Source organism: Chlorocebus sabaeus, chromosome 15 (assembly GCF_047675955.1).
Source record: "Chlorocebus sabaeus isolate Y175 chromosome 15, mChlSab1.0.hap1, whole genome shotgun sequence".
NCBI lineage: Eukaryota > Metazoa > Chordata > Mammalia > Primates > Cercopithecidae > Chlorocebus > Chlorocebus sabaeus.
Window position 1 is genome coordinate 43662071 of NC_132918.1, and position 70910 is coordinate 43732980.

General features: G+C 45.2%; 2 protein-coding genes across 5 annotated transcripts; one reads left to right on the forward strand and one right to left on the reverse strand.

Moving 5' to 3' along the window:
• Positions 1-16553: 16553 nt before the first annotated feature.
• Positions 16554-22164, reverse strand: ZIC1 (Zic family member 1). Its single transcript, XM_008008793.3, has 3 exons — positions 20100-22164; positions 18428-18591; positions 16554-17754 (listed from the first exon to the last, which is right to left on the reverse strand). Exons 1-3 carry the CDS (start codon positions 21079-21081, stop codon positions 17557-17559), a joined length of 1344 nt encoding a protein of 447 aa, XP_008006984.1. The 5' UTR covers positions 21082-22164; the 3' UTR covers positions 16554-17556.
• Positions 22165-22177: 13 nt separating this feature from the next.
• Positions 22178-45529, forward strand: ZIC4 (Zic family member 4). 4 transcript variants are annotated; one of them, XM_008008791.3, is made up of 6 exons: positions 22178-24142; positions 24656-24909; positions 28460-28544; positions 34970-35587; positions 40177-40492; positions 42563-45529. In XM_008008791.3, coding segments are annotated over exons 3-6 (1005 nt in total). In that variant the 5' UTR covers positions 22178-24142; positions 24656-24909; positions 28460-28474; the 3' UTR covers positions 42564-45529. The 4 variants fall into 4 exon arrangements, with proteins under 4 accessions (XP_008006982.1, XP_072879621.1, XP_072879622.1 ...); XM_073023520.1 differs by lacking the exon at positions 42563-45529 and having other exon boundaries at positions 40177-42247; XM_073023521.1 differs by lacking the exons at positions 22178-24142; positions 42563-45529 and having other exon boundaries at positions 24430-24909; positions 40177-42247.
• Positions 45530-70910: the final 25381 nt, after the last annotated feature.

Consider the following 70910-nt stretch of genomic DNA (forward strand, 5'->3'; position numbering starts at 1 on the left):
CCAGTGTCTACTAAAACATACAAATATATATATGTGTGTGTGTGTGTATATATGTATATATATATAGCCAGGTGTGGTAGTGCACCTGTACTCCCAGCTACTCAGGAAGCTGAGGTGGGATGATTGCCTGAGAAGTCGAGACTGATAGCACTCTAGCCTGTGAGACTGGAGTAAGACTGTCTCAAAAAAATATTAAATATAACTTATTAAAATGCAGATTTCTGATCACCACCCCACCCCAGGCATTCTGGTTTATTAGACTTAAAGTGATGCCCAGGAATTTTTAACAAACACCTCCTAAGTGATTTGGATGCAAGTCCTGAGAAACACTGGTCTAGAGAAAGCTTACTTGACTGCAAAGAATGGGTGAGGGAAGGTCAGTCAATTTGATGCCAAACTGGGCATGTTCAGATATAGTTTGGTACCAAAGCTCTGTTACGGCAGGCATAACACAGTGATAAGCCCCTTTTTCTGAGTTCTATAAGAAGAACCACTGCTGCTGGAGATGTGTTGACCAGGATCTAGCTCCAATGAGGACAGAACTAGGATGCTTCTAATGTCCTGGTCTCATGGTAGGGTCTAGGGCTATAGACCTTAGAAGAGATTAAGGTCTCAGACAGTAAAAGCTAGTTATAGCAAGTTCAGGGAAGAAAACTAAGACAGTATTACACTTTGTGAGCCAGAAAGATAATTTTGCCACTTTGCAGGACTTGCTTGTTCTCATCTCTAATATTCCATATCTGGTTATAAAATGGGGAACAACAATGTAAACTAAAAATAAAGGCCTACCATAAAAACCCAAATCCAAAGATTATCATTTAATCCCACATTTCATAATGAATTATAGCTGAGCATGTGAATGTGTTTTCAAACTCCAGCAGGAATGACCTGGAAATAAAGTGTAAAGATCAGCTATGTTATGGAAGAAGAAACAATGAGGCAGGAGTTAATTCTGAACTTCAAAACTCCACGTTTCCCACCAGGAAAGTGAATGGCCCAGCATTATGCTATAGCAATAATCTCATTTTAAAAACTATAACTATCATTATTTTTGCCACATATTGAGAGAAGTTTTGTCATAATCAATGCACAAAACAACTACTAGCAGAATGTAACAACTAGATATTTCCATAGATGTCAGAACAATTAGATCACAAACATTCAAGTAACTGTAAGTTTAAATTATTAAATAATATCGTTTTCTTGCAAGGTGTTACAAATTGATATGTAATATATAAGAAGGCCTGGAAAAATATGAGTCCTTACGTAAACCAGAGGGAGTATTTTTATACATGTGAAATTCAAGATTGAGAGAGGTTCACTGCTTTGTTGAACTACATATCTAGGTTGCCCAGGATGAGAGAAACAAACTTATAACCTTCAAATTTTAAAGTTCAAACATTTTCATTAAAACTTCTGACTTCTCTGCTGATAGATAAATGGATATGTCAACATTTAGGGGATTTTTCCAGTCTTTACATGTCATATTTAACAATTTTTAAGAAAAAATTTAAGCCTATGAAGAAGAAGAGAAAATACTATCATGAATTCCCAAGTACCCATCACCCAGCAATGAAAATCTTGGTTCTTCTTACATTCACTCACTCCTTTCTCACCCGCACCTATTTGAGGCAAATTCCAGGTATCACATCATTTCATCCATAAATAGTTCAGCATAGATCTCTAAAAGATAAGTGCTTTATTTCTTAAAAAAAAATAGTCACAACATATGGTTTTATATAATTTAATGACATTTAAAAATTACATTTAAATCTCAGGCATAAACATATGAATTATTTTATTGATAATTGGGAAGTTGCTGTAGGTAGCTCAAGGCTGAAATCCAGTGGTTTTCAGTGACAGTTTTTCACACCATAGTTTTCTTTATACCAGTACAAGTTCATATAATTTTTTTTTCAAAAAACCCCACAAATTCTTACTATATCTTCTTACACTCAGAAATTTTTGAATGAATTATTTTTATTCTACCATACTTATTGGGCCCTGAGAATTATGAGATTTCCCACTTGAAGCTTCCATTTTCATTGATTATAATGATAATCAACTAAATTATCCTCTTCCTCTAGAGAACTACAGAGCTTCTTGATTCCAGCGGCTAATAAAGGCTCTGGTATCGAATGCAGCACTTTGTTAAAAGGAGTGAGAATAATGACGCAAAACCTCAAACCAGGCAGTGTTCAGAAAACATACTAGTTGTCTTTGAAAGCCATTTGCTTGGTAACAATCATTAACTATATATCAGTTAAATAATAAATAGTTGCATATAAATAATATGATATCTAGGATATGCTTCAAAATAATCTTGAAGGAGAATAGTGAATGGAAGTATAAACAAAATGAGATTGACCATAAATTGATAAATGTTGAAGCTGGATGATAGAGGTTTATTATATTATTCTCTCTATTTGTGTATATGTTTAAAAGTGTTCAGAATAATTTTTTTATAAAGAGAACATGAATCACATGAAAACGACAAAATATACACAAAACAAAGTATTCAAACACTCTTTGCAAATGCTCCTGCCCAAATCCACTCATCTAAACAGCTAGCAAGTACTAATCAAACTGCTGTATGTTACACCACTCTCCAATTGAATCAAAGAACAGCAACAAAGGAGTGAAAACAGGAATTTATAGAATTTGAATGCAACCGGTTTCAGAGAACATGAATTATTCCCTGGTTTCATGAGGGTTACTATCGATGTTAAAAGCAGGACATAACATTTTCTTTAAAAATACTGCCAGAGAACAAGTCAGTCTCAGGGAAAGGAAAAATGTGACTTAATATTTCAGAATAAATTGAAAATTTATGAAAAATTTGTGAGTCCCAACACTTTTATAGTAAATACTTTAAGCTGAATAAAAATGAACAACTGAACTATAATAAAAGTAAGAAAAGGCTTATTTGCTAGTGACAAGGAAATCTGTATTTAAATCTAACAAGTAATAAAAGGGGGAGGAATACTGCATAATTCTGCAAAGTTAAGTGTTCTGATGGCCAAGCAGTGTCTTTTTCTCAAATCTTTTTCTGGAGTTGTTAGAACTTGATCTCTGCTTGGTCTGACACCCTTCAACCATGAAGTGGACATCCTGGGAGCAAAATGCTCTGACCAGCCCTGGGGCCCAGCATTCACAGAGTCTAAGCCCATCATGGGAGTCCAAGCTAGCTGACTGCAGATGGGCACGCCGACAAAACTGCCTCCAAAAGACAGAGGCCTAGAGAGGATTCAGGCAGCGAGCTCACAGCACCTTTTAAAAATTTCATATTGCCTTAGGTTCCAGAGCTAGGATGAGGAGAAGAGAAGGAGGAAGAGGCAAGAAGGGGAAGGGAACAGGGGATGGATGAAGGAGAAGTTTGGGATATATTTTGTTTTTATTGAAAAGAGCACATGACACCCAACATCTTCTAAAGAGAACCAAAAAGTTTAAAAATTCTAATTTCATGTATGCTTCTCTTATGGCAAATACTATATTTTACTTTGTATATGGTTTAACTATATATGTCTCTCCTGTTAAATTCCTGGCATGAAGAAAGTATTTGGAATTTATTTTTGAAATGCCATAGTCTATATAACAATGGTCATATTTGTCTTTAATGTTTGTTGAGTTAATTAATTAATCAATTAATTAATCCATTCAGGTGCAGTCAGCTAATAGGTAAGTAACAAGCCACAGCTGCAGAACCTGTAGGTTGAATAATGTACTCAACATATTTTACTCGTCACACTGATCCAGCGATAAGAATATGTAGAAGAGTTGTTATGCTTTCCTCTTATTTTTATTACTTAACATAGTGAGATTTATATAGCGTTCAGTGAATATAGCAAACATATTTCACATATATTTATGAATGTCCAGAACCTAAAGTTCACACTCTACCAAATGCATGCCCTTTAACAACTGAATTTAACATTGCTTCCGTCTTGTAGGTACATTCTATCCCCTATTCGGAAAAATATTATGCATTATTATTCACATAAATAAAACATTAGGACAGTATTTTGTTTTCAAACTAAGAGAGAAAGGTAGGTTTTCTGTAATTTCCCTTGTTTAACAGAGTGCTTATTTCTGAAACAAGACTCTCAGAAAAAGAAAAATTTTAACAATGAGGTTTCACAGTATAAATTGTTAGTTAACTGCATTTATACCCAAGTCAATTAAGTAGACTACCCTTATTTAAATGTTTTTATGAATAAAATACTATCTTTAAAAGTTTTTTTTCTTTTAATCGATAAGCAAGAGTAAGCCAAATCACTCCTTTCAGAACTGTACAAAAATTTAGAAAGCATGTTACTTTTCAGTCCAGGACACTGAAGTTCACAAGTAAAAAAGCTAAGAGCCAAGGACATCAACTAACTTTACCAGATCAGAGAGTGAAATCATAACTGAAACATCACCAAAAATCACATAACCCCGATAGAATATTGTCTAAATTGTACATATCACCTATTTGAAGGCAAATACACATAATGACATTAAAATTTGACACTTCCATTTAATTATTGGTGTAAATCTGTAAATATTTATTGATTTGAAAACCATAATAATATTAGCTGAATTTTTTAATCTAGTGGATTTCCTGGGATTTTTTTCTGGCCAAAGTGTTATACACATAGTCTGGAATATATCTTAGACCCATAAATTTCAGCCTGCTGTACCAAAAATAGCAGAGTCCTCAAGAAAGATTTATAGTATGTGAAAGAAGTGGTAGATAAAATAGAAACACAGCACTGAAGTTCCTGAATGCTGATTAACTGTTGCCCTCAATTCCAAATATTTTTCAATCTCATTAACACACATGTTTGAAATTTTAAATAAAAGTCTAGGTATTACAAGCCGTAAAAATAGTTAATAATCGTTAAAGAAAAAAATTTGGATGCTGAACTTTTGCTTGTTTTTATTTATCCCAAATGAGGTTTCTTTTCATTGTTCTTATTTTTGTGCAGGTATCTCTTTTTTTCTAATACTCTTAACACACCAACTCCTGAATGTTTTTATTGATGCATGTTTATGAAATTTTATACATGTATTATTGTGACCAACTTAGCTTTCTAAAATTCACCTTCATAAAGATTTAAATACCACAAATATATTATACTTTGTATGAGAATGAGCTTCCTTTTCACTCCTATTTTATAAAATAATTATTATACATTTCTGAGAAATCAACATATATGTGTTAGGTGTTTACCATGTAATTAATGGTTAAAAATAAATCACTAAGTTAAGAATAAAATCATCACCAACATAATTCTGGATAAAAGCCCATCTACAGTGATACGAAATTTCCAAAAGAAAATTAAAATTTAGTTCATTGATTTTTCTGTCTATTAAACACTAAACAAGTTGCCCTATAAAGTACTTTTCTGGATATTTGTACCTCCTATAAAATATAACTAAAGAGCTTTTTATTCTGACCCTGACAAATACATTTACATGCATACTTATAAAGATAATCTTATATTTTCAAGAACTGCTATTTTCTGACAATATGCAGTGATACATGTGAGTTCTATTTTTTTACACAATTTCTTCCAGGAGGAGTTTTTAATTCAGTCAGTTAATTTCAAGGAAATTAGTTATGACAAATGAGATAATAGTCAAGTCACTGGAATTTGCAGAGCATTGTTTCCACTTATATAAAAATTATCTAAATTTGGGTGGGTTTTAACGTTTAATTCTAATTTCTCTTTGTTCTTTTTCCAGCAAATCACTTTACTATCACCTGTGGAATTCCGTTATGAATGACATTTTTTTTTTTTTTTTTCACTTTGCAAGGAAGAGCCCAAGAGAAAATTCGCTTCACAACAACCCTGCTCTGTCCTGTATTCATTCGGCAATGATCCTCAGAAGAAGGATTTTGAAAATGCATTGGAACTAGAACCAAGAACGAATGTGATTTTGAAGACTTTATTGCTCCCTAAAATTCTATTTTTTTAAGCTACTTCTTATAATTCTTTTTAAAACAAAAGAAAAAAAGGAAAAGTGCTTTTGCTGTAACAAATGAAAGGCTATGTTCCTGATGCCGAATTTCACTGTTCATTTCTTTTGGCCTTGTTGGTGTGGGGAGGGGCTGTTTTTGTTTCCTTTTTATTTAATAATAACAATAATAATATCAGATATTGGCTAAGGATCTGACCAAACGGAAGGGGTGATATGAACAAGATAAATCCAGTTTTGGGAAGCAAATACCCCTCGGCTGACAGCCCCTCGTGCTGGAATCTACAAGGAAATTGTAGCAATGCGGTTCCCACAAGAACAAATATTGACACTTCCACTAGGAATCCCCCACACCAAGTGGAAAGTGCGGAGCTCATACCTACAAAAGAGTGGACCCAAGGGGCAGACCTGGAGGGAGGAGGGTGAGAACTTAGTAACAACGCCTTAAGAAACCAAATCACTGTTTCTTATTGCATTTTACCTTTTCCTTTCCCGCTGCCTCATGCCAGAAGAAAAATATATATATATTTATCAGTTGCCAGCAGAATAGCTTGCGCTTTCTTTGCAACATTTCGTGCCTGATAATTAATGATGCCCACGCCGGGCGCCTGTGGCCTGGACTCGGGTTCCAGCCGCCGGCAGCCCCTGACGTCAGTGGCTGAGCTGCCTGCGTCAGGTCCCCAGCAGCCCCCGGGTGGCCTGGACTGGAGCTCCGGGGGCATGCGGGGTGGGAGTCCTGTGCAGGGTCGGATAAAACCTCAGAACTGGCGAAAGGGGCTTTCCTCGCACTCGCCCGAAAGTCCTGTCGCAGTTAGAATGGCAGCGTTTGCTGCTCCGGGGGGACTCACAGGCACTTTAGACTGCGACAGAGTCTGGAGGCCCAAACCCGTTATAGGCTCCTGGGGTAAAACGGGGTTAAAGTTCTAGAAAAAAAGGACCAGGGAGAAACAGGGCAAGTCTGTGAACAGTGAGTGCTTCCTTCCCTCCACTCTTACATGGGTCAACGTAATACTGTTTTCCACTGACTCCAAAAACGTGTACCTTAAACGAAATGGACCCACCGTTTCTACCTCAACTTGACACAACTTGGAAGTTGGAGATCCCGGAGAGTTTCTCATCCGTGAGCTGGTGCTGGAACCCGCCACTGAGGGAAAATGAACTTGACCTCGCACTTAACTAACCACAGTCTTCCCTCTTTCTTTACCCTCCCACCCTCCTCCAACTTTTCCTTCTTTCCCCATTCTTCTCACCTTTTACAACCCTCCCACACTGGGGAGTTATCAAGATTATGGAAAGGTTTGATTTTCCAAGGGGGACCTTGGACTCTATCGTCTAGAAAAGTGTGTTCAATCCCCCCGCAGTTGCCCGTGTACTGAGAGTCGGGGGACCCGAGTTTGGGAAGCCATCGGCGCATGCTTGGGACTGAGTCTACAGAACTACCTCTGGAAAAAAATCCTATAGCTCTCAAGGGCCCTATCCTCTCTGGATTTCTTCAGCGTAGGCTGTTGGGGAATAATTTCTCTTCCCTGGAATCCTCAGAGTATCTTTTTTTCATGATAGTGGTTGCCTTTCTCATTTAACTTTCCATCTTTTCATCTACAGCCGGAGGACAGGGGGGAGTGAGGCAGAGACTCCCTGAATAAAGATTTGAGACCACAACTGATTTTTTTTTGCGTTTTCTCTTGGAATAAATTCAGGTCCCAGGAACCGCGCCTGCATGGCTCCGGCAAAACCCGGCGGCAGAAAACAACACTCAGGTGCGGAAAATTGTCTCTGCCGCTGCGATCTGCACCCCAGGACAGCAGCTGAAGGAAGTCAGCCATTGGAGGGCTGCGGGGCTCAGAGCTAGAACACAATTTCGCTTAGCCCTCCCGCTTCCACCAGTGGCTGGGAACTCCGGCAGGAGTGAATTTCTCCCCTTCTCCAGTTGAAAGCAGTTAGCGGGCTCTGTTATTGGGGAAAAGAGAATAAGAACATTTTCTGGGAATGCGCTTTTAAAACTTAGAGTTTTAACGACAACTGAAGTAAAAGAACCCCTTTGCCGAGCCGGTCAATAAATACCGGGTGAGCCGCCTCACCCGCCAAGCAAGTGGCCTCCCAGTCCTGGCCGCAGCGACGTCTCCAACTCCAGCCCCATCTGTGAGGCCGAAACGCTGCAGGTTCAGCCGCAGAGCACCAGACCAGGGACTTAGTGGCCAGCCTGCCTTCCCTTTCTGAGCTCCAAAGTCTGGGAATAAGTCGAACCAAATTAAATCGAGACGCATCTACTTTCAAAAGGCTTTAAAAACCTGTGACTATCCCCTTTCCATGTGCCCCACTGCCTGGTGGATATAAATTGTCACACTCTAGTATCTCCAGCGAGTAAAACAGAAACACACAGACACATGAATCTCAAAAAAAGTATTGCCATAACTGTGACACTATCTTCACAGTCTTGACTGGTGTTAGGATTTCTCAGAACAGAATTCATTAAAAAGAGGTGATTAACCTTATTTATAAGCATTGCCTCAAAGTGGCGACTTAAAGGACTTCAGGAATTATTCAAAAAATGTTTCTGTTTTGTTGTTTTGCTTTTTTTGTATGTTTGTTGTCGTTTTTATTTGGGGGGTTTTGTTTTGTTTTTAAGGAGCTAGCAATGTGTCTTTTACCCGGTGTCCTTCGCTGCCCTTTTCAGGGAGCAATCGGGCTGCCTGACACTTGATTAAGCCTCAGGACTTAGAAAGATCATTTCCTCGAACACTAATTTGAGCGAAATCTGGATTGAGAGTGTAGGTTTACACGCCCAGCTCGAATGTCTAATGTATCAAATCCTCGTTAACGAACGGCCCGCTCCGTGGCCGTGTCAGCCAAAGGTCAGCCCCTTGCAACAGGGCACTGTGGTTCAAAAGCAGTCTTCCAGCGCCCTACCTCCCCCTCCCACCCCAAAATCCATCTTTCACATTTCAATAATAAAGCGTACGGAGCTCAACTAGAAATGCCAAGGCTGTTTTTATTTACTTCTTTCTTCACATTAGTGACATGTAAACGACATGACCTAAAGCAACTATTGAAAAATTAAGTTTATTTTTTCCAGTGGGAAGTGAGTGCAGTCACTGGACAAGGTAATTGTCGAAGCATCCTCAAGAGGCACGTATATTTGAAAAGCTGTGACTCTTAGAAACCTTAAAATAGTAATAGTAACAATTTCACAGCATTCAAATGGAAACCGCCCAGTAAACTTTGTTGGAGACCTTAGTGGTTAGAAACTGCTTAGGAAAAGGGACAATTCTCTTCCCCCGCTCCCCCTTTCCTCTTTTAGAGACCAGCAGAAAGCTCATTCTTAAAAGATGGCTTTGGTGTCCACAGGACCAAGAGGATCCAGAAGAGTGGGCCTGCACTCTTTTCGCTCCCGCCTCACTGGGGGGCCCCGAGACAATCCTGACTACCCTGGAGTGTACCGCGTGTAAACGTATACACCCCAGCGGCAGAGGCCGAATTGGCGCGGCAGTTCCAAATCAGCCCAACTTCTCGGCGCGCGCCTCAGGCCACGCGCGCGCACGCTGTCGCGGGCCGCGTCCGCTAGTGAGGTGGTGGGGCGGGGTAGGGGAGGAACGCGACTTACCAGGTCTGGGATCTAGATTTCGGGCAAAGTTGGTAGCTGAGAGGCCAGCAGACAGATTCAGTCCTACCGGAGACGGGCAATTTGGGGAGGGCTACGGCGCGAGTGGAGGGAAAGGAAAGCACCAGTGCGGTTTGGGGGGGTCCCCCTTCCCTTGGTCCATGCCCACGCTCCCGCCGCCGCCTCCACATACTAAGCTCGGCCTGGCCGGGAGAGGACCCAGAGCCCGCCTCGCCGCCATCGAGCCAGAGCCTCCGGGGCCCCCGGGCTCTGGCGCCGACCCCAGGGACGCCTGGGGGCGGGGGAGGGACGGCGCCACTCTCCAGCCCGGGAGAAGGTAACGCGTTGCCGGCACGGACGCTAGCTGCCAAGCTGAGCAGCCGGACAAGTCCGCTGCGCCGGGCCGCTGGCTTGCAGACCTCGACCCGCTCCCGCCCCCGCCCCTCCCTTCCCTCAAGCCCCTCGCCAAATGAAAAGGGTTCTTTGGGCCTTGGCCTTTTGGGAAAGACGCGGGAACCCACGCTGGGTTTGAGTTTTCCGTTCAGAGCGAGGCCCACACAGGTCATCGTTAGCTTGGAGTCTACAGAGTCTAAATAGCCCACTCTTCACAATACTCTAACACAAAAGGACCCAAATCACGAATGGGTTTCTTCTGAGGTGGTCCCTGTGGCGGGGGTTTGGAGAAACAAGGGTTTCTGCGCCCCTGACTAAACGCTGGGAGCCCTGGCTTCCAGAACCCTAGGACAGAAGAACTCGAACCCTCATGCCCCGGCCACTTTCCTCCTAGTCATGAGTAGTGAGGGGTGAGTGGCTTCTGCCAGGCCTCTGTGGGCCTAGCACTCGGTGGCAGTGGGTGAGGGTCGTTGAGTCCGGCAAAGAGACCTGGAGCAGACGCTCTTCAACCATCCTTGCGTTATTGAGCTCGGAGACTCGGGAGTCTGGGTAGGAAGAAAGGCACTGTCCTGGCAGGAACATTTCCAAAGCCTCCCTCCCTGCGTCCCCAGGTCCATGCTGAAGGCTTGGGGAGTTGTGGTTGTCAGGTGAAATGATACTGTGGGCCCCGTATTCCAGAACTGGCACCGATGGAGCTGGCCCTGGGATAAACTGCAGTGCGAGCCGGGCACTGACCTAGGCATCTCCGGTTCCCAGTAAGGGGAAATGAAATGATAGACTCCACAAAGTGGGTCTGTCTCTTCAGTTGAAAGTAAAAATCTAGAGTAGGATTGGAATCTGTCGGCAACCACTACTGTTGTTATGGAACCCAGGATGCTGACTAAAACACCCAAAGGCTGTAGATGTTCGTCGGTCAGAGGTTGGAGTGACCCAGGTACCCTCTGTTGCCCCTCCTCTTTGTTTACAAGCGTTGGCCACTCCACCTAGACAGATTATACGCTCACTCTGGAAATGTCAGCACATTGGCCACAAAATACCATGCAGATCCCCAAGGACGTCACTAGAGAGGAAAGCAATAATCCAGCGACTGAATTCAGGTGTCTCTCACCAAACCCAACACTTTCTGATCTCTAGGCCAGGGCAGATCCTCCACCAGTCCCGACGTTTGCACTACTTAAGCACGTTTGGATTTAACAGCACCATTTCAACTCCAAGACAGGCAAGCTGACTAGTATTATTTGCAAAGGGTCAAGTGGAAACCATAGAACAGTCGTTCAAGCAAATGGCTTCTAGTATCCCAAAGGGGGCGGTGGGAGGCTGGGGAAATGCCAGAGAGCAAGAGGAACTAGGAAAAAAGAGTGGGAGAGAGAGGCGGAGAGACAAAGACAAGCCGACACCCAGACTTGGATCTGGGCAAAGGATGAGGGTAGGGCCTAGGAAACCTCCCCCATGCCGCTGCCCGGTCACCTCGGGCCTGAACTCTGACTAGGGGCAGGCTAAGTCTTCTCCGAGGGGCTAGGGATATGAGAACATAGGAGCCCCTCCGAGGGGCGACAGCTCCGGCTTGGGAGAGGATAAGAGAAGAAGGCCTCCTTGATAGGCCCGCTGTGAACCGGAAGCCCAGCCACCCGAAGCACTGCGGTGTGGCCGGCTGGGGCTCCAGCAGGCCGCAGCCCCCGGCCCTCAGCGAAGTAGAGGCCCTGACAGGCCCGCTCAAGTCGCCATTCCAATGGCAGCAGCCCCAGGTTGCTCTAGCCTCTGCTGTCGGCTCGGCATTGTGAACTCACTTAAACCAGCGCGGTTTGAAAACAAACACGTGCAGCTACCCTGCCGCACTATTTTGGGAGCCTAGCCAGAGACTTTCACAGGCTGGAGCCTCTGCGTGGTTCTCTCCAGCCCGCGAGGGCGGGGGAGTCTCATGCATATTCATCAGCACGTGGAACCGAGGGCCGCAGGCCGCGCATGCGCACATCTCGCCCTGCCTGGCCAGAGCCTGCCGCGACCATTTGGAAAGCGCCCCGCCGGGCTGCGGGTGGCTGGAGGGTCCCTCAAATGCTGACGACCCAGCTTTCCGTGGAGGTATTGTGGGGAAGTCTCGCTGTTGCACCCCCTACACCTACCCCCGAAGACTGTTTCCATGCTTTCAATAAATCCACCAATGCAAAAATTTCCCCTTTCGCACGTCATCTCACTCCTGTCCTTTCTCCACAACTTTCAGTTTTCTTAGTCAGAGGCTAGGATTTTCCCGGATGAACGGAACATGTTTAAAAAGGAATCGCGATGCGAGTTTCTGTCGCCGTTTACGTTCCCGCTTTCTGCAACTTAATGGACATTGATACACAAAAGAAAGATGTAAAATAACAAGTTTTTAAAGTTTGCTAAGGTCGGACGGCTTGGGTTTGCTTGCTATTGTTGTTTTTAAAGATTGATTCCAATATGTTTATACCCATGTTCAATAGTTGCTTCTTGTGTGTACTGTAGGTGAAAATGTCACTGTGTAACTTTCACAACACGTGAATTTTCCTGCATATGCTTACAGAGATGTCTCACAACCATCAGAGGCAGCCAAAGTATTGTGAACAGTTGACACACTGTCAGTCTGTGGCATCTTCACTGCCAAATGATATTTCCACTCTAGATAGCTAAGTCCGGTTTTTTAAAAACTCACCTTTAGTACATAACATCAATTGGAAACTTCATACTGTTTTAGTTCTTCACTCTAAAATGGATATCAACTTTAGGAACTGATGACAGATCCCAGCTTCCACAGTAAAAATAGCCTCTGGTTTGGCCTGGTGTGTTTCCTCTTGCTAAGGAAGAGACTCTGGAGCAAACCAGCCTTGCATAGATTTAAGGAGAACATTATTCATATTTTGCACCTATTATGCCATTATATTTGCAATAAACTTTGAGGAAAAGGATTGACTATGACATAAGAAGTTAACATTTTTTGTATTTCTTGGCCCAAAATAGTGGTTATCATTTTTTTAAAATTGCTGTATGCTTACCCATAATAATCCTACTTTCTATATTTAACTAGTTTAAATGGTACATATTACAGAGGATGGACAGGGTGGTTAAAAAGCTGAAAGAGAGACTCTCATGGGTAACTTGTACCTTTAGCGGCTTGACGGCACAGACAAGATCAATCCTTCCATTGCCGCACTGTTTTCAATAATTCTAAAACAGTTGATATCAACTGTGACTATCTATGAAAACGCTTTCCCCCCTCAAATATGAACACATAATTCTAAGAACTAACTACATTTGATGCTACAAGGAAGACAGAACTCTGTACTGAGAGAGGAGGAGATAAATTTGTAATCAGTATTTTAAGTTGGAAAAAGAAAAGAAATGGAAGTTAGGAATGTGTAAGAGCTGATGTCTTTATATCTAGTCCACAGCCAAGGGCACAAGTGCCTTTATTTTGAGTGTGCCAGACCACATAGAGTAACTCCTCATAACATCTTAAACTAAATCCTCTCTTTAAGGTCTAGGGCCTTCTCCAACTCACTTCCTGAACAGCAGTATGCTCAGGTAACAACTCCAACAGCACTGACTCACAAGGGGTCCCAGACACTGATTTAATGTTGGCCTCAAAAAGAAAACTTCTGGAAGGTTTTGGGGCTAGGTGAGGTACTTGAGGGTATAATTCTCTGGCCAGCCCTTTAAAAGTTCTGAGAAAATTTCACAATAAAAGCATCTAAATGCCAGGCCCATCAGCAAAGAAGGTTAGTGCTACTTTCATTGTCAGCAAAAAAAAAAAAAAAAAAAAAAAAAAAAAAAAGATAAGCAGATGGGGCAATTGAAAGGTTACATCTTTCTTTTGGAGGTGGTTTGCTTTTTAAAGGTTAACTTGAATGCTTGACTTTAAAAAATCAAAATCATCAGCTGCAAACGCTTAAAGCAGTTGGGGGTAGCTTTTGAAGAAGAAAACAAAGGATCTGAAATGTTTGAAAATTACTTAGCCCCCACATAAATGGTGCTTGTATATTTATATGCTTGCTCTATAAATGCACATACACACATACCACAACTCATTTCTCTTCATTTCTCAAATATGATTGCTTGTACTCAGGCATTTTCTGTTGACACAACATAACTTTTTAATAACTTGTTAGTTGTTCTAATCATTTGATAGTATTCAGAATACAATGCAATTACAAAACGAACCAGGAAAGCATTCTGCCTAAGTCAGAACCTAGAAACAGGAAACAGGCCATTTGCAGCATCTTCAGCTCCTGCTAAAGAGTCTAAGAATATATTTTGCTATTCACATTTGTGTATTTCAAAACCTAATAGTCCATGAAAAAAAGTATGAAGAATACATCTCAAGAAGCAAATATTAAAGGTGCCAGCAAAATAATAGACTACATTTAAGTTCGAAGCATTACTTTAGACCACCTACATCATTAATGACTTTTTCTTTGTGATAGGTGTTGGAAAAGAGAATGCACAGGAGGGTTGCCTTAAATGTTGGCTTCTATTACGTTTATTTACTGTGAGTGAGATTATTCACAAATGCTAACACACTACTCTTCAAATGTTTTCTTAAAAATTATTTGGCCTTCAAAGTCTAAATAGATATTTGAAATATGAAGTCATTTTGAGGTACACACTTACCCCTAAAATTTATCGTTAAAATATCCTACTTAAATCATATGTCATAGTGTGATATTTAATCATTACACTATGATATTAAAGCAAAAGGGGCATCAGGTACATAACAAAAATTAGACACTTATAATTCCAAATTTGAGGTAAACTACATTTAGGAATGGGAATGTTCAAAGAAAAGACGAACTCATCATTTACTATTTTAAAAACCAGCAAAATTACAAAAGTACCATTATTACCATGTTTGTCATTATCACGCTCATATCAGGTTATCAGACAACCTGATCTCAATGAAAGTGGGAAGGATTATTAATTGCAGTGTTATATTTTCTAGAGAGAAGAGATTTCTTTATTCCTCTTTCCATTTTTAACTATTATACTTAATGTCTGGAGTCACTTCAAGTGCAACTCTGTTAATCAATTTCAAACTTCCAACCAACTGGGGCTAGCTTTTGCTTCACAAATTTTTGGAGCTAGCAGCAGTTCCTGCTTAGGTATTCAACTTCCATAAATCTCACTAAACTTTGCAAGGTGGCGCTCTTTTCATGAAAAAGCCAACATTATTGTTATAATCAGAATAACATTTTTTAAAAAGTTAAACACCACCCTCCCCAGTGTTTGATGTACAGCAAAGTCCTTACTCAGCAAATAAGACTTTGTTGACTAACAATGACAAATATAAATAGTAAGAGATGAAAAGACAAGTCAACAAAGGATTCTTAAAGAGAATTGAACATTTTTATCTTGTAATTGGCCAATGGTTTAATCTGAAAAATTAATTTCAATTTAAAATAGATGTATCCTAAGGGGTTATTATACTTTGTGGGGTTTTTCCTCTTGTTGTCTTTCTCAGAGTCAAATATGGTCTATGGCTTCCTGAACACACATAGTATCTTAAAGAATCAGGTCCACGGCCCTCCTTGCCCAGTGAGGTCAGTTTCTGCCGCCTGCTCTGCACCTCCACACCCTAGCAGCTACAGCCAAGGGCCTGATTTGTGATCTCCGGCTACGTTTTCTGCCTAATGGGGCGATCATACAAGCTACAACCAGAGACAAAGAAGCCTGCGTTCCTACCAGCGCAGCTAACTTCATGGAAGCAGCATAGCTTGCAAATCTATCAAACTAAACTGCAAGAAAGACAATCTGATTTAGAGAAAAGGCGTTCTGCCACAGTCATTAAGCACAAGTAATTTAGATTTTTTATATTGTCTCCTCATTTACAAATTTACTGTATCAACGCCAACCAATGGAACGAATTTCTTAAGTAAATGAGAAATAAATAAAAGAGATAGAAAGATAATCAAATTACTTAAAATAATCCTCTTCCCTAGATGTATTTTTGAGAGAACTAATAACACTGGCAAAATCAGAGGAATAATAACATATCATAGGAAATAATTAATTTAAATTAGCATCATATTTGAAGAATATAAGTGAAACGCTTTATGGACATTTACTTTTGTACAAAGAAGGAAGGCCTGGAAAAGCATGCATCGACATCCTGAAAATTAGTTATGGTCATAAACGGTTTAATTGAAGACAGCAATTTAAAATATGATATTGTAAATCTGCAACTCGGTTTCAGCCAGGGGAATTTAATCTACGGGGCAGCGGAACCCTCAGCTGCAAGTTCATTTGCAATGTTGCAGAGCCAGCCCCTGAGCTTCTGACAATTCGTCTACATTAATATTGATGTCGCCTGTGCAATCTATTTCTGTTATTTTTATGGTTGTTATTCTACATCTGCAAAGGTCATTTAAATTATACCGCGACCGAAAATTTGTTTCATAAATTTTGATATAAATACTAATTACACTCTCTCGCAGAGCCAGCAGGGTAGCATTCATTTATCACGTTTATACGACCTGCAATGACAGAAAGGGAAGGCAAGGGAGACTGGAGAGCTTTTCCGGAGACCCTTTAAGACTGGCAGAAGAGGCAGCAGGTTGCTGGTGGGTGAAGAAGAAATTCCTACCACAATCACTGAGATTTAAGAATCTTTAATAAGGTACGAAAGGTTACCAAACAGTTCTGGAAACTAAAGTGTACATACGAGTTCTTCTAACCATAAATATTGAAGAGCTGTAACATGGATAAACTGGCCCTTTACATGCGGATAAATATGGAAACTAGGAATTATATACATTATGTGGTTGTATCTTTTGCCAAAAGTAACGGACAGTTATAGTTTATATCTTTTTTAATATCACTTTACATAAACAAATGGAACAGTTTGACACGCAGATCCAGGCTCGTACTATACGAATTCTTGACAGGACGTGAAACAACATTTTACTGCACTAAAGTACTTAGACTTTTGGACGAAATGTTTGCACTTTATACAAAAAAAGCACATTAATACCAATAATATTCGGTTAGGTCGACGTGGAGACTGTAATCGTACAAAGTAATTCACATTTTGGTACACATTTACTAGAACATTCTTGCCATTCAGTACAAACAGTTGGCTTTCGGCCGCCCACCCCTCCCCCCTCCCCCCACCCCGCCCGGCCCCTCCCCCCTCCCCAATGCAAAGACCACAATGCCACAATCCCACCCACCCGCTCCAACCGCGATATAACTATTTACAGAATTCAACAGTACAGTTTTAAGCTAATAATTCTGTATTTACAAGAAAACAAAGAAAAAAAAGCCGAAGCCCCAGAGAGCCCGTACGGATCCGACAAGAAACTGGCCCTCGGAGTTGGCGGCATTTGGTCAGGTGGCCTCCTCCCCCTAGACCCCCTACCGCACCTTGGGTACCAAGCCTTCGCCAAAAAAGGAAAAATAATGAAAGCGAAAGGAAATTTTTAAAGGTTGATACTTCCTCTGTTACTCGTCCTGGGTCTATTGGCAGATTTTTTAAAAAGGATTGCGGGGTCTGTGTGGGGGGTTGTTTTGATTCGCAGGGTTCTTTCAGTAATGTTGTGTATACGTGTGTGATCAGTCTCTTAAATAGGGTTTTGTTCGGTGTTTTGTTTCTGATTTTAAACGTACCATTCGTTAAAATTGGAAGAGAGCGCGCTGTGGCCGGCTGTGTGGTGGACTGCGGAGGAGGAGGGAGATAAGGAGCTGGTGGTCGGGTTGTCTGTGGAGGGAGACACGATGGTGGGAGGCGTGGAGGATTCGTAGCCGGAGCTGGCGGCCGGCGAAGGCTGCGAGCCCTGCGAGGAGGATTCGTGGACCTGCAGGAATAAAGTCGCGTTTTTACGGACATAAAGAGCCAGTGTGGCGGCCGCCTAGAGTGGCGACTGCCGCGAGTGCCCTTCCTCCTGGACCTCTTGGAGCCCCCTGAACACAGGCGAGGCCCGATCAGCGGGACCTTGGGCTTGGTGCCCTTTCACAGGCCTGCAGACACCGTGCTCCCGGGAAAGTCAGCGTCCCCAAGACTCACAAAAGAAAAATAGGTCTCGGAAGGGGGAGCGTGGATTTGAGGCTAGAGACTGTACTTTCTTTCCCTGAACTTTGCTTGCCCGTGTTTAGGTGAGCCGGAGCTCAGGCCTGGGCGCAGGAGTCCAGCTCTCGAGTCTCACCGGCCAGCAGCAAGGGCCGCAGTTTCCGCAGCGTCAACCCCCAGCAAAAGCCCTAGCTCCAGGCCAAATTCAGTGGCGGCCTTTGCTCATACTCGCCTCTTTTAACTTTTATTATGAAATCAAGAATTTAAAACGGCCTTGGGCACTCCCATCCCCTTTTCCAGGTCCCGCCCTACCCTCTCTGCCCAGCTCCACTGAGTGGAACCTTTGCCTTCCCGCTTCCTCTGGCTCCCGCCACCGCCTGGCTGCCACTCGCCGCTCGACCCCAAGCCGAGAGCCAAGAGAGCTCCTGCCTCAAAGGGGACGACGAGAGCGCGGCGATTACCTTCATGTGTTTGCGCAGCGAACTGGGATGCGTGTAGGACTTGTCGCACATCTTGCAAAGATAGGGCTTGTCGCTCGTGTGCACGTGCATGTGCTTCTTGCGGTCGCTGCTGTTAGCGAAGCGCCGGTCACAGCCCTCAAACTCGCACTTGAAGGGCTTCTCCCCTGGTGCGAAAGTAGAATGAGAGGGGTCTAATTAGAAAAAAATCCCGCGGCCGTTTTTCAAAAACTAAACAAATGTAAAAAAATTAAAAAAAAAAAAAAAAAGCCAGCAGCCCAGGATTAGCGCTTTTTGCAAGTTTAAAAACCCGGAACGTCAATAAATTCTTATATCTGCAGTTGAATTATAAATATTTTAACTCTATTTTAATCCCTAATACAATTAGATCTACATTTTATTTTTAGGTTTAAAAAAAAAATAGGAGGAGGAGGAGTCAGTTTTTAGCATCAGGTCTGGAAACTCGTATTACCCAGAGTTATATACACAATTTCGAATTGCTTCCACCTGGCTCCCGATTTCTAGTTTTCACGTTTGCGGCTTATTCTCCTGCCCTATTGCTTTTCTCTCCTCCCCCTGCCCCCTCCCCGACGCTCCGCATCCCCTCGTCGCCTCCTCCAACCCACCCCACTCCCTACATACACTCGCATTTTAGAGCGTAATCTGGGCCGTAGAGAACTCAACGCCACAAATTCTTCCCTGACTCGGGCGTTAAACCCGAAGTCCCAAGCACGGTTCTCAGACCTCACCCGGGAAAATCAGAATAGGAAAGCAGACCCAATTCCTGGCCTCGTGGGGGCAGGGGGCCCAGAATGTTTTGCCTGATGCCAGGCTACAACCCTGAGCTCGCGGGAACTTTTTTTTTTTTTTTTTTTTTTTTAACTGTTCCGGACTTGTGTCTTAATTATTTTTAAAGGCCAAAACGGGGAATCTGGTGTTTTGAAAACCACCCTCACGGAGTCTAACAGACAAAAAGGTCTTCCTTGCCTTCCTTGGACTTTCTCCACCCCTCAAGCCCACTCTTAAAACTAGTCACTACTAAAACTGAACTCTTCAAATGTGCATAAATCTCCAAAAGTCTCCGTAATCCCAAATTATTTCCTTTCCCCACTCTGTCTCAATTCTTTCTTTCTCTATTTTGTTTCTTTCTACGCCCTTAATCCGGCCTCCTCAATTTCCTCAGCTCATTCCTTTGGCAAAGTCCTCAGTGAAGTGCACGGAGAGAAATGTTGGCAGCAAGCAAGCGTTTAGATTTGTCTGCAGCCTGAGCAGCTGGCGCCTCCGCAGCTGCCCGGAGCCAGCCACTTTCCCCGGCTTCGAAAGTACCAAGGTCTCCGCCAAACCAGGTTTGGCTTCCTGTTCTCCGACCTTTTATGTTTCTCATTTTAAAAATCTGTATCCCCAGATCCTTCTCGTCCGCCCTCTGTGTGGTTTTATATATATATCATAGATATATATATATATATGATCATAGATATATATATATATATGATTTTTTGTTTCCGTAATTTCAAGCCCCAAACTAAAAATCAGCGCACAATTTCCCTGCCTGCCTGCCGGAACCTGACGCCCGGGATCCCACCGAGGCTGCGTTTGTGCGACCTGGCCGCTGACTTTCGGTTTGGGTCCCAGGCCCAAGTGGGAATGGGTAGGGGTCCTGCAGCTGTTTCCGTACCTGTGTGCGTCCTTTTGTGGATCTTTAAGTTCTCGGAGCGCGCGAAGACCTTGCCACAGCCAGGGAAGGGGCAGGGAAAGGGCTTCTCCCCCGTGTGCACGCGGATGTGGTTAACCAGTTTGTATTTGGCTTTGAAGGGCTTGCCCTCGCGCGGACACTCCTCCCAGAAGCAGATGTGATTACTCTGCTCCGGGCCACCTACGTGCTCCACGGTGACGTGCGTGACTAGCTCGTGCATGGTGCTAAAAGTTTTGTTGCACGACTTTTTGGGGTTGGCCAGCTGCTCGGGCTCGATCCACTTGCAGATGAGCTCTTGCTTGATGGGTTGGCGCATGTAGCGGAAGAAGGCGCCGGCGCCGTGATGCGCGGCCATGTTCACGTTCATGGGCCCGTAGCCGTGCAGCTGCGGCGCAGCATAGTGCTCGGAACGCGGGCTGGTCACCTGGCCGTACTGCTCCGGTCGCGGGTACATGTCCCCCGAGAAGCCGAGCCTCATCTGCCCGTTGACCACGTTAGGCGACGCGTGGCCGGCAGCCTGCTCATGAAGCCCGGGGAAGAGGAGGTGGCCCGCGGCGTCCGTGTGGCCGTGTGGGCCCCCGAAGCCCCCGGCCGATGCAGCAAAGAGGCTGTGCTGTGCGCTGGCTGCCGCCGCCGCGTCGCCAAAACCCCGGTTGCGGAACAGAAAGTCCCGCGTGGAGTTGAAGGCTGCGCTGGAATAGGAGCCGACGTGGCCCGGGTGATGGTGATGGCCCAGGGCCGCAGCAGCCGCGTAACCTGGCGCCTGCGACGTGAAGGCTGTCTGGCCGGCCGAAGCCAGCTCGTGCGAACTAGGGTTGAGCTTGAAGGCGCCCATGCCGTCGGCGAACGGGTTGATGCCCAGGCCCACGTCTCGTTCGGCCACGTCGCCCGCGGAGTGGTGGCGGGACGCGCCAAAGGTGGTCACGCCGATCGCTGGGTACTGGGGGCCGGCGTCCAGGAGCATCGTGGCTGCTCCGGGCGAGCCCCGGCCTCCCCCGCCCCCCCCCACCCTCGCCAGCCGAGGAGGGAAAATCGGGAGGAGGAGGAGGAGGAACAAGAGGAGGAGGAAGAAGAGGTAGAAGAGGAGGAGGGAGGGGGAGTCGACCCACCTCGCGAAGTCCTAGCCTGCAGGCAACGGCGCGGCGCGCCCGGGCGTTGGCCCGGCCAAACGCAAAGTAGCCGGACGGCTGCGGGCCGCGAGTAAGACAGGCTCCAGCGCCCGCCAGGCAGACCCTGCCGGCCCGGCTCGCACTTTCTCGCCGCTTAGTCTCTGCCGGGAGGGCCGCGCGTCAAGGCTGCCCGGGGAAAGGCATGGAGCATCTCAGCCCCCCAAAAAAACTTCCTCCTGGATTTGTAGCATAGAGGAATGTGAGCGCCAGAGCCGCGACAGCTTCACTCTCTCTCCGCCTCGCGCCGCGCGCCCCTCCTCACTTCTCCACTAGCCCCTCGCTCTTTCTTTTCTCTCTCTCTCCTTTCTCTCACGCTCGCCTCCTCGCTCCTTCACTCTCCTTTTTTCCCTCTCTGCTTTTTGCAAAAAAAAAAAAAAAAAAAAAAAAAAGTGGGTGGGGGGAGAAGAAAGAAAGAAAAAGCCAAAGAAAAGGCGCAAATCATGCACAATATTGTCTTTTGCGGTTTATCTTCCTGGGGAGAAACTTTCACCTCCTCAGCCGGGCGGTGAGCGCGAGACTGATAGCAGCAATCATTCCTGCAGATAAATGAATTGAAAGGACGACACCGTCCCCCCCTTGATGAATGGGAGCAGGGGGAGGTGTCACGTGCTGCCGACGCTGGCGCCCATTGGTGCGTTTGCACTCCCCCCGCCCGCAGCTGCCGCGCCAACGGAGGGCGCGCCGAGGCGCCGCGCGCAGCTCATTGGCCCGCCCGCCTCATCAATCCCAGGTATTGTAAAGCGCTTGACATCCCCTTTTGACAAACCAGGGCTGCCAGGAGTAGCAACTTTTTTTTTAGCCAAATTTTTTCCCTCTTCTCACGGAAATTTTTTTTTCTTTTCTTTTCTTTTGTTCTTTTTTCTTTTCTTTTCTTTCTGGTTTTTTTTTTTTTTTTTTTTTTTTTTTTTTTTTTTTTTTTTTGCCACGATTTCTTTTCCTTCTCACAGTCATATACATTCCTCCTTCTCCCTTGCCCCCACCACCCCCGCGCGGCCCTTCCCGAAACCTACTCTTCGCTGAGCGATTAGAGATTTCGGACGTCTCCGGGTGCAGGAGGCGGGGATGGGGCTGGTAAACACAGCAAAGGCACTTCCAGAATGTCCCGATTCAGCAACTTTCTTTTCTTTCTTCCCCCTTCCCCCCCGCTTCAAGGGCAGCAAAAGAGGCTTTTGTTATTTGCTCCTTTTGAAGTTTGTTTCCCTCTTGCTTGGTCCCCCTCCTGTTTATAATTTAAGATCTTGGGAGCACACGGGCACTATGCTCTCTTTACAAGAAATGTAATTTCTCAGTGTAACCGGTAGCCTCTGTATTTCTCGCTTTTATCTAATCAGACTTCCTGCACCACCGCACCCCCTCCCAAAACACACACACACACACACACACACTCACATTCACACACACAGGTGGATGAACGCTTAAGTTCCCAGGTTATTGAGGTTTGAGTTTTTTAATGGCAAATTTGAAGTGTTGTTGTTAGTTTCCTTTACTTTTTCCCTGTCTTGCATTATTTTTCTCTTTTCTCCCTTTCCGTTGTCTCCTTCGACTGCCCCCGCTAAACCTGTCTCTCCTCACTCCTGTTCCCTACTTGGGCCCCTTTCATTCAGGTAAAACTGTAAATTTCCCAATGCGCCATTGTTCCCTTGGGCTGCCCAAAGCTCCCTAGAGATCCCCGAATACTTTTTTGGTATTTAAATCCCCAGTAGATAGGACCAATGTAAGTTTTGTGACATTCAAACCTTTTCTAGTTCACAAATCAGTCACCCTTGTCACAGTTATTGAAATTCCGCAACTCGCCACACCAGGACGGTGGAAAAAGCGGGCGCGGTCTTTGTTGCCGACCAGGCTTTTGATCGCCAGAGAAAATTTACTTACCTTCAGATGAGTGAGCAGAAAAAGAAATAACACTCCCTTTGATTTAGTTAGGAAAATGCAGACATTTGGATTCAGTGCAAACATACAACACTCGCTTGTTTTCGCGATGCGGCCCTCGATTAACCTGTCTTTGCCTAGCGCAAAGTCTATTCAACAACTGCGCGTAGTTTCTTTTTGTCCCTTCCACAAAGAGCCATTGACTATATATTAAAATGATTGTTGAAAGGTAAGGGAGTATGGTACTTAAAAGCAGGAAAAAAAAAAATCCCTGTGACTCAATCAATTAAGCCGAGCAACATTTATGCATTTCAAAAAATGCACGCGGATGCGGGGGGTTGTGGGGATGAAGGTTGCATTTCTCCGCAGCTCTGTTTAAAACCCAACAGTCCTGGCCGAGGGTTTAGCTGAAGCATCTGCATATTCATTAGGTCTAATTATTTTCTAGTAAGGAAAACACAAAAAGCCAAGAGTCGGAATCCTTCAATTTACCCTTTGTTTCTAACTTCATTTGGCTTCTTTGCAGCTGAATCAAAGCCCTAAACTCTTTTTCCAGACAAAGAAACCTCAACTCATCCTTTCACAGGCGGCCCGGTTAGGAAACTCACCAGTGCCCCAGCGAGAGGAAAATGAAAATGAATATATTTTTTGCCCTGACGCCAGCGCTGACTGCACCGGCTGGAGGAAGGCAGGGTCAGCGTCCGCCGCTCCTCGCCTTTCTGGTTTTCTGGTCTTCTCACCGACTAGATTCTCGCTTGGGGCTGGCCGGCCGGACTGCCCTTTCCATGGGCTGTGCTTGCTCAAAAGTCGGCTTGGGTATCCGAGATGATTTCCCGGTGCCTGAAGGGACCTGACTGAGCATTTGTGCTTGTGCTGGGAAATAGAAATTCGAGGACCAAAAAAATTGTCCTGTTGCCATCAACAAGTCTGAGTCTAGCAGCCCAGCATTTCCCACCAACTTTGAGTGGAATGGAATGAGGAGTGGAGGTAAGGAAAGGACTGAGGCATTTTTAAAAATTATTATACACTTCGTTAGAAAAAAAAAAAAAAGATATATCGGAGCAACTAAGTCTTTCTACCTACAAGGGGAAGTTGGATCCTACTTCCCCTGGAGTTGAGAAAACCTCATCTGCAAGAAGTTTTCTCTAGAGGCTGTATTCCTCTCACTAGGGAGAACAGATATTGAACCCACCTCGCCCGCCTTTCAGGAAACACACACGCGCGCGCGCACACACACACACACACACAACAAGGGAGGGGACCTAAGGGGGAAGGGTAGCTGTTGGGAGGGGGAGAGGGAAAATAATTCTTCAAAAAAGAAAAGTCAGTCTTCTCCTCTCCAGTCTGTGGAAAATCCAATGGGGACGTTTACAAGAGGATATTTTTAGGAAACACATCCAAATACACAGGGGTAAGAGTGAATGTGAGGAAAAAAAAAAAAAAAAAAAAAAGTTGTGGGTTGTAGAAGTTATCAAGTGGGATTTGCGGCGCTCTCTGCAGGAAACGCGAGCGGCTCCAGTTCAAAGCCACATGCACCAACGTGACATATAAGCCATTAAAATATCATCCTGACGGCTCATTTCTGCTTCATCATACATTCCCTAACTGCTTCCCGAAAGCTGGAAAAGGAGAAATGAAGGATGACCGCCTCGCTGGAACCACAAAAGAGAGGCTTGGAGGGGTTTGTGGTCCCCTCTCAGCCACCCCGAAATGATGTGCAGAAATGAGGCGATCCTGGCAACAGGTGGAGTGGGGTAAGTGCGTGAGTCCAGGGGGCAGACAGATGAGACCTGTACCTCCAGCGATCGGGTAGCAAGTGCCCTCAAGCGGGCCACTGGCACCCAAACCCCAGTGGGGGAAGAGGCCCAGCCAGTCTTTCTGCCCCATCTCCTCCTTCATCCCCCCCCCACAACCGTGGATACAGGCCCCACCCCACTGACAATGAGGGGAGGAGGGGGGCCCTTCTGCAAAGGGGCAGCGCCCAGGATGAGTCCATCCCTTCTTCCCAGGAGGAGGGAAAAGGGGGACAAATGGGGCTCCCACTGGTACAGGAACCAGGAGCAGTTTGTTGCCTGCCTGTCTTCCCTTCTCTCCTTGTAAATTGCCTGGGTGCCCCACCGTGGGCACAAGAATGGAAGTCGTGGCCCAGAGCTTCCCTCGCGAAAAAAGAACAAGGCGGGTGCCGGGAGGGGGGCTTTACAGGCGGTATCTCTGCTCTGTCCCCAAGGGGATGGCTAGGAGGGTCTCTGCTTCCCCTCTCCAGGGTCAAAGAGCCAAGTTAGCCCAGATGGCAGCAAGACGACGGAACTTCTCCGCCCCAACCTGACGGCAGATGCCGCCTGAGTCCACCTCCGGGCGGCTCCTAGCCCTCCCTCCTCCTGGTCCTGCCTCAGGAAGCTGACTGCTGGGATCTGCTCTCTGCGCGCGGCCAGCAGTGGGTTCGGGACTTGGCTTTCTTTATCTCCAATGCGAACAAGAGCAGCAACTAGCTCTCTGGCGAGCAGGCCGCAGCTCCTAGGATTCTGGCCCCTAGCCTAGGCCCAGGGACATTGGAAATTAGGGGCAAGTGAGGAGGGAACAGAGCTGAGCTGTGAAAGAAAGCTAGGACTGGCTCAAAGGTTGGACCTGAAAGTTGGGGCTGATGGATGGCCCATGGCAAAGTCTTAGGAAAGCGGGGGGGCTTTGGAGGGTTGCGCTTCGACCGTCACCGTCTTCAGGAAACTCTCTTTGGATTCCAAGGTTATGTTTTCCCCGCTTTCCGACAGTATTGGCCTGGCAGCGACCCACAGCACTGCACGCCGCTCTTTTTTCTCCTATCTTACCCGCCTGCAGGTTGGGGGAGGGGTGATTCAAAAGGAGGGCTAAATGCTGAGCCTGATCCTGCAGGTGATCTACTGATACAAACTCTATTCTGGGCACCCGGAGGCTGCCCACACTTACTTCAGCCCCGAGCTGGGAAACCCAAGCTTCTCCCTCTAGAGAATAGGAGAATGAGGAAAAGCCCCTGCACAATCCAGTCTCAGCAAACTCCTGGCGGTTGAGGGTCGAATGGAGAGAAGCCAGGAAGGTGCGGGGTGCAGATGGGGAAATCAGGCAGCGGGCAAAGGCCGAGGTCAGTTTCCTCTCTGGCTCGGAGCTCCCAGCCAGCTTTCAGGGTTTTTGCTCTGCGCCCGCCAGCGACAAGTTACAGCGGAGAGGTGGGCATGCCTTTCCCGCTGCCGGCTAATCAGTAAGCAGCAGCTCGGGAACTGAAGTCTCTAACTGCAGCTGACCTCTGACCTTGGGTAGTCCTGCGCCGGCTAGGTCGGTCCCACAACTTGCAGCTTCCGAAGCTCCCCCAAATAAAAATGGTGCTTTTTGCACCTACCCACTGTCCCACCTTTTTGGCTTTCCTCTGGCACTATCAATCACTGGAGCTCCCTGGCACCAGTTCCTCTTCTCAAGGTGGGGGCAGAAGGGCAGATTCCAAAAAGTCTCCAGGATGTGCTATGGACTGGTAATTAGGAGGCCGTGGTTGATGTGGGGAGCAAGCCTTTGGGGAAAACGAAACTGAGTTTCTACATTCCGTGGTTGTTTGAGACCTCAGGTCCAGGGGCCTCAGGATTGCTCCCAAATTTTCTCACCTCTCCTTCAGCAAGATGACTGGCTTGTTTGCTAAGCGGTGTCAGAGTTTGCACGAAAGGAGATGTTTACCCTGGTTCCCTGTGTAGGCTGGGTGATGGAAATGCTACAGAGAGACTCCTAAGGTCCCAGTTGCCTGCCCTAGCCCGACCTCTGCAACATTTGTTTGCATGTCTATGGGTCTGCAGTGCACAAAAGGCTGACAAGACCTGCAGAAGTGATTCATACCTCTTAGAAGTTGGGTTGGAGCAGCCTTATGGGTGGACAGAGATCTCTAGGGAACCTCACACCCATTTCCCCCAGAAGCAAAAGAGTAAATTCTATTGTTGCCAACCAACCAGGACTTCTCCATGCCAGACATCCTGCCATGAGGAAATTTCAGAGCGAGGACGCCCAGCATGCCGCCCTTCTGTAGGAATGCAAAGTTAGGCCTCCTTTCTTTCCTGATTTGCACTGGAAGGAGCTTATTACCTTTGGGGAAGAATGCCTTTTGGTTAGAAATAATTGAAAATAATAATACCCTCTGGGAAAAGGTGAGTCTACCCCCCTGCCTCCCAGGCCTGGACCTAGAAAAGAGGGGAGATAGAAGGGTAAAAGCTGCCAAGCTAGTTGGAATTCTTGTTGGAGGTTGAGGGGGAGAAAGAGAGAGATCTTTGTGCACAGAGAACTGGATACCCTTTAAGATAACAGAGTCCCACTTGGATTTGGCCTGTGGTTCAACAAGTTGAACAACTGCTTGTTCTGTGGGCAGACATCCCCATTGACAGAGGACTTGCTGTGTTTGTCCAGCCTGAGACCTTTTCAATGACTGTTTTTCTTTCTAGGCCAAATTGAGGGTGGGGGCCGGGTAGATGATTCTGTTTGGCTGTTCAACTGCCTCAGCCTTGCCTGACAGATGCAGAGGTCCTCAGGATGGCTTTAAGTATTTAAGGCGGCCAATGGCTTGGTAGTTTTAACTGCAAAGTGAATCTGATACGTAATGTGTACATCTTATGGGAGGTGTTATTTCTACCCTTCTCAAATATGAAATGTGGATGATTTGAACCAAATGATTAAAATTATACCTTTTTAATCTGACAAATTTTGTATTAACTTTAAAAAGTCAACCGGTGATGAATCCCAAATGGGTCTGGGGTATGGGAAATGTGAGGCTAAGGAATTCTGCACCACCACAGGCAAAGCAGGATTTGAAAACCTGCAAAGAAATTCCTCTCTTCTTGGTTCCAACAGTTATAAATCAAATTTTAACTGCTAACCTCTCAGAGTTCAGTAGACTCTCCCCACCACACCTCACTAAATTTCAGTTAATAAACTTCAGAAAAATAGTAAGATTTCTTATACAATTAATTCAAATTCGAGAAGCTACAGATTTTTGAGCACTGACTAAAAGAGAGCTTACTTCTGATTGCAAGGCAGAACAATAAAGGAGTTTCAAATAAAAACCTAGCTGGGAAATTATAATTTTTCAATGTTTTTATCACCAAAGATATATTATTTTGCAAAATGGGCAGTTCCCGGCAGAATCCTTTTCTTTAGCTTCAAAATTTGAAAATGATCAAAGAAAGACCGAAGGATCTTCAGATCAACACCTTCTTTCGTTCACACATTCAAGCCACAGAATGTTGCCACACAGATATATAAAATTGTTTAACTAGTGACTGTCACTCTTTTCTTCCCAAACAGGCTCAAAGTCAGAAAATGAGATACAAGACATCCTTGGTGATGAGGAAACGATTACGGCTTTACCGAAACACTCTGAAAGAGTCAAGTAAGTTAAAATCCTCCTTTGAATATTGGTTTGCTAGTTTCTTTTCTTCTTCTTTCTTTTCTTCTTCTTCTTCTTTTTTTTTTTTTTTTAAGTAGGAAGTTTTGTTTTGTCTTTCGTTTATGTTGGGTTGAGAGTTTGGGTGGAGTTTCTTGAGTTCAAATGAAACTTAGAACACCTTGGTGTTCAATACTTTTGCACACAAATCAATGACACAACGTCCCACCAGCAGCCGGTTAATCCCCCTCAATGCCTACTCATCTGGACGTTCCAGAATTAATATTTGACGATTCTCTCATTGAAACAACCACCCCTGACCTTCTGCAATTCCACTGTCACGTTATTCTATGACATATTCATCTTGAATTCATTTCCAGACAATTTGATTGGAATGAGGTTTGACATGTATTGGCTTCCATGAAAGAAGCAGACTTTGATCTGGATGATGGGGTTTACATGATATACATCATCTTTACCAGGGATACCAGCCTTGTGCAATGTGGTAGCGGCGAGCTTCCCACAATGTGGTGTCTGACCAGGGAGTGACTGACAGCTGCTCTGTCAGGAATACCTTCATTGTGAAGAATTTAATTTAATATTCCATTTAGAATAAGCATATGATTTAGGGTTGGGTGTTTTCCCTTCCAGGCGTCTAGTTTTCCTCATTTCAACTATATCACTAGCTGATGGTTGCCTCCAAAGATGTTCCCTCATTGGTAGGCAAAGGAACCTTCTTAACCAAAGTCAAATAGACAACTCAGGAAATGGCTCTCTATATTATTTGGGGATGATTTGATGGCAAAAGTCTCAAGAGAGGTATGAATTATTATGTAAATTCAGTTGTTTCGATTCCTTAATGCTGTTTTGGAAGATCCAAAAGCAATGTTTCCTAAGCTTTTGTCACAGGATGCTTTGTAGAATCCTTGCTTGGAAATTAAAGCCAATCCAAGCATATTTTCTTCCATACTCAGTTCCATTAATGATGTTTAAAACTCAAATTTCCATAGCAGAGGAGAAGAATATCCTCCTTTATTGCCAAAATCCTAATAGATCTCATCTCCTTTGCACAATTTGGGCTTAGAAATATGGATGGGCTCCTGGGGCTTAAGTTATTTCTTTGCATAAAAATAGAGACAACCTCCCTCTGTAGGAATCTTGAAGTCTGTCTGTGACTAGCCTTTAAAGAAATTTACCTCTGTTTAGGATTGCAACTGGACAGAAACAGGGAAGAAAGAACTGAACAAGTGACAATTGATTCAGATGCAGAACATTTAAATGACAAGACTTGTTTCTAGCCAGGTTCTATACAGTGGCCCTCAGCTGAGTAAGGCCCAGCTGCTGATCTGGGCATAACTTATAACTAATAATCATCATTTAATTTAGCATTGCTTAAAACATTAAAATGGAAAAATAGCTGAGCTGTTGATTTGAAATATCCTCCTTTTTTTTTTTTGTCCTTTGCAAGAGAGTGAGATCAGACATTCAAACCAGCGATTTAAGGAGCTCTGGCAGATGCTAGGGCCACCGAAAGTTCTATTTCTAGAAAGTAGAACTAGGAAATCACTTGTTTATGCTATTATATTTGTCTGGGTAGGGTGAGCAAAAGTGCTTAGGGCATGATTCTGGGCACTGGTTTGCAGAGGCTCTGAAGATTGAGAGATACCTGGGGTCTAGTGATGGAATACGCTCCAAATAGGTCCCCATGAAAACAGGCTCCCAGTGCTTCATTTTGACATCTGCTAAAGATCTGTGGGTTGTGAGATATTCTTTTTCTCTACAAATGAAGCAGAAAAGTAGACTTAACAATGCTATAGCTCCAGGCATGGGTAGGAATAGAATGTGTCAGTCAAGCATTTGGTGTTGGGGACATGTATAGTGAGATGTTTCTGGAAAAAAAAAAAATCTGAAGACCACTGAGGAGACACCATTCCTTAGCCTGCTCAATTGATAATATCTGTAGCCTGGGTTCCTTGCTTCCCAGGCTCTGGAAGACTCAAAATAATCTCTCTAAAGACTACACTACGCCTCTCAGATGTTGATGCCCTATCACCTTTAACTGGATACTGCTTTGGGGCTTATTTCAAAGATAGAACTTGAAGACCCTTATGTAATTGCCCAAAGTTCCTTGTCTGTAAATATTAGTTGTACAATTGGTTTTCCCTTATTGCTGTCTCTGGGGAAATGCCCTTCTAGGAGAATGTCTGGTCCCATTGCTGGGTTTAGCCAACCAAGATATAGACCATATGCCTCTAAGGAACTTCCAAAGATCAGGCAACCTCAGTGACCTGCAGGCCTACTGACCCCTGGCTACTCAAGCAAGAAGCAGCTACCCAAAATAGGTCCAGATGTTTTCAGCTTTCTAGAGAAGGCTGCATCTGGGAAGGAGCTCCATGGGGCCAGCCTACTCTCCATGATTTTGACTGAATCAGATATGTTTGCCCTTTTGCTACTGGCACAAAAAAGTCATACACAAGTTCAAAGCTTTTCAAAGGCAAAGTGACTAACAGAGAGTGTGTAGTATGCTAGCAGACTATGTGTATAAAACCCCTGTTTCTTATCCCTGGAGTCCAGAGAGTCAGTGGTTAGAACTCCAGAGGGCCCATAAACTTGAATGAGAAAAAGACGCATCTTTATTTTCACAACCTTCTATTAGAAAGTTAGTGTTTTCTTCTATGATGAATATGTGCAGCAAATACTGGACTATTAGGAGTTCAACAGACTCACCAAGCTTCCTAAGGGTTCCACAGCCTCAAACAACTAAAATCCCTTCTTCTCCTGTCTGTCCATACTGTTATTCAAAGCTTTTGATGGAGGTGGGGTCACAGTGTATATATTAAGAAATCCGGTGGGTGCAGTGGCTCACACCTGTAATCCCAGCACTTTGGGAGGCTGAAGCTGGCAGATCACCTGAGGTCAAGAGTTCAAGACCAGCCTGGCTAACATAGTGAAACCCCATGTCTACTAAAAATACAAAAATTAGCTGGGCATGATGTTGGGTGCCTGTAATCCCAGCTACTTGGGAGGCTGAGGTGGAAGAATCACTTGAACCTGGGAGGCAGAGGTTGCAGTGAGCCGAGATCACGCCATTGCACTGCAGCCTGGGTGACAGAGCGAGACTCTCTAGAAAGAAAGAAAGAAAGAAAGAAAGAAAGAAAGAAAGAAAGAAAGAAAGAAAGAAAGAAAGAAAGAAAGAAAGAAATCCATGTTTGTGCAAATCAGAGTCTTAAAGCTAAAGTGAATGAGTTTGACAAACATTCTGAACTGTTAGTTGTAGATTACCTAGGTTCCAGGGAAGAAAAAATATTTTAATTGCCAGACGATTGCAGAAGTGCCCCTGCACTTAAACCTAAATACCACAGAAGCTGAATACATTCGGTGTTAAGATGTGGATAGTAAAAACAGCTGGGCAAGGAGTTTCAGAGAAGAACACACTCTGGCCTTTGTTTTGCTTTTCGGAGCCCTTCATGGGTTCAGTCCAGAGTTGCCTAGACAATTGCATCTTTCAACATACACCTGTGAGGTGGGGAGATGTGAAATGACTCATTGAGATGTGGAAACCTTTCGCTGGAAACCTGGCCACACCACTGCTTGGTTGAAGGGAAGACGGGGGAAGGATCAGAGAGTTGGTGGCTGTTGGTGGAGGAGTAAACCATGAGAGAAGGTGAAAGCCAGGGAGGCATATTCTGAGAGTCTGGTCTCAAAACTGCTGTGTGGAAGCCCTTGGTTTTGAGAGTAGGGAGTGGGGGTCTGGCAGTCAAATACTCTTCTGTTTTTTGTTTTGTTTTGTTTTTAATACTGACAGAGTATCTATTGGTAGAGTTATCCAAGCTCTTCCTGTAGGAGGAGCAGAAAGACTTGGACGTGTCTAAGTGGAGAGAAATTGTTGTGGAAGTTAATCCCTCCCTAAAGTGCACCCAGGGGAGGAACAATGTATTAAATGAAGGTCTCAAAGAATCTGCCAAGTGTTATACATCAGTTAATTATTTAAAAAAAAAATTTTTTTTAACCCTTATTTACAGACCAGGAAATGTAAAAGAATAGTCCTTGGTGCTGGGGATAGGGGGAGGGGCAATTCATTTCATTTCTATTCAGCGTTGCTGGTAATCTGCCGGAACTTCTAGCCTCTGCTAAGGGGTATGGGATATTTTACTCACTCTTTAAAACTTTTCTTAAAAATACAAGCCTTTCTCTGTTTGGGGGGCACTATTTATGGCCGCCAGGGAAGTCCAAGCACTTAGGCTGGCATTTTCGGCTGCAGCGACAAGGTAGGAGTCCCGGCCAGCAGCCCTTTAAATCCCCGGACGATGCAGCTGACCTTAGCCGGTCCGCTCAGACAAAGGACTCCCTCCTGCCCCCAAAGCCCCCCAATCCCCCGCCTCTCGGCTTTTGCCACACTTGACTGGGCCAGAACTTAAGTTTTTTTCAATCGATCGACCCCCATCGCACCAAAGTGGCCCCCCTAGCACTGGAGGGCATCTTGTGGGAGGCAGTCTGCAGGCCCTCTCAGAGCCTGGACGGGGAAACGCGGCGTGCACTCTCTAGAGAGGCCTAAGACGAGCTAGGAGGAAGCAGAGGAAGCTTGGACCGCAGGCAACAAGTAGCCGAAGCTGAAAGTGGAAGTCACCCTTAAATCCCCTTTCCCAGAGGCTCCTTACGACTGCAGGGTATAGCGCTCAGCATCCCTGATTGGCCCAGGGAGATCCCGGAGCGAAAACCTGTTTCTCCTGGATGCACGCCCGACTCCTTTGTTTCTTTGGAAAGCTGGCCCGCCGGTGGGTGTGACTTATGGCTGGGCGGGTCCTTTCAGGAAGGCATGGGTTCGAGCCCAGCCTTTCCAGGCCGTCACCACTTCCCGCTTAATCCTGTTCCTGGTAAGGGCCAGATCCTTGGGTTTCGCGCGTCTTTGAGCTCTCCAACACCGGGGAGGAGGGGCCTGCAAGGCTAAATGGGAAGGGAGTATAGAGGAAAGAGAGGGGGAGGGGAGAAGCAAGGAAGACAAAGTGAGGTAGAGGGTTTGGGGAAAATAAGAGAGACGAAAAGAACCCGAAAGATGAGGGAAACGAGACATTTCGGAGAAAGCCAAAAAATAAAATTAGGCTCAACGACTGCTAGCCTAGGAGTTTCTCACCTCCTGGCCCCCGAGTCAGCAGTTTCCTTTGGTCCTTCGATCCCGACCCCCTACTCTTGCAGTCTACAGGGACAAACTGCCCAACCAGACTGCCATCTCTGCGCACACTATGCTAGCCATCAGCCCCGACTGAGGTCCCGAGAGGACTTTAGGCGCAGCGCAATGCTCCCTCCCCAAAGTTGTGGTGAAGGGTGGCATAACCCAGTCCCGAGTACTTCCAGGAGCCCTGAGTCAAAACTGATGCACTCAGCTTTCCGGAGAGGAGGGGGAGGAGGCTCAAGGGGAGAGAAAAGGATTTGTGCCCAGGTCAGAGCGCATGAGCAGTAGAAGCGTGAGATGCTGTGGGGGTGGGGTGAGGGAGGGAAGAAGGGTGTGTGTTTGAGGGAGAGGTATGTGAGGGGGTTGGGGGTGGAGCGAGGAAGTGAGAGAGAGAGAGACCGACCGCGTGCGGCAGGACCTGTCATCACTGACGTAGGACCCGGCCGCTGGCCAATGGGCGACCCAGGCAATTGTTCCTCTCTGTGGGTCCCGGCCACAGCCCTGAATCTCTATTGACTTTCTAACGCGCCCTGCTGCTACTTCTGTAGTGTGCAGGATTTCGCGTAGGCATTAATAGCCAAGGGGGTAGGCGCGCCCAAATCCAAACCTTGAGAAGAAGGAGAGAAAGAAAGAAAGAAAGAAAAAAAAAAACTTTACAGAAGTTTTTTTGTGTGGTTTTCCTTTCTCCTCCCCACTGTCAGGTGGCAGTGGTGTTAGTGGCCCGGTACAGGGAGCTCCGGGGAACCTGGGCCGGCATGCAGCCGGTCGCTCTCTCCTAGCCAAGCGGGGCACTGAAAATATATATGGCTGGGGCGCTTCCGAACCACCACCACCTCCAACACCATCATTTCTATCACCTCCACTCCCCAGCAGGGCACCGTGCCCCGGAGCGCCCCGGGGTGTTGGCCGCCAAAGTGCGCTTGGGTCTCAGGTCCTACCCCTCTGGAGCAGAACCCCCAGCAACCCACAGACTCAGCCCTGCGCCTTCCATTACCCCTTACATCTACTGTGCCGCTACCATCCCTCTCCAGCTCATGGCACCGCAGGGGACCTGGCCGAACAGCAATCCGGTCCAACGGCGGCAGAGGTGTTTGGCCTTGCTCTGTCCACCGGGTTCACTGCTGGCGCGGTCTGGCTCTGAGTTCCACGGCTGACTGCAGAGTCCGTAGTGCGTCTGGGCTGGGCCTGCCCCCCGGGGCCCAGGGAAGAGCGCGCAGCCCACCCCACCGGTTCTCATGCGTGCTATTTGTTTCGACAACAGGTAGCAGCTCTGGACACCATGGCCCCCAGCTCACCGTCGCCTCCAGCCCCTCGGTGTTCCCGGGACTCCATGAGGAGCCTCCCCAGGCTTCCCCCAGCCATCCTTTGAATGGACTCCTGCGTCTGGGGCTCCCTGGAGACATGTACGCGCGGCCAGAACCCTTCCCGCCAGGGCCTGCGGCCCGCAGCGACGCCCTGGCAGCTGCCGCAGCTCTGCATGGCTACGGGGGCATGAACCTGACGGTGAACCTCGCTGCGCCCCACGGTCCTGGCGCTTTCTTCCGCTACATGCGCCAGCCCATCAAACAGGAGCTCATCTGCAAATGGCTGGCGGCCGACGGCACCGCGCCCCCGAGCCTCTGCTCCAAAACTTTCAGCACCATGCACGAGCTGGTCACGCACGTCACCGTGGAGCACGTCGGCGGCCCGGAACAGGCCAACCACATTTGCTTCTGGGAGGAGTGTCCGCGCCAGGGCAAGCCCTTCAAAGCCAAATACAAACTTGTAAATCACATCCGCGTGCACACGGGCGAGAAGCCCTTCCCTTGTCCTTTCCCGGGGTGTGGGAAGGTCTTTGCTAGATCAGAAAATCTCAAAATACACAAACGAACTCACACAGGTCAGTATTCGGCGCTGTCTGTCGCGTGCGGACCCTCTGGGGAAGCAGGCCCTCGGGTCTGGATTTCCTCAAGTCCCAACTGAGGGGAGGGGGAAGATATTTTGGTGTTGTTACCATGAGCCAAGGCCATAAAATATTAATTATGCGCTTCTATTCTTAGAATCACAGAAGTTTCCGGAGGCTGTGTGTAGGGAGGATAGTGCGGGATTTCCGTTCTGGGGGGACAAGGGTGAACGTGCCTAAGACCCTGTGTGTGCAGACATGTGATCTCTGCTTAAGAGTTTGATTTTGAGATATTTAAAAACAGCATTGTTCCCCAAAGTCGTAAAGATATAAGAACAGCTGTCTAACTTTTTTCCTGGACCCTTTGGAATTGCGGGGCAGAACTCTTCCACCTGTTGTCCTGATAACCTGGCCCACCTGGTCTGAGGGTTTACCAGGCCCTGGAGCCTTCTTTAGGAGTTGGGAGTCGAATGGGCTAACTTTGTACCTATTTTTGAGCCTTGGTGGCCAGACACTAGGGATGTTTGGTGAACCCTCACTTTTGCTTTAGCACAGACCTAAGGGGACCTAGCCACCTTAAATATCATTTACCAAGTTGTTAAGGGAAATGGGGACATGTGTCAACTACATCTGCTATTTCTAGTTAACAGAAAAAAAGGAGTCCCGTTTAAGAGCCTGCAAAATTGAACTCCTCTGGCCAGAGCATCTCTAATTAATGCAACTGCAAGGAGAAAGTTTTCACACTTCCAGGATAGCCTGTGAAGTTACATTAATTAGTTTAGCAGCCATTGTTTGTACTCTCCTTAGTTAGGGTTTTCTCCCTCCTCCTCCCTGGAAGTTTAAGAAATCAACATCTTCTCCCCTCCCCCATTTTGGGGGCAGGAGAAGGGGACTAGTGGGGACAGGAGAAAATAAAATAAATTCCAGCTTGGTGCCCCACTTCTCCTACTGCCCGGTGCCTTGCCTTACTCGCCCCTATTCTTGCTGGAACGTCGACAATTGCTGGAGTCAAAGAACTGACTAAGGCTAGTTGTGCTAAAGCCTATCTTCTCCCCCAAACTCTCCCTTCCCGGGGAAGGTCCATGGCCCGGACACTGGCACACGCAGAGACCAGACCAAAGTCCACTTGGAACCTGGCACTTTATTTCTAAAGCGTGTCTGGAAGTGTACAGTTTCCCTGAGCTCTTTTCAGGGTTTCCCACAATGTCGCAAGGATCTCACCCCCTCACCCGAAGTTTTAGCTCCGGGAAGGGGCGGTAGGTCACTCTCGAATCCTGGTCCCAGGCCTGCTACTCCGGGAGCTGGCGGCGGACACCCGGAAGGTAGATTCGCAGTCCTGAGCTGGAGAAGGAACTCATCTTTAATGGCAGAGTTGTTGTTTTTTAAAACAAACAAACTTTTACAGCTCTTTGCCGGCCCACTGTTTGAAGTCTGTGAAGCAGAAAATGGTTAAATTCTTAGCACAGTCGACCTACAGCAGAGAAGCAAGTTCAGTGCGCCGCGGCTGGCTCAGGTTTTCGTCTTTTCAGGACAGAATTTTGTGCGTTCTTTCGGCTCCCCTGATTCATTCCCGGTGGGGGTGGTGGTGGAGAGAACAACAAAAACAAACAAACAAACAAAAACACACACTACCAACAACAAACTACAGAGTCTGGCCTGCTCGGGCATTTCCCTCAAATCCGCCTCCTAAGTAATAAAAAGAGGAGAGAGAGAGTGAAATAGAGAGAGAGAGAGAGAAAAAATGTTTCTCAAATGGCAATAGACCTCAGTACAAATTATTCATGAAGACAGTTCTCGATTCAACAGGAAAATAATTGCCTTTTCAAATATTAATGGCGTTTCATTTCCTCGAGTCGCAGAAGTGGCAAACAGGAGCAAATTTCTCAGGAGTTGAGATTCTCCCTGACCTGAATCCCAAGGCGACTGTCCGCACCGAAAGCATTCACTTTCCGGCGGTCACAGCGATCCCGGAACAATGGTGCTTCGAGGAGGGAGGCGAGGGCCAGCTACCGCGGTCTGCCTGGCCACCGCCACCCAGCTTCTCTCCTGGGACCCCTCGGCCGGGGCCGGGAGCTCGTCACACCTTCCCTGGCGTCTGAGGGCGAGTCAGTGCTGGGGATCCGAGGTAGAGGAGAAGAGACCGCGCCGGAGCGCAGTCGCCGGGACAACCAGATCCAGCCACAAGTGCGAGAAAATGGCGCTGGCCCAGCAGCCCCGAGCTTCCGAACTTTGTCCCGCGGACCCGGCGCAGGGTCGGAGAGGAGGCCTTTCCGGGCTGCGGAGCCTCTGGGATGACAATCTGGGTCTCTCACAGCTGAGCCCCAGGCCTAGCACGCTCCGAGCGGGCTGCAGGGGCCTAGCCCAGCGCTGCCTCTTCACATTCACCCACCCACCCAGGGCGCGGTGCAGGGAGCTGGAGGGAGGGGGAAGGACTGGAGGCCGGGAGTTGGCGGGGGGCGGGGGTGATGTCAAGCGCGGAGACCAGGGCGCCTCCTGCAGCTCCGGAGCAAGCTGGGGCGCAGCCTCACCTGGCCTCCTAGGGGCCTGCGAACTTCCCGGCTGCCGGTATCACTCATTGCACTGCTGTTTTCTCCTCTGCTCCTCGTCTGGAGTGAAATAATTGCTTTTGTTTTACGTGAATGTCCAGCGAGGCGCTCACGAGATCGGATAAGCGTTTGGCGGGATTTTTGTGGCGCGGGGGCGGGGAAGGGTTGTTGGGGAGGGACACCAACCTCAAATTCCATTTCACCTCTGTTTTCTCAAACTAACCTTGGTTTCTTTTGCAGGCCCTGAATTGTACGGGTTTTTCTGTAAGTTTTTTTTTTTTTTTTTGAAAGAGAAGGAAGAAAGTTTTGGGTTTGCAAATGCTGGCAGGAATCAGAGGAGATAAAACGAGGGGCAAATAGGAACACTGATTTATTCCGCATCTTTCTCTCACTGTTTTATAAAATGGTGCCGGTGTTCCGCTAAATGGCAGGTGCCAACACCTTCCAGAGGGTTCAGTGTACTAACTGTGCTCCTGTAGGGTGGGAATCCAGCAACCGGGTGGTGCCGGAGACCCGGGCTCAGGAGGCGCTGATTGCGCAGAAGTGTGGATTGTGCGCAAACCTCTCTGTCCGAGCCTCTACAGGGCTCGGGAATTGGGGCTTTGTTTGTTCTAACCAGCCCCAGGAAAGCGCCTGTCTTTCCTGGATGCGGCGGGAGAAGCAACTACAAAGACAGCAGTTCTCCAACTGTGCGTCTTCCTCCTCAGCTAGACGCTAGGTAGCCGGTCCCTTAACTCAGAGCGCTGGGAGGCGGCCATTTGTTTAAAGAGCCCAGGAACCTTCGTCCCCCATTTCCGCAGCACTTGCAGCTCCGGCAGGAATCTAGGCTTCCGGATTCTCGGGATCCTTTCCTCTCCCACACGTCAGCGAGTTCAGGTGGCCGTGAGCTCCCCGATTGGGGCTCAGTCCGGCCAATATTATCACTCTAACGTGCACTCGCGCCTTCCCTCGGCTCTACAGGGCATCGCAGCCACCGATCCCAGCCCCTCCCGGGCCTATCCCAGCCGCCCGGTCGCCCTCCAGTCTGCAGAGCCGGGCCTGCCCTGACAGCTGCAGCTGTTCTCTTCCCGAAGCCTCAGCGCTCAAGGGCGTGGTTGCGGTAGAGACCTCGGATCCCACTCAGCCTGTGCGGACCCTACTGCGCCAACCCCTCGTCTTAGGCCCGAGAGACCCGACAGCCAGGTGGGGGTGGTCTAGGGAGACTGGTCGACAACGCAAGTCAGTTCGGACTGGGAGGGCCAGCTGCCCACAGCAAGGTCTCGGGAGGCCTCTGGAGCAGCGTAATAAAATATTATTGCTGGCGAGCGTATCTGGAGGGATCCCGGACGGTTTAGGCAAGATTTGAAGAATGCTGCTAAATGTTTGCCCTTGGGGGGTAGAAGGGAAGAGGGAGGGGGCTCCACATCCTGTAAAAATCTCCTCTGAAGTGAATCATTGCTCAGAATACCTTTCCCTGCAGCACGAATCCACTTTATGCACACACCATGTGCATCGGCTGCGCATCCTTAAATTATTTCATCGCTTTGGCGTTTGCGCAAAACCTACTTTAGTAAACAATTTGGGCCAGGATGGGAGTTTGGGGGGCGGCGACGAACGGCTGGGCAGGGTAGGGGCAGAGACGTTTGGCTAAAACAGCAACTTTAAATCGAGCAGATGTGAGCTTCCCCGTTAACTATATTGTGAGCTCCTCCGTTAATGTATTTCCAAACAGAGGTGCTTCTGGTTCCAAGTGGAGAAAATTTGGAGGAAACAATCAGAGTGGATCAGGATTTTCGAGGATGAAAACTCGACTAAGATGGAGTCACTATCGCTCCTCCTCCTTACCCTCCCCCTGAGCCCAGACCAGGAAGGCGGGAGGGATGGAGGCGCTCAGGAGAGTGCACCGGGGGCGCTCTCTGCACGAGGGAAAGGGGTGCTCGACCTGAGCACCTGGAAAGAGATTTCTGAAAATCTTTTGTAGTTCTTTTCCAGAAAATGAGAGACGAATTGGGGGGAGAGGGAGGGTGGCGAGCACTAATGTCTCTGCGTTGCCTCCGCCAGGCGAGAAGCCCTTCAGATGCGAGTTCGAGGGCTGTGAGCGGCGCTTCGCCAACAGCAGCGACCGCAAGAAGCATTCGCACGTGCACACTAGCGACAAGCCATACACGTGCAAGGTGCGGGGCTGCGACAAGTGCTACACGCACCCCAGCTCGCTGCGTAAGCACATGAAGGTGCACGGGCGCTCGCCGCCGCCCAGCTCTGGCTATGATTCGGCTACACCGTCTGCCCTCGTGTCGCCCTCGTCAGACTGCGGCCACGAGTCCCAGGTGGCCTCCTCGGCGGCGGTGGCGGCGCGTAGTGCCGACTTGAGCGAATGGTATGTGTGTCAGGGCTTGGGCCCCACCGCGGCTGCCCCCGCCGCGATCCTCAGCCAAGAGCTACCACCTGGCCCTGCTGCTGCCGCCGCCGCCTCCGGTATTAGGGCTGCCTCTGTGGTTGCTGCTTCCGCACACACCGGATGCAGAGTAGGCCACGTTTCTGAGGCATGAAGAGGGAGAGGGCGGAAGGAAGGAAGGCAGGCCGGCCACCTGTAATAGTTGCTAGAGCTCACTGAATACGCTAATATAATGTCCATTATTTTAAAAGATAAATATGGTCCCCCTATTTATTCTATAGTCACACTCAGCACCATCACCCCTACACGCGCCTTCATGATTATCATAAAGCCAGTGTTAGGGGTGAAAAGAGACAGGGAGATGGAAAAAAAATTGGAGAATTTAGGTGCAATCCTGGCCACTTCAGATGACAAAAGTAAAGCCACAAATTTCCCGCATGCTTCGCAGGATGGGAAATATTTTTCTCGAGAACTGGGCCGCTCCCACCCCCACTCTAATACTTCCCTCCCCCACATTAATTCCAACCTCAGAAGTTCAGATCGACAGAAGGCGGCAAAGGGAATTCCAGAGCCGTTTTCTTGACTCCAGTTTCTTTCCTCGTTGCCTTCCTGTGGTTTCCCCTTCCCTAGGTATCCTTTGCAACAAAGTATACACAAGTCTTAATTTTTCCGACCTCCTCTATAAAGGAGATAAGGGAGATTCATCGTCTTTTCAGCAGGGGGTGTGTGGGTGGTGGTTACACGCTGCCACCCGTATGTAGTGGCCTGAGCACACAGATAAATATCTGCCTGTTGTCCACAGACTCGATATACATTGTATACTTGGGGTGGCGAGTCAATTCAAAACAACTAGAAACACAGACAAAGGAACGCCAGAGAGGCTTCAGGATTCAATGCTGTGAGGCCTCCCCGGGCCCTTTTCCCAGCCCAGCCCCTGTAGAGGCGTTGCCTGTGAAGTCTTCTAGGTTCTTGGGCTCCGGGTGTAGAGCGAGCTGATGACGTCACGGAGTCGAGGCCTCTAAAGTGGAGGGACCTGACCTAGGTGGCCGTGTCTGGGTGAATCGCGTCAATTCGGTGACGGTCTTTGTCAGTAATTGCACAATGTTGGTTTTATTTTTTTTAAAGTGTAGGAGAGACTAGAGAAATGATCAACAATAATAAATATTGTAAAGGCAAACAACCAGTGAGTCTAGATGGAATGTGTATTTGATATGCTGCGTATGAAGTCTCCAGAAAAAAAGAACCAGATGTTGAAGGAGGGGGCGAGAAAGACCTTTGCAATTGTTGCCAAAGGGAAAAAACTCAGGTCCTGTTTCCCCCCCTTCCCCCCCTCTGCAGGGAGAATAGGGCTGACCCAAAATCCTAGCTACGATTTGAAGAAGAAGTAAAAGAAAATAAAATAGTAAAGCTATGGCAGATTCATCCCAGTTCCCTAAGAAAATCAGTGTGTGTGTTGGGGAGGGAGGTGGGTTTTCTCTTTGGGGAGGGCCCCACAAAAGAGCTCAATTTTAAAATCTGAGCCCAACAAACAAGTCCTGGCCCTGCCACTAATGAATTTTCTTCTGCTCTCTCCTCTTCAGACACCATTAGACAATTAGCACTCCTGCTCGCAGTCCCCACAACTTTCATCAGATGAAATAATGTCCTAACTGGAGTGGAACTATTTTCCTGACTCCAAATAAAAAATGCCATCTTCCAAATACACCCTTAGTGAATCCGTCCTTGAGAAAGGGGGACTGAAATTCCTGCCTCTCCCTAATACAATAAGGCCCAGAGGCTGCCTGACCCAGCGCGGGCAGTCGGCAACAAACAACTCTTTCCCATAGTCAAACGCCAACCCCACCACGGAGGTGCAGAGGGCATTTGCGGAACTTATTGCTTCTGCCTATGTTTAAAAAGTCCCCCTTCCTGAAGTAGGACTCTTTCCTTTCTCCTCTGTTTCTAAGCCCCTCCCCCCCATTTTGCCTTCTATCCTAATCTAAAATAATGAAATAAAACAAAAATGTTTGGTCGGCCACTAATCGCCTTTAATTTTTCATTTGCTTGTTACAGATGTCCATCGCGTTGCTCGCAAGGTAATCTCGCTCCGCGCAGCTGAGCGCCCCGCATCTTGCGCCTGCTACATCAAAGGGCCCGCGCACAAAGCAGTGTTTCTTCGCCACGGTGCATCTTCATGGTAAGTTAGGATTTCTATGGCAATGGGCAAGTCGCACTGAAATCCTGAAAGGCCAAGCCTGGAGCCCGTCCAGGCTTTTCATTAAGGACATAATATTTACGTCTAACAGACCTTTTTTCTTGTGTATACAAGTATATATTTTTGTTTGACGCGGACTAAATCATTTTCATTTAATTTCCGGTAAACAAAACCCACGCGAATGGGCACTTGTACCCGATCATAATAAAAATGGATAATAACGTGAAGGAAGAAAAGAGCCGCTTGAATCGCCGCTCAGCCCCCTTTGTTTCTGCTTTCTGCGGTGATCAGAGGGCGCATTTGGGTTTGATGGCGAGTTTCTAAAGGCGAGGAAATGGTTTGTAAGAGGGGAAAGAAAAGGAGAAAGGTCTAATCAAGCTTGGGTTGTTCAAAGAGTCGGGTTTTGGGGTTGAAAGTGTGAGTTTGACGGTGCATCAGCATGCCGCGTTAGGCTCGCCATGGAAATACGCGCGGGGAGCGGCCGCTTCAAAGGCGGCACACTTCACTACAGACACTCTATTAAGATACATTTGCGCTGACCTTTGCTTTCACGCCATTTAATACTGTCACTGCGCTCTCCAGTATATACTTCCTTCCTAGAACCCGACTTGCCCGCGTTTAGGGGTTCACCCTGCACCCGGATGTGGGAGGCTTTGGAGCAGGGGACACTTTCAGGAAAGGGAGGAGCACAAGGACTCTGTGCATCTTGACTGCGCACCAAAGAGCTCCAGGATCAGGAGTGAAAGATTTTAAAGCAGCCTCCAAACTTAACAAATGAGCATTCCAAACTCAGTTTTGTGCAAATCGCCTTTCTGACTCTTGAGTAGGATGGAGGCTTAAGTTTAATGGGGACTTGTGGGGAAGGGAGCCACCCTGGGGGAGTCTGAGGAGTTCAGTCTGTGCCCTTGGGACATTTCCACTCTGGCTTTCCTTACCACTCTTCTTCCTCTCCATCCCATAAGTTTCTTGCGGCCCCTCAAACTTGTTTCTTTCTAAGGCAGGGTGTGTGGTACCGTTAGGCCTGGACTTGTCCTAGATGCAAACTCAAGAGCCCAAGGCCAAGGGGATATGGGGAAGATGGCAGGAAAGTTAGAAGTCCATGTTCCCTTAATTGTCTTGTTGTTTATTTTATCCAAGTACCCCAGTGAATAGGGGAAAAATAAACACAGTGAAAAAAAAAATCAAACAGTGGAGTCTTCTTTAGTGCCAGTCCTTGTGGTTGAATAAAAAGGATGGTCCGCTTTCTATTGAGCTGAGAAATCTTTGAAGTGGGAGTTATTATCTGAGACATTCCTGCTTGTCGTCCTAACAACGCTGATGAAACGTAAAAGGTTCTTTGTCAGCGATTTGTTCTCCTCTCTGTCAAACTCCCTCTGCCCCGTTAATTTCAAACCGTTTCTAAAGAGATAAAAATCAAACTTCTTTTAAAAAAATATCCACACACTGCACCAATACATAACTTTAGGACTAAGTCTTGCTAAGGGATAAACAAAAGCAATGCCTGGACATCAGGGTCAGGGCCTGGCCTGGTGAAGTATGCAGAAGTTGGGGGACCCTCGGGACAAGCTTTGGGACATGAGGAAAAGTATGCAGAGAGGGTCCAAGCAGAATACATACCCTAAGTCCATAATTGTATGTCTGCTTTCTTCTGCTCTGACTTGCACTCAATCAGCCCAAGTTGGTTCACCTGGATGGGTTCCTTTGGGTACCCCTCAAGCTGCTAATATTCTTGCCCAGGATCCTTGGAACTTAAGATTGCAGCCAAGCAATTGCTAATATCTCCTGCTCCTTCAAAGCCACCTCTGCTAAAAATAGACCCATTGTGTATTTCTTCTCACTAGCAGCAATCAACAAGCCCTTTCTGCCATTAATAAGAAGGAGAATAGCTGAAGGAGAGAGATGTTTTATTAATTTCCTGTTTCCTTCAGAATCTTGGCAGTTGAAGCTTAGAAGATTTGGTCTACAACATAGTAATCGAAAATGCATGCAAATGCCCATCCTTCCCCTCATTCACATGTGCAGTTGTTCATTTTATATTGTGCCCAGGAAAGAAACTTTCACCCAGTTCAGGTTTCCCCAAAACTCCTGTTGTGGTTTTAAAGGTGGTTTAAATAAATAAGGATGTGCTGGTCCCGCTACACTGTGTGTGCTGAATAAATGACTTGTAAAGTTCTTCCGAGCTGTAACCCATGCTGTTATTATAGTTGCTGCAAAATGTTGTTTCTGATATTGATTTTATTTGTTAACTGGAGGTCTCCATATGTTTGTTTATATTGCTAATTTATGAGAAAATGTAATAATCGCAATGAATGTGAATTATACAGACAGGCAAACATTTTGTAATCATAATTCACATATACACAAAAGCCTGGCTGAAACCTTAGACTGTTTGTACCCTCTCTACCCACACTGTTTGTGATTTATCATCTGTCTCCTTAGTGTCAGTTAAATTATGAACTAACTTGAAAATAAAAAGTTGTTTGACTGAAAGTGATTGTTGAATGAACAACAAAGTTGAAAGCCATGGCTTGATCTTGTAAATATGTAAATGTAAATGATATTAAATCTGTGATTCCTTTTCCCTCCAAAGGCCTTTGTGTACATGGCACTCCATTTGGCTATTTTCTTTGGAAATAAATGATGTGATGTTTCCCTTCCTCTTTTGAATCCTGGTGTCCTGTTATTGTTTCTTCATCTTGGGAGAGATTTGAGGCCCTCCAGAAGCCTCTAATTCTCTCCTCAGTCTTTCTTCACTGATTCACACAAGTATCTCTGGGGGCCTAGTCTCAGGACAGCAAAAAGGAGGGACTCCCTAAAGAAGCCATTATGAGAAAGACTTCTCTCATCACAATTTCACCCTAATGACACTGACATCATCAACCAATTTATTAATACATTATAGAATGGAAAAAGTTGGAAGGATGCTCTCAGTGTCTGCCAGGAAAGGCTACCTTTCTGCATTTCCAGCTCAGAGCAACATCTAATAAACCACGTCTGAATTCCCAGAGAAAAGTCCAATAGCTGGTGGGAATGAAAATAAGGAAAGAAAAAGACAGGACAGTTCGGCTCTAAGACCTGACTAAGCGCTGGTGGAGTGTCTCAGGCAGTTGCCCGCAGAGATCTTCCTAGCTGGACTCTGCCCCATCTAGGAGAAGTGATTGCTCAGACCTCAAGGCTCCCTTCAGATACCTGCGAAGGTCTCTATGCCTGAAGACTGGGGGGCTACAGCCCACATGACACTTTCCTGGGCCGCGATTGACATATCTGGTGAGTTTCAGCATCTGATACACGGCACTGTTACCTGGCCCAGCCACTGGGAAACTTATTTCAAATGTATCACCAGAGCCATTTTCCTTCCTCCACTGTGTGACCACTGGACCTCTAGATACCCGCATACCTTGTTGCCCCTGCACCTACCGCTCAGGAGGCTTTCGCCTGACACTTTTTTAACTCCTGAGAAGTTGGTTCCCGTGGGCTTGGTTGGGGCAAGGGGCTGGATGGAGTGGGAAGACAACGACTCCTGGGGTGGGAATGCTGGGTCTCCTTAGAGGACACCTTGTAGACGCAATTCGTAGGGCAAGGGCTGCAGTCCTGGGTAAAACATTGGGAGAAAGGACCCCAGCGTGCAAAGGTGCGAGAGAGATGCACGGGTGTGATAAAGGCGGCCACGAGGGGAAACCAAGACGTGTCCCAGTCAATGGGATCCCTGAGAAAGGAGGTCCATGGGCGTTTACACTGGAGTTAGCGCCCCCTCCCGTTCCTTTCGCGGAAGGGCCCCCTTCCTCCGTCTCAGGGACGGATTAGAGGGGCCTCTCCTCAACCCGGCCTCTTTGAGAAAGAGCACTCATTAAAGCCCTTTAACCGACTGAGCATTGTGATGAGGAGCAAGTGGGGATTAGGGATGAACTCGGGACTTCCAGTCAAGGCTTCTCTGGGGCTCAGAGCTCTCTGCTCAATCCTGCTGCCTGGAGTCTTCACAGCTGTTCCTGCCCATGGCTCCAGAGAGGATCCCAGCTCTTCTACCCACACCTTCCCATTCCTCCCAGGAAAGCCTTGCATGAGAGGGCACTCAGGAATTGAGGTCCGAATCATTCCCTAGAATGCAGAGAAAAGACAGGGTGCCCAGGAGGCTCCGCTGTCCTTGACATTCCGTGAAAGGGTTTTGGAGAAAGAAAGGCCTGTCTTCAAAACTTCCAAGTTCGAACTGTGAGGCAGTAGAAGAGGAAAGAGAAAGTGCTCTTAGACACCTCAGTGCCCCAGACACTAGGAGAGCTGAGATTTCCTTTGAGTCATTATTGTTTGGCAAAGTTGAATAGTGTAACCTTTGATAGAGGGTTGAATTTACTGGTCCCCAAGTGCCCTTGGCTAGCCTCACCCTAGAATTATCTCACTTGCTCTCTGGGGAAGTTACCCACCTCCCACCCTGAACTGACAATGCTCAGAGAAGCTTGGGTGCGCTTTAGTCATCTAATGATCTCTCCACCTCATCCTGCTCTCTTCATCGCTCTTCCTCATTAGAGCACCAGGTAGAAACTGTGCTGGCCTGGTGAAAAGATCTTGGATAAGAGGAGGCAGTTTGCCCACTTGTCCACCTACTGGCCCTGTGCCCCTGGATAAATGATGAAACCTCTCTGTGCTTTAGTTTCTTCATTTGTAAAATGAAATTAAAATGAACCTCCTTTGCAAGCTTGTTTTGAGTGTTAAATAAGATAATCCTTTAAACATTTAGAATATACTTGCTAGTGCTAGTTGTTATTACTATTACTTATCTTGGGATTCTGTCTTTCAGAAACATTCCCCTAGCTCCTCATTGAATCAGGTGAATATTTTCGGTCCCTAGCAGAAATGGTGGTGCCCTCAGGGACCCTAAACTCCATAGCAGTGTGCACCTCCTTCAGGCAGTCGGAAGGATAACTGAGAGCCCCAATGTCACTTTGTTTTCTGAGATCAACTCTCTGAGAAGTTTATTCTCTGAGAGTTCCAGAGCCCAGGGCACCTAGGCACTGAGGCAAAAATGTAAATTAGTTTTTAAAGATACAAGAAAAGTTAGAAAGAATTGAGTTTATTTTAGAGAGGAACAAAGCTGAAGAAACCAATTGCCTTAATGTCACCTCTATGACTTGTTAAGACTGGCATTGCAGTAGACACAATGGTTCAGTCTGCCTTGTGTCAATTTATCTTATCATAAGCCTGTGCGGTTTGGGTTTTTCAAGTCTTGGATGTGTAAGGTGGGAAAATGTGAGTTGAGAGAGGGGACAGGCAGCTAGGGGTCTGAGGACAGGGTGTTTGGGCAAAAGTCACACAAAAGTACTTTTTTCCCAAGAAGGCATCGGGACCTTTTTCACAATCATGATTTTTTTCTTACTAAATCCTCATTTCAGAAAAATTAATAACATCTTGATCAACAAGTGACTGAAGACCCCCAAATTACATACTTTACCAACTTCATTTCTACGAATCAGGATAGGTTTGCCTTTTCACCCAAATATCTCCAATGAGAAAAACAAGCGGGAGTTTCCTAGAAATGTTTTGGGGCTCAGAACCCAAAGTCCTTCAGGAAAAACAGAAATTCAGTAGACACTTTGGGGAGGTCTTGAGTTTTGTCCCTGAATTGTCCAAACTGTCTAGTGGCTTTGCAAACATCCAAAGCAACTGCGTGGGTAAGAAGAGAACGAAAAAATACCTTAGGGCATGGGTACAGGTCCATCTAGTGTAAATGTGACCATGAGGATACACTTTGAAACTTGTCCTGCCTTCTTTTTTTCTTTTTTTCCCTCATTTAGAGCCAGTGTAGACTACGTGAGCCAAAATGCAGGGCAAAACAAGGTGAGCAAGGCTGTACGTGATCTTGAATCCGAACAGCCTTGGGAAATGTCTGCAGAGAGAATAAAGCAAAATTAGAGAATTATCTATCATAGCTGTGACATGTAGTTGTAGAATTGCAAAAATAAGAAAAAATAATCCACCAATAACATTAGATGATGTATATAGGCCATCAGAAGGATGATTTAGTTTTCCCTTGTCTATGACTGAAGGCTAGCCCATGCAAGACCAGATTAGCCACATGAGAATAGTATTCTTTGCCAAAACTAAGGAGAAACTGCAGACACCTCAAGGTCCTTGCTTTGTGTCATTGCAAGGTCTTACTTAGGGTTTAACAGAGGCCTCTAGCTTTTGAACCGATTAATGTATTCATTAATCCTCTAAAGAGTACACCCAGCATCTTGGTGAAAAACCTTTTTCCTGAAATGTTCATATTTCTAAGCCATGAAAAATAGGCATCTGCCCCCAAAATATTTGCTTATTTATTTCCTCTGAGAGAATTGAGTTGCCTGATGTACATAAGCAGTTCCTCATCACACTTTAGCCACTTTCACCTGAGAAAATAGTTTCAAACATACCGCAAATTTTTCCCTACATTTCCTGCCACTGCATTTAGTAAAAAATTTATAGTGAAATGTTTTCTATTGCCCCCAAGGCTGGAAAACTTTCTTTTGTGAAAATAAATAAATAAATAAAAACCTGTTGTAGAAAAACAGCCTTTTTAAAAATGTGAAATATCATTTCACTGTAAAAAGTAAAAAAAAAAAAAAAAAAAAGGAGTGGTAATCCAACTTCCGGAAACTGTTGTGAATTATTTCACCAGACCCTTTTAAAAGGGGATTAGCAGGGCTTTGGGAGCAAAATCCTTCTGTTTTATTCAATCTCTGATTTTATGTTATAATTACAAGCTGTAAAGACTCTGGAATTAGTATGCAGGCACTGTCAGGACCGATGCAGGTGCTATTCTAACGGTTCAGCTTTTTAATTAAGAAAAGAGGTAAGAAAATCGAATCATAAAAACACTTTTGTGAGAGCTGAGAACATTGCAGCAACTGCATGAATAAAGCCTTTATACCTTCCCCTGACAGGTCAGCTACTGAGGCTCTGACTTACGACCTTTTCAGGGCCAGACAATAGTTAACAGCTTTCTCACCTTGTCCCCACAGAACCTTTTCTTCTAGGACGGATCTTATGGAAATTGCCTTAAGTAGCTTCACTTTCACAAAAGATATTGCAGTTAGAATGGATAGAATGGATACATATCCATATTGAAATGCCTGCTCTTCAGTCCCAACTACAGATCTCTTGTTCTCTGGATCTCTTCTCATGGGTGGGGGAGGGTGGTGTCTAGGAGGCACAGAAAGTAGATGACGGAATAAAATCTGCCCTGAAATAGGCATACAGGGGCACACAGAACCAAGGCCAAAATGAACACCCCCACCCCTCCACTCCTGAGAAAACAAAACAGAAAAAACTCAAAACAACAACAGCAAAAACAAGTTTAAAAAAACACCCGAGTCATGGGATGCAGGCTGTTCTGGGCTTTTCTGAAGTGGACTCTTCTTGTAGGAAATAAATTTGGCCTGAACACTCCATAGTGGCTTTGGAGGCAGCCAAACCCAATGGGGGTGGCTTAGTCCTTTGTAAGTTTTTCAGCTCCTTAGTTACCCTTAAGTGTTCTTCACCTGTGAGTAAAATTGTTCTTACAATACTTCAAGGCAAGTTCCCCAGCTGTTCCACCGTAGTGAAGCTGGAGCTGCCTCAGCCTTGGAACACTTGACTGTGTTCGACCTGTGGAGGCCCTGGAGCCCCCACTATTCTCCTATCTCCGGCTTTGCCACAGTTCGGATCCCAGATCGGGACTCTCAGGGAAGACCGCACTCTGCCTTCCTTGGGCGTCACTAAAGCAGGCCCCACCCATCACCTTTTCTTCTCAGACCCTGACAGGGTGTGTGATTGGGGACCTGGTCCACTGCCAGCAGCCCAGGCCTTGCCCTTCCTAAGGAGGCCGGGCGCGCCTGGGCCAGGTCCAGACAATGCAAGTATTAGGATATCAGCCGCCCTCGCAATGATCACGCGTTCAACGATTTTGTTTTCACGGCTGAGGGGGCTTTTTTCCAATGTAAATCAAGCGCTTTAGTTATTAGGGCCGAACACTAATCTCCAACAACCTTGACATAATGTGGCCGGGCGCGCCGGCCCACTTCGCACCTGCAGTCTGAATAGGGCTCCTTGTCAATGGGGGACACGCTTGTTGCCCTGGCTTGCAAAGGAGGGAAGTGAATAAGTCAAGCTTTGTGAATGTCCATGCGCGCTCTCCCTCTCTCCTTTGATCACGGAAAATGTCTTCTAATTTGTCCCTTTTTCATTGTAACAACGTTTTCAAGGCCCTTTCTATTTTTCCAAACCACATTTTTATAAAGGACATAAATCGCCCCCCGAAAACAAAAGGGGCGCGCCCTGGCCAACTGGCGCTATCACGCTTCAGCGTTTCAGGGCTCCAGAAAGATTGTTGGTTCTTGAGGCTTCCATCTCAGCAAACACTGGACTGGAAGGCCCCAGTTCTCCAGAGCTCCAGATCTGGGCTTCTGGGAGGAGGATGGCGACTGGGCTCCTTAAAGGGGAAAGTAGAGGGGCCTCCTTTTTAGTGAGTGGGGGATGTACACACTCAGAAGATCAATGGGGCTAAGACTCATATACTAGGAACCCAGGGGAAGATGTGTCTTTTAGGAATGTGATGCAGATCTCCTGGGCTAACCGGAACTCATCAGGCAGTTTCTGGACTTCATGAAAGTGGAAAGGAGTGATCCACCTTTCTTACACAAGGCAGGTGCTGGCGCTCACTGCACTCTGACCACAGCGTTTTGCAAACTTTTCTTCCCACTTCACCTCGCTCCCTCAATTGGCTGTAGTCCTGCATTCTCCAAAGAGCCAAGGGAGTTGTGCGGGCATATGGAGGGGCTTCCTGCCCACAGACAATACCCCAGATCTTTTGTGGGGGGCCACAGAGTATTTTAGGAAAACTCTCACCCCATACAAATCCTACAGGAAAACAGAGGATTAATATGATTTTATACTGGGTGGAGAAGCAACCTCTGTTGGATCTGGCTTTCACTCTGGATGGGAATTCACTCAGTCTCTTTCTAGGAACACAGGGACATTAATGACGTTGATGTCTCATTTGGTGGGATATTAATTATCAGGTTGCAAATCAATGAGCAACCTCTGCTCTTCCTCCCTCACCTCCACTCCCAACATTGATTCAGTTTGGATTTTCACATGTTTTAAGGACCCTCTTGCCAAGAACACTTTTCTCCTAGTGTTTTAACTTCCTCCCTTTATCATAGAAGATCAAATAATTTTTCTAGTATAGAGATGTCTAAGACTTCTTTTTTTCTTCCTCCTTGGTTATTACTTTAGATCAGGCTCTGGGAAGAAAACTAACATAACCTACTAATACAGTAGAAAACACTTTGATGTCTTGCCAAGAAACACACTTCCTTCAGGAGAGAAGTCAACATTTGTTTTTCACATTAAATGGCATGAGTTGCCAGTGGAAAAAAAAATTCTAAGGACCACTTTTTAATTCGATGGATAGCAACCACAGGGGTCTAAAAGAAAATAACGACGATAGCTATAGACACAAATAACTAAATTACCAAAACGTTAGTATATCTCCCAGCTTCATTAATATGTAACAGACTCCCCAGTTAATCTCCAAAAGCTAGTGTTCCCCCTGTAAAATAGCACTCTGGGACGAATTGTACATGAGATCAATCACTGCTAATGCAAGAAGGTTTACTGCAGGAAAGAAAAAAAAAAAAAGCTATTTACACCTTCAAATAGAAGCTTTTCAGATTTAGGAGTAAGAGCCATACATCACCAAGAGTAAATGATTATGAATTGGTAAATGCGCCCTCCAGCGATTAGCTATGCGATGCTATTTATCATTTCTTGGGTGGTGATGATGGTGGAGGGTTTTTTCTTCCTCTCCTTTTCCTTCTTCTAAAACCATCTGACTGTTTGCAAGGAAACAATTGACAAGTAGAGGGGAAGAAGAAGAAGAAAAAAAACACTGAGGGAAACTTTGTTTTTGCATATACTGTAAATCATCAAAGCATGGAGGTGCAGATTTAGGTGGGGTCACGTACAAAAGCTTAATAGGAAACAATGCAGCCATTTTATTGTTTCATTTATTATTAGGAGATTATTTGACTATTGGTGTTGACACCTCAGCAGGTATCATTTTTCCCCTCTCGTCTTCTCCTTTTACTCAACACTCCTCCCCACTACATTTCCCCCTTCGTGGGTAGTTTACCATCTGACAAATGCATTCTTGTATCTATTATTATTCTTTCCCCCCTCCTTCTTTTTCTCCTTCTCCTTTTCCTCTTCCTCCTCCCTCTCTCCCATCCTCCTCCTCCTCCTCTTTCTTTCTTTCTTTCTTTCTTTCTTTCTTTCTTTCTTTCTTTCTTTCTTTCTTTCAAGAGGGAACTTTCCTTTGTATGCGCGGGGCGCGGCCTGTCTGAGCTGGAGTCCTTGCGCGTGGCAGTGTGTCTGCGCAAGATTACTGCCGGGAGGCCAGCTCAGCCACAGTCGTCCAGGGAAACGGCGCTCCAGCCAAGGCATGGGGTCAGGGACTCCTGGGGACCCTGCTTGCTGTTTGCAACACAAAAGCATATGCAGCCCCTAAACATTCCAAGAGAGACAAAGGCTGGAGCCGAGGACTGACTTTAACCCTGGTTAAAACTAACTCACAGCTCACCCTCTTGCCCGATAGAGCTTTTGCAAGGTAATGTGGGGGCTTTGAGACTCTCCTAGGGTCAGGAGCTCTCATACTTACTTAGGCCCCTGCCTCTGCTGGGCTAGGGATCGGTGGTGGGGCAATTTCTGGTGGCAATGTGAAAATAGGTTCTAATGCAAAGTAGAAGGGTGACCCACGCCAATGAAAGGCAAGAAAGGGGGTCAGTGATCGCATCTTGGAGCTCAAGCCTTTCGAGATGCCTGTCTATCCGCCAGGAATGCCGACTTCTCTGATCCTTGATAGGAGAGGGGCGCTAGCTTTGCCTGAGGGTGATAGTAGCGTGAGCAGCATGGCCAGTTGGGTCTCAAAACACCTAGCAGGAAAAGGCGGGTTAGAGCAAGAGTCTATAGTAAGGACTTCAGGAGTCCGGTTCGGTAGATCTGGGACTCACCTGCCCACACTTTCAAAGAAAGAGTTGGCTACCTGAACTTAGCGATGGTCCAACTTTAGCGATGGCCCACCTTTGGTAGCTGAAAGGGCTCTATGGGCACGGACATACTTCAAAGGCTCCAGTACATTTGCATCCACACCCACACTTGAGGATGTTGAATATTTGAACGGCAGAGGAAGGTGAAGTTTTGGAGGCCATTTACTGTGGGTTGCTAGGATAGCCAACTGAAAGAGAAGAAACCAGTGCAACTGTCACATATTTCCAATGGCACTGTAATTTGGATCTAAGTTGGGTCTAGGGCCTGTTTTTTAGGTTGAAGAGATTTAATACAGGTGGGAGGGGGGTTGTGGCTTTAAGTCTGTCACAGCAGGTAATGTTCCCTAGGGGATATTTCAGATAAAAGTATAGAAGGCCCAGTAGATTGTCTCAAGGTTATGAAACAAACTCAGGGCAGTGCCCCATAGGCAGGAAAAGGTCCCATTTCAGGCTTGCATTAGGATTCATTTTTAAAGCTAAAATATTAAAGAAAAGTATTGTACCTATAAATACAGAAGAAAGGACGATTCTCTCCTTTCAAAAAAAAAGTTGTTAAGAATAGTTTGAGACTGAATCTATAGTATCTTATCATGCACTGCCAGTTTTAGAACATATTAAGGAAACACTACAATATAAATTTTGATCTGGGGAGTAGGAGGAGATATGAAATAATTCTAGTTTTCATTTTATGCTTTATTATGAAAACTTTTCTTTCATCTTCCTCCAGCAAATTTTCTCCCATTTTGATAACTCTTGACAGGCTAGTGTGCTTGAAGGGTTGGTTCGCACAATATTGATCATAATGGAATAGATATCTCTTTTACTTTTCAAAGTTAGCACAGCCCTGTACTTTAGAAAAGAGAAATGGAGAGAAGGAATCACCTCACAAATTTGAAAAAGGAAACATATGTTCATCTTGTATCTCCCTCCCAAGAAGTCTTTAATGCTTTTCTCCTAACAACTCCAGAAAAGAAAAAAAAAAAAAAAAAATTGAAAACACACCCTGTGAAATAAGCAAATTGGCATCATGAAGATTTATTTTTGCAACTCCAGCAAAGCATAGTATCCATTTACTATTGTTCTTCAAGATTTTATCTAAAGTTTTAATTTTAATGTCATTATTTTCTTCTGTACAAACCATTTTTTATATAAAAGATTCCCTTTATGATATGTTTTCAATAGTGAAAGTCTCTAAAGATCTATAATATTATTATTTATCTGAATTTTGTAGCTCTGAGGGCTGTATACACGATGTAATTGCTTTAACATGTTTTCATAAATTACATTCAGAAATGTGTCATAGTAAATTACCTTTGTAATAAAATGTAAAAAATGCAAATGGCTGTTGTCTTTATTACGTTTTAAACCATTGGTTTATCTGCACTATTTCACTTGTCACTTACACAATATGTTGGCTAAAGGGGCGGCACAGTTTGATAACAGAGAGCTAGGTCCTGTGTGTAATCTTGCAGGCACGTACAGTTTGGGTCATTTCCTCATCTCCCGCAGAAAAGACATTATCCAGCTCATATTTACATACTTTTCAATATTTGTCAAACAATCATAAATTATAAATTAATGAAATGTTCGACAGTCTTCAGAGATCAGACTAATGAAGACATTTACCTTTTTAGTGATTTTGAGTCTCATCTTTGTAAGTTTAATGACATTTTGGCGCTCACGCTTTATTAGGCTTTATTAGATTTGTCCTTCACTCCCGCTGCCATTCAGATGTCTCTACAGAAACATCACCTGCTTCAGGTATAAGAACAAATCGACTTTGACCAGGAAACATTAAAAACAGCGACTCTGCAACCTTAGTTTTACAGAATTAATGCCGAGTTGGGTTTAAAAGATCACAGGAAAATTTTACCCTTCTTAAATTTTTTAATGAGAGTGCTGTTATATTTATTTCACCAGCAGGCAATAACATGAATACTTCTGCGTATGTACAGGCTGATATACTATGATTTCAAAGTGATTTACAACAGCATTACCAGAAATGGTGAAGATCAGCCCTGATCCTGATTTCACCTTTTGGAATTATATGAAATATCATTTGGATTAAGGCTGGGACACACAGTTGCCAAATTATCTCACTAGTCCAAAGGTAGGGAACTGGTTTAGAACTGGTTTAAAACAGACAGTGGGACACCATCTCATCCAGTCAAGGAAAATAATAACTAAAAAAACCCTTCTCCGAAGTGCCACCACCCATTGGGTGTTACATTGACCTTGGATCTTCAGAGGAAACCCCAGGTACATGCCTGCTCAACTCAAGATAGAAAAGGGATGGTGGAAGCACCATGTGCCAATGAAGTTGACACATTTTCCTGGAAAATGTTGGCTCCCCATGCTCCCATTATGATTGATGGCCACTGGGCTTTTTAATAAAATTATAGGTGATGAATTTAGTTCAATCCAGAGAGGTCAAATTATCAAGCTTGACTTAAGATTTAAATAGTTAATCACATGGAACAAATGCACATCGTCACCACCCATCCCCAGATAGGATGGAAGTGAGCTGGGGTTTTGGAGCCATCTGACTCTAAGCAAAGGGCAAGGAGCCCAGGAAGTAGGAATGTCGATGTCTCTGTCATCAGGTTGGGTAATTTTATTAGCTCTCTTGCAAATTTCATCAACCCGTGTTAGTACACACTACCCTGTGGGGCTGCCAGACTCCGTGCTTTCCTAAGCCTCAACCATGAGGAGTTTTGTAGCATTTGGGATGTTGTAGCATTGGTGAAATTTGGAAAGGGGTGCTGGAAGGAGCAGAGCATTTCCAGTCCTCACTTATCTTTAAGTGAAAGTGTGTGTGTGTGTGTTGTCTGTCTGTCTATCTATCTATCTATCTATCTATCTATCTATCTATCTATCTATCTATCTAGAAAGAGAGAGAGATGGGGTCAGACAGACAATTTTAGAGGCAGCAGCTCAGCTGCATATTTTTATTCTGGTGCACTACATCCTCTTCTGCCAACCTGGCATCGAGCATAGGTGAGAGGCATTCTCTGCATGGAAGGCAAGAGGAGAAATCCCATTCCCTCTCAGAGCAAGGACTTAGAGTTTAGCCTTTGCCCCTTTATAAAAAACACATCAGGAATAAAACAGCACCCCTTTAAAAGCCACAATAAGAATGTATTCAAATGTTGGGAGGGACTTCAAAATATTTCCAAACACTACTTTTTTTTTTTTTTTAATACGCAATGGAGAGTTATTAACGGCTTCTTGGTGCAGGGGACATGGCTTCCACAATCATCAAAAATTGATATGTACCACTAGTAAAGTAATTATGCACCATTCTGAGGATAAGGAAGCCAGCAATTGTTAATCCACTTGCACACCCGTTGACTTGCAACATCAAGTTGCAAATAGCTTAATTAAGTCATACATGTGGACTATAACCATATTGCTCCATTGCATTATGCACAGTATATCTTAATTTATTGGGACAATTAACGTCGGGACCCCACCTCTGGTGGGCAGGAATGTTAGCCACCCAACGCCCAAGTTCCTTTCCATTGATACTGCCCAACATAGAAAGCCACAAACAAGTGAGAATTAAGAGAGAGATGGTGGGTTGGGAGTGGGAACATGATTTGTCTTGTGTAAAGTTTTGGGGTCTCTGGAATTGTCTAAATGGAGCCCCACAAAAGCTGAGGTGAAGCAAATGAGTGCTTTGGATATACCACAATTTGTGAAGTACAAAACTGGTCAAGTATTTAAGTGGGTATAGTTTCTGATAGTTCCACGAAAATTGTAAAGCACAAAGCAAAGTTCATCAGTCATAGAAATCTTCAGCTCAGTAGTTCAGGGATCTCTCAGGACAGGTATTTAAGTCAGCTTCACCCCACTTCCACACACATCTATTGGGCACAGACAGATTGTTTTTTCTGAGTTTAAACTACGGAAACCTTCGGGATTTTCTTTATCTACAAACAACCAAGACACCAATTTCTGTCCATGAATTTCTCTCTGTCCTATCTCCATTCTTCAGGGTGTGAATATTCCGATGACACTTTCCTGGGAATTCCATCATCTACAAGGTTAGGAGCCTTAGCAGTAGGGGTGGGGTGGCTAGCCGACGAACTGCTGCAGCCTAAGCAAGCAGCTCTTGGCCCTAGCTCGCTGCAGGTGAGAGAGTCCAAAACCAGAGCTAGTGGTATTAGATTCTTAATAGTCCCTTCTCTTGAGGACGCTGAGTAACTGCTCAATTTCTAACTTGGGTGCCAGGCAGGGCTCCATTTTGAGTCTGAGGCATGAGACATCCTGGGAGTCGTTGTGGCAGTCAAGATTGGGAAAATATTGACAGAAAGTTTAGTCCTCACTGAATCCTCAGTTCTGGTAGATACCATTCTGCACTTCAAACCATTCTCACTTCAAACATTACAAATAAGTGGGGGAACTCCAAGCAGCAGTCAAAGCACCTCTCCTCTACGTGTCACTAAGTGCTGGTTGAAGTAAACCGGCCCCTAAATCTTGTGGGTTTTTTTTTGTTTGTTTTTTTTAGTTCCTTTGTCCTACAATATGAGGTCATTAATTTTGGCAGTGTATTTTAAAGGTGCGTCTTGGGTTCCGAGCTGCAGTTGTGCCTCTTTTTCTCAGGTCTGGGGGCAGCTGGAGGTCGCGACTCCCACTCAGGAACCAAACTCTCCCTACCCAGACCCCCAGCAGTCCTCCTGGGAGAAGAGGTTTCTTTCCAGCATTCTCTGCAAAAAAAAAAAAAAAAAAAAAAAAAAAAAAAAAAAAAAAAAAAAAACTTCAGTGGGAAGACTGGTGATATGAACCTGAAGTAGGCTGTGTGCGCTGGTGGGATCCTCTCTGTTGCCGCGACGCCTTCCTCTGATTCTCTTACTTTACTTCCCAAAAGTAGAAAAGTGAGCGCCTTATCTTTTCCAAAAGAGCTTCTCCAGTCCATCTTTAAAGGTTTCTTCCAGTGTCGGGGCATCTTTGAGAGACCAGGTTGGGGATACCCTCAGGTATTCTAGGGGGCTCTGCAGCCCAGCGCAGGGAAAGGAGGGAGTTGCCTAGACCCCAACTGGGTCGCAGCTCACACCTCTCAGCTTGTGGGCTTGATTCCAGTCGGGGAGAGGCTCTTATCTTGTGAGTTTGATTCCAGAATGGTAGAGGTGCAGGAAGGGCTCTCGGTGTCCAACTCTGGACACTTTTCAATCTTCAGAGCTAATAGAGTGAGGGCATGGGTCCAACGAACCGCTCGTTAGAAACCTATATTTTGTGGTAGTATCGCGGCAAAACCTACTTCAGCATTTATAATCAAAACAACAAGTGGCAACACCCACAACACACCAGTATTTACTGTGGATTTGCTGGAAATGCTTTGTACTCACAGCCGTGTTTAAAACAAACAAAAAACTGATTTGAAACAGATTTTATTTTATGACTATTTTACAGATGAGAAAATGGAGGATTGAGGTAGTGGTTAAAAAACTTTGCTGGGGTCACTCAGCCTGAAAGTAACAGAGCAGGCACTTGGAGCAGTGCACTGCCAAAGGGTCCACTGTTTTGTTTCCTTGGACTGCCTGCTCACCCCCCTCCCCGGGTAGAAAGGCTGGGGCTCAGAAAATCCAGTTCAGAGTGATTACCTCCCCTTTCACTGCAGCAGGTTCTTTGAAGCCAGTATCACCCCAGTGTTAACCTTCAACCTGCAGGATCTCTCTGGCCCCCACTCCCATCATACCCCCAAATCCTTGCCAGTGAGTGATTGGTGAGGAGTGGTCTTCTGGGCTGAGGGTTCTCAAATTGCCAAATCCTTTTGAAAACCTGCCCCTTGCCACACTCTGTTCCTTAGCCTGGAGAGCTGTGGTTACGTTTGGATAGGGTTCATTCGGAGGACTTCCTGGAAGTAGCAGCTGAATTCACACACCAGACTAAATCCTGTCAGGGCTGGTGCTGAAAAGTGGGATCCTGGGTGGCTTCCAACCTCTCCCCCCCCCCACCACCCAACCTCTTTCCCCTCCTTCCTTTCCAGAGGAAGGGCTTCAGGGTCTAAGTTTGATCTTTGTTCAGACTTTCAAAGTAAACTTCCAATTTCTTTACCTCACTCTCCCCCCTCCACTTTTTTCTGCTTTGCCAACATCCGACTCCAAGAAAATGGCTCAAATAGGATGCATGTTAAATTCTTAATTCCCATTCCAAAATCTGAGAAGCCACTGTGATCACCTCAGTTTGTGTGTCCCTCACTTTTTAGGAAAATTATGGGGAGAAGTGCTGATGAATTTGCCGGGAATACAATGATCTGCAGTTGCGATTACAGGAAAGGGAAGGATCCATGAGCGTGTAAGGTTGAGGGTGAGCCAAGCTCTTCGGGTTTTCCCCAGTTGTGGTGGGGAATGGGAGGGGTTGGAATGAACATATTTGTCCTTATATTCAAAAGCCACAGGTGGCCTGAGACGTCAAAGGCTGCAGGATTTGAACCTGGAACCGAATGGTGGCCTGCAATGAACCCGCCTACCGCCTAAGGGGTTTGCTTCACTCCAGGCTGCTGGCGCTGGAAAGTTTAACTTTATTGTCAAAGGGGAAATTGAAAAGTGACTTCTGCAAATCCCAAGACAGGGTTTCACCAGCAACTTCTAGGGTGGGAAATCAAAAGTGAGGTGGAAAAAAGAGCTGGTAAATCAATTGGAAAAGAAAGAAAGAAAGAAAGAAAACAAAAAAAGATACACGCGGGATTAAATAAACTAAGAGACTCAGCCAGTGGAATTCTAGATCTGGGGTTTGAAACCGAGAGGGTCCCTCTACCTTTGGCCATCTGGCTGTTTTAAGCTCTGCCCCATGCTGTATAATTTTAGCTGAAAATCTCTTCCGTTGCAGCTTTGCTTTTATTGAATTCATCAAAAGCAAACTTTCCCTGAGTTTTTTTTTTTTTTTTTTTTTTTTTTTTAAGAAGGGCTAAAATAATACGCCGACCACTGTGACATTCTCCGCGCCCAGGCCATTTTTCATAACGCCGCAGATCCGCTTTTGTGCCTCTGAGGGGACTAAACAGATGAATAACGAGCAAAGTCTCCCGAAAGTAAGCTAGCAGCTTTTCTCAGCTCGAAAAAAGTTAACTGAAATGAGAAGTGCATGTAAAATCCCCACACCCAAAGATGGGGGCTACACTTTTATTACTCTGAAGGACAAGGATGTCTTTTTAAAAGCAACTAACTGCCCACATCCGCACACGCGCGCGCGCACACACACACACACACATTTGCTCACACAAACCACACAAACTTTAAGCTTTGTGAAGCTGCCCAGGTGGTGTGTAGGAAATTTTGGTAGAGAAAGAAGTAAGAAGACTTTGAGGCAGATTCTAGCTGGCAAGATATGACAAAAGTAAGATCTGGTTTTATTTATTTTTTTTATTTTTTGTTTTTTTTCTCGCAGCTAGTTTGAAAGTTGGTTTCTGACAAGAGGAAAGAAAAGGCTGCAACAGTAAAGGAAGACTCAGAGTGTTAAAAGGACTCTCAAAATGTAGTATTGTGGCAGGTCGGGGTAAGTTACATTTTCTTCTGTTTTCTCTTTGGTTTTGGAACGCAGTGAAAATGCACTGTGGGGAGAGCTTTTCTGTTGTTTTTAAGAAATGAGAGAATACTCCAGCTCCCTTCTAGGATGACTTCCTCCTGCGACTCTGCTCTGTTTTTGTGGGTGTTCTACAGGGAGGCCCCTTTCTCCTAGAGCCCTGTCGTCATAGACCCAGAGGCCCTCAAATTCTGAGTGGCCGGGGTTTGGAGAGCCGCGTTCGGGTCGTAGAGGCAACAAGTCGTGGACTCTCTAGCCCCAGGCAAGCGCCGCATTGCGCCGCAGCTGAGCCTGTGGCTCGCCTGACTCAGGAATGAATTTTGCACGTGTAAACTACTTGCCTGTGGACGCGCACAGCTGTGACTCTGGGGTTTATCAAGGGAAAAAACTATTGCCTTAAATGGACGATTTGCAAAAACTCAGCCATTGGTTCTTGCCAAATGACTATTGATGCAGAGTAAACCCTACCGGTTGGTGCGTGCGCACGTTTGTTTAACCCTAAAAATATTCCACTTCCGAGTTGCTCAAGTTGACATCCACTTGAAATCATTTGTATTTTTTTTTTTTTTTTTTTTTTTTTTTAGGGCTGGAAAATAACTAGGCATGATCTGTGGGAGATGGCTTAGATATATTGGTGGGGGAGGCATATTTCACTGGAAAGTGATGCCCTGTATTCGCTGAATGTAGGAAAGAGTCCCAAAGAAACGCGGCTCCCAGTGTGCGCGCGTACCACATTTCCACAAACGTCTGTTACAAATGCACTTTCCTGCCACTAACCTGCGGCTTTGAGATTCGATTCTGCTGTTTGAATAATATTATTCTTCTGCATGGCATGGATATTCAGACGCCAGCAATGAGCGGTCCTTCATTTGAGTACCTGCAAGCATCTGTAGCAAGCTACATTTTATTTATTATTATTAGCTTTCTGCTACCAGAAACGTGGAATAAACATGTGCTGCCCCAGAAGTTGGGCGGAGCTGATCCAGATGTTGGCAAACACGTCTTTACCAGTTGTATTTTTGAGGAAGCCCAGAGACATGGACCAGAGATCCGAAAAGAAATTGACAAGGGAACTGATCAGAGGCGATTTTGTTCATTAGCAGGAGCGACTCCTGCGCTGGGTCTGGCGGGGGCGAGCATGTAAAATGCAACTTTTGCCCCATTGGTTCTCTAGGTGAATTAGCACATACTGGGACTGAACAGTCCTTGACCTTTGCCTTTATGTTTGCGCAAATGTTTGCCTAAAACACAATCGGCCTTGACAAGAGAGCATGCTACCGTGTGACACTGCCTATTCACCAGATAGATGTTCCCTGCCACACACGACCCAGAGAAGCTTTTTAAATAGCTTAGGTATTTGCACAAACTGTATAAATTAATGTCGGATGATTGCTAGTTGCTGGTTAAATAGGAGAGAGATCATTTAGGTGAGGAATACATGTATCTCTCTGGCCTTTTTTTTTCTTACTAAAAAAGTCGGTAAGATAACTGATAGCAAAGGAAAGTTTATGTTTGTGGGAGTCAACAGGTTCTTGTTTGATCAAAGGGCACATGAATGTAGTTTTCTCACAAATGGCTTTTCCACAAAGATGGGGAGTGGATGAAGGAAGAGGAGAGATGGAGAGTGGAGAAAGCTGTGAGAAACTAATAATTAGGATAACTGGTAATGGGGAGGTTTGGAATATGATTCTGGAGTATTTATTGCTCCTGAAGGAGCTATGGCCAGCCAACAGGCTCTCAGCTCTCCGGAAACCCCTTGAAACTTGCGGGGGAAGTTATCAGGATTACTGAACTTTATGGCTTTGAGCACTTCCTCCAGTAAAACCAAATACTTTAGCAGGAGGAGAAAAGCACCTTTTAAAAATCTAAAATTGGTTTACGTCCTTTAAACCTCATACTGTAGATGTGAAATTATTTAGAGAACTGGGCTGCCTTTCCCTGAACTTTGACATGGGAGCAAAACAACTTTCCTCGACTGTGGTTTCTAGCTGAGATCAGAATTTTCCACATTCCTTTCATTATCTGCAACAAGGTAAAACCTCACCAATTTCCATGGCTCAATTGTGTTGGCAGATAGGACTACCAAGACAGGGAGAGCAAATTAGGAAAAATGAGGATATTTTCAATATTCTTTAAGGGAGTGTCATTCCTTTGAAAGAGAGGAGTATTTACTTCTTTCAGTACAAGGGATGCAGTAGACCAGGGTGACACCAACTCATGCCACAGCCTGGGAATGCAGATTTGAATATGTGAAAGTCACTGTGATTTCTCCAAACATTTGCAAGGTATTTTTCAGGTTTCCATGAACTGTGTTCAGGTGGAGAAGAGGGAGGGCCACCAGTTCTCCCTTGGAAGCCCTTTCTCTTGATTTCTGGGCAAAATTTGCCTTCTCTCTATTGAGCTATGGAGATTTTCAGGGTAGAAGAAAGTTTGTTTAAAAGCCATGCTCCACACTGCCTTTAGGTACAGCACAAAAGTAGCAGAAAGGTAAAAACAGCAATCTTAGAATGAAAAAATAATAATATATTTAAGAACAAGCACCTAAAAGAAAATTAAGGGGATTCTCCATTTTTCAATAATCTCCATAATAATTTCTTAACTAACAGAAGTAATTTGTTAAGTTATTCTTATTTCTTGCTTAATTAACAATGTGATAAAGTATGAACTACTTCAAAACACTTCTTTAAGGCAGATGCAAAACATAAATGTCTGTGCATTTTGGCTTTAGTTTCAGAAATATGGGCAACTAAATATACATAAAAGTCATATTTCAATTCTCAGGGGGTATTTGTGCATTTTATTAAGTGTATGTTCAACTATTTTTTCAAAGTTGTTTTATTTTAAAGTAAAATGGCTCTAAATTTTCTCTTTTCTCTGCTACTTACTGCATCCTACAATCTTCAGAAAATTTAGGAATGAAAGACATAGAAATGCAAATATTAGTGTTCTATTCTGAGATATCCTATCAGTGACATAGTGTAGGCAAGGCAGCAATATGTTTCTAGCCTTTTCTTCCCTGTACCTGGGGGTGTGATGGGTTAAGTTTATTCAGGATAATGGGTAAATTGGGACCTAGAGTCTACAATCCATGATGATGAACACAAGGGACTTAGATTTAAATTTAATTGTTACAAAAATCAGCTTAGGAATTCAAGAAATTTCCAAATTTGCACAATTTGATACAGACACATTTTAAAAAATCATTAGAAAAAAATCTATTATACAAAATGTATCTCACATATATTCTAGTATCAAAAATTCAGGTACTTACTCCATTCATTCACTTATAGTAACTAAAATTGAAGATAAAATGTGGTTAATTCCATTTTTTTGCTGACAGACATCTATTAATAGAGTTTGTGCATATTATTGGCCAGAGCTAAAAATATCATTAAATGTTTATATTATGAACTCTGTCAGTGGTTTTACCTAGAAGTATTCAAGAGAACATATAGTGATTTATTGATATCAATAAAGACACAGCACAATTGCCAGAAGTGTTCTTATTCAAACAAATAACACAATTTAACTGAGGAAGAAATGAGAAAAGCATTTTTATGTTTTATAAAATATAAATATATTCATAATTGAAAAATTAAGGTAACTGATTTATTCTTAATAAGAGTTGAGTATGTGATAGTTGTCTACTGAAAAATTGTTTGCATATAAAATTAATGTTTCTTTAAGGTAAAATGATTGCACTTACAGGACACTGTAAAATTTGTTAGATGACTCTAGTACACATTAACTTCTATATAAATAATATTCTTACTGACTGGATTATAAAATGACACCTGCTATAGTCCGTGAAATTTTTACATTTTACTATGCAGTGAAATTAAAGTGAAGAGGTAAAGGCAGATTATAGGGCTTGGAAGTACCTGAGAGAGCAGCCTAGATCATCTTTGTATTCTATTTCTTCCAAGGTAGTTGTTTCCCCCTAATTTTTATAGATGAGGCTTGTATTGTTCTAAAAATCCTCAACAATTATTTGCTATTTATTTAACTCCACTTTGTACGCAAAAATTTAGAGATGCTTTGGAGGCATGCATTTTTAACTAGCAAGTACTGAACTTAATTTGGAATAGCCCAGATATTCCACTTCCAGGTCCTTTGTCTGTGCCTATGAGTAGGCAGGCCATGCTAGAGTCGGGGTTCAGAGAACAATCATTCTCTGGTGGCTTTCTTGATACAGAGAAACACAGTTCTTATCCCCCATTTTGATTCATAACCTCTGACCAATAAATTGCGCTCTGATTTCCAATGCCTATTGCATCCACCACCACCTAGCCCAAATTACCTGCTTCTGGCAAAGAGAGTGCAGAAGCTGAGGCAGTATAGTTCAGGGACTGGATTCCAGAGGGGCATTTGGAAGAAGCCACACAAGTTTCGGCAATCAAGTGAGATTTATGATCTCGATGCTTAGAAATCTTTCCTCTGGGCAGTCCTGGAAAATCTGGGATTTTGAGAAGTCTGGGCCCCCAGTTTAATCCTCTTTGGTGTAAAAACTGTGAATTCAGAGCTAAAGAAGAGGGAGGGAATATTGCAGCCTTTAGAGAAGGGTGCAGGGCCTGAAGAACTGAAAAGCTCCCACACTTCACTCTCACCTGACATTTCAGGGGCCCCTTAATTTAGTCACAGAAGTAGATGCCCACAGGGAGTGAGAATTTGGCAGGTACCAGGCGCTTCAGGAGGACTTGGGCTCATTCTCTGATTTAGCCACTGCTGTCTTGTGAGGGAACAAGGGGCCACAAGTATGGTTTTTTGTTGTTGTTGTTGTTATTTTTTTTTTTTTTTTTTTTGGTTTGGTTTGGTTTTAGCTCCTGACTCTCATTCATATATCAGATCCCCATTTCCTTTACCCTTCACTCCCTTTGTCAGTAGCTTGGAAGACCTGGAGACCTGTTGCTTTCTCCCACTCCACCCTCCTCTCACCTTCTGCCACCCTCTTTTACTGCTTCACACCACCTAACCTTTTCATACTCCCTCAACCCTTCTTAAACCTCACCTTCCCACACTCATAGCCCCTCATATTCTCTTGTATCCATCTCAACCTCTTACCCCCTCCTACTACTCATCTTCCACTTCCACAGAATCCCCCCGAATCCCTCACATCTACTTCATCCTCCTCACTTCCCTCAGACCCTTTACCAGCTCCAATCTCTTCATCTCCACACCCTACACTCCCACACATTTTCAGAGTCCCCAGACTCTCCTTGACCCCTTACAATTAGAACTTCACTCGCTCTTTCACATCAGTCACCTCCCCATGCCTTCATATCCCCCCACATGTCTCCAGGCATCCCTTCCCCCCAACTCTTACACCCACTATATTCACATCCTCTACACTTTCCACACATACTCCACACTCAGATTCCTACTCCCAGTCAGGTACACAAGTCATCTCCTCCCCCGGCCTTTTCATGGGTGGGATCTCAACTCCTCGGTCTGTTTGTGTTGGAGAACCTTGCCTCGAGTGTCTTCCCCTCTGACTCCTCCTTCCAGAGCTTTCTTCCATACCAGAGTGTCAGCATATCTGTCTCTGGTGTTCTCTTTGGATAAGAGAACATGGCTATCTCCCTTTCACTTTTTTCACTCACCAAGGCTCGTAGTCACAGCAAACTGGGACTGGGAACCTAAAGAGTTGTTCCCTAGATCCAGTGCTGGGGTAGGTGCGGGTGGGAAGCCAGGGCCTCTCATTGACTGTTCTATTCTCAGCCCTCAGCTTCAGAGGGCTTGTCCTTGTCTCTCCTTCCAGATTTGTCTTCAGTGTTCAGGGATACAAACTCCTATGTTCAACATTTCTATTAGCAGTGTGAGTGGGTAGGAAAGATTCTTTAAACTAGAGATTCTCCAATTTGATCGAGGTTTAGAATCACCCAAAGTTTATTTAAAAACCAACAAAATAAAGCACAACTAGAAATTGCTTGGCCCCATTCCAACAGTTTATGTGAATTTACCTTTCTAATAAGTTCCCAAGTGATGCTGGGACCACATTTTGAGGCAATTTGAGCGATGTTCAGCAGGATGAAGTGATTCTATTTGTATAGTGAGAAGACACAGGGAGATCCACAGAACTCGGAGGTTCAAGAGGAGAATGACACTCAATGGATAGATAGGAACAGTTTCCTAAAAATGTCCTAAATGAGAAGGTACTTTGAAAGTATGGATTTATTCTACAAGGTTAGGGTTTTTTTCTGCGAGAGGAAGGGAGGAAGAAAGAAGACTGTACCCAGGACATCTCCTTTCCTAAGCTTTCGCTGACCATTTAAAATGAAGCTAAGATGTTTAGAATTTGTGGGGGACTGGGTCTTGAGTCACTGAAAGTGTTAGTCACTCTGTATAGGTTTATTATTTTTGAGCCTGGGGATGTGTGTGTGCGTGTGTGTGTGTGTGTGTGTGTGTGTGTGTAGGCTTGCTCTCTGCCTTTGCATTTAAGTTTCATTCAAAATGGACGGCCCTACAGAATCACCTTTTCCAGTCTAGGTAGTGGTTGCTATGGTTACTTCCTGTTTCCTTTCCATGTACCTGTGATGAGACCTCACAGATATCTCCCTTCAGTTCTCCCTGAGGGCTAAAAGGTGGCCCAGAAACTTTCGGCCAGTTAACGTTCTGCCTTATCAATTGTCTAGGGAGTAGTTTTCTAAATTTATTTGGAGCTGCAATGGTAAATAAATGAAGGAAAAAATATTTAAGAGAGAAAAGGTAAAGTTCTTCAAATTGGAACTTTCCTGTGTGTGTGCATGTGGATATGTCTATGGTACATTTAACCAGTAAGAGAACACATACCATAAGCAGTCATGTTGCTAGACAAAAATTTTCTTTGATTTTGTATTTGAATTTACTTAACAACATAAATTTTAAATACCAATCCTGGTCACTCGGGCCAAGAATGTTTATGTATTTTTCTCCTAGCTGATTTTACAACAGTTTTCAATCTCATTTTCTCAAGACTTTGAGGCCAAGGCAGAATTTTCTAGCCTTCCTTTGGAGATCAGGATCCAGGGATTAGAGTTCTGGGATCTTGGCAAGGGTTTATACTACTTTTTCCATGATGTTTGCAAATCCCTAACAACAATTCTGCATTCTAATTTTTTTCCTCCTTTCTTTTTGCATCACAAATAATTATGCTGTTCAAACATGGCTTAGAAAAAAACACAGTTACATTAACATGTTTCTTCTACAATTTTGTTTTAGAAATGACTAGAATTTTCTGTTAATTCATAGTTTTTTTCCTGGTTTGAAAAATAAAAATATTTAAAATTTATCTTGCTAAATGTCTATCATTTGTTAGCACATTTTGGTTCCTGTTCTTCAGCCTCTGAAGTATATGGACATTACTAAAATGTTCAGAGGATCATCAGTACACCAGTTCCTTGAGAAAATGTTGGGATAGGCTTTACGCTACACAATCCAGTTGGTCAGAATTTAAAGGTGTTCAAGTTGAGTCTGCTTTTCTTTCTCTTACTTTACAATCCCTTTTTGTATTTTGTATTTTATTTCAAATAGAAGCTTTTCCAAGGTTATTTTTAACATACAAAAGGTAGCTAAAAAAATTGGATACTAAACGTTGAATCCAAACTAAGTAAATTTTTGAAGTATGCAGTATCCACATTTCTCATTGACTTAAAATAAAAATGAATGTAATTCAAACCTACTTGTGTTTTTTTGTTTTTGTTTTTGTTTTTGCTGTTTAAATGGAACATTCAGTGTGGCAAAATGAATCTATAAATGTGTGATCTGTGTATTAGACCCAAACACAACCAGTTCAATAATGATTGATACTATTTTTAAGTAGTGGGTGCTGAATACATTATCTAAAGAAATGCTCTGAGCATCTGAAGGTTGAGGATCTTACAGTGATCTTAGTTCTGGGAAAATGACTCATGTATGTTTTGGCTCAGTGTTAGTCTTATGAGCAATAAGTTGTGGCAAATGACATCTGACCATAATGATATTAATATTACTGTCCCTTTGGAAAAGAAAAACTGAATTCAGTATCTGTTTGCTTTGGCATTATTTTTTCCAGCCATCTAACTCTCCTTTATAGTAAAGTGTGGCTGTTGTTTCTTGAGTTGTTGTGTCTACCCACTCCCTTCTCTCTGGGTAAACCTCCTCTCGCGCCCCCTAGTGGAGGGTTTGGCAGTGCAGAAGCAACCACCACCAGCGATTATTTATTGATCACCTGCTGTGCGCCAAGCACTGTGGAGGAAGCTGTAGCTTGTCCAGATCTGGGTGGGGTCTAATGCCACGCACGGGCTCTGTAAAATGATTTAAGACTGAGCAGATATTCTAGCTCTGGGTCCTTGTGGCTCCTCACCTGGGGGCCTCTTCAGAGCCCTCACTCACGTTGCACTTGGAGCCTGACTGGAGGCATTTCTGGCCATCAGAATCTCCTAGCTACAGTCAGTTTGGGATGGAGAGGTTTGCTGCTCCTTGGCGGGCCTGGTTATAATTTGTGTCCTCTTGTATGGAGCTGTCCAGTTTGACCTGTAGCTACAACCAATCTTGGATCAGCATTGTCAGACCTCGGTTCCACCACACTCTGTTTGAAGATCTCCATTTTGTGCAGTGGCAGTCACAACAAAACTCAACTTTCCTCTGTGACTTTGTTCTTTTGATTTTTAATAGATCAAAGACGTGGAGGGAGGAAGGAAAAGCGGGGCGGGGTGGGGGGAGAAGAGGAGGGGCAAGGATTGTTTTCGTGTCAAGATGCATCGCCCATTTGAGGCCACTAGCCCCATTAGAAGAGAAAAGTGCACGGAAAAGGGCGAGAAACCTGCACTTGGCTCGGCATTGTTTAGGGGATTCGAGCTGCGGCCGCCGTGGCCGCCGCCGCAGCCATACAGTACAGTCTCCATGGCAACGCAACCTGCTGCTGCCGCCGCCAAAGTTGAAGGCGCTTGAAAGGCTTGAAGAGACCAGAATCTCAACCCCTACTTTGGTTCCCCCGAGAACAACGGAGAGAAAATGAGGCAGGGAAAGAAAGGAGGAGGAAAGGAGGAAGGAAGGCGGAGGGAAGACAGGAAAAGGAGAAAAAGAGAAAAAGGGAGGGAGGAAATATTTGTATGAATGAGAGGGACTAAGAGAGAATATGAGAGAGAGGGAGGGAGAAGGCCCAGAGAAACCCCACCCCAGGCCCATGAATGCTGGCATTGTCCCTTCTTTTCTGAATCTGATTTACCATATCATAACCCCCAGGAAGAAGAAAACATCAATATCCCGAAGGAATGGAGATGTTTCTATGGGAAACCTAGGAATTTTAGTCCATAACAGATCTGGCGTAAAAAAATCAAAGAGATCAAAGGCAGAGCTCCCTGGAGTAGAGATGCGTCTCTGAATTAAAGATGGACGATGCAGACTACAAAGTGCTTTTTTCTTCTTTATTCAGTCCTCTGTTTCCATTTCAAGGGAGGCACTGGTCTCGTCATATCTGAACTAGACAGTCATTGCGAACAATGTCATAAAGAGGATAAAAGAGGGAGTGGGGGGCACCAGGAGCTCAGCTTCCTCTGTCCTAGTAGGTTTTCCAACCACCTTCTCCAGCATTCTCAGCACAGGTGTTAGCCCAGCCCTACTCATAGAAGGAGCTTGTGGAAACGCCCACCCCTACCTTCAAGGCTGTAGG

Excerpts from the sequence above, each read along its gene's own strand:
- ZIC1 (XM_008008793.3), bottom strand. The coding sequence starts at position 21,081 with ATGCTCCTGGACGCCGGCCCCCAGTACCCAGCGATCGGCGTGACCACC. Across the intron at positions 18,592-20,099 it reads CCACAAAAGGACGCACACAG|GGGAGAAGCCCTTCAAGTGC; the intron begins GTACGGAAACAG and ends CTTTCGCACCAG. Across the intron at positions 17,755-18,427 it reads CGCTGCGCAAACACATGAAG|GTCCACGAATCCTCCTCGCA; the intron begins GTAATCGCCGCG and ends TTATTCCTGCAG.
- ZIC4 (XM_073023522.1), top strand. The coding sequence starts at position 27,175 with ATGCCGCCCTTCTGTAGGAATGCAAAGTTAGGCCTCCTTTCTTTCCTG. Across the intron at positions 27,310-28,459 it reads ATAATACCCTCTGGGAAAAG|GCTCAAAGTCAGAAAATGAG; the intron begins GTGAGTCTACCC and ends CTTCCCAAACAG. Across the intron at positions 28,545-34,969 it reads AAACACTCTGAAAGAGTCAA|GTAGCAGCTCTGGACACCAT; the intron begins GTAAGTTAAAAT and ends TTTCGACAACAG.